At 40.7% G+C, this 72,089-nt stretch overlaps 1 pseudogene; it reads left to right on the top strand.

Annotated features, from left to right (window-relative positions):
• The first annotated feature begins 37,916 nt into the window (after positions 1 to 37,916).
• LOC129197603 (A-kinase anchor protein 1, mitochondrial-like) lies at positions 37,917 to 54,350 on the top strand (annotated as a pseudogene).
• Positions 54,351 to 72,089: the final 17,739 nt, after the last annotated feature.

Genomic DNA, 72,089 nt, shown 5'->3' with positions numbered 1-72,089 from the left:
TGATGCCAAGAAGACTGATTTTCTGCTGATTTGATTAGGACAGTAGCTGTGCAAAGCTACATATTAATATATAAGAACACTGCAGTCCCCTAGAAGCCCACAGAAAGGAATTTCGTGTTGGATTTGGAAAAACAGATTAGTTGTTTTTCTATCCTACTGCATCTACTAGACAATTCATACAAATTCTTTAATCAGCCTCTTCATGTGTGCTAGGAAATGGGCTTTCCATATTAACCAGGGAAATGTCAACTCAAGGCTATAGGGGCTGGTGCTAATAAGGTTAATGAATAGCTGGCCTGAAAAGCAACAGATGGGCCTAACAGAGCGAGAGCCTTAATGGCATTTATAATGCCTAGGGTCAACTGCAGTTTATCTTCATTTTTTTCTCATTTAAAATATTCTAAAGGAATAATAAAGTAAGTTTGAATTTTCCCCACAGGGAGATGAAATTTTATGCGGTACTGTTTATTGAATGTCAATGTGTTTGGTTATAAACAGGGGACTGCTACACTGTGCTAGAACTGTAGTTGTTGCATATTTGCATTTGCAGAGGAATTTGTCATTTAGATCATTTAAAAGAGTACTCTCTTGCTGCTGCAGAACTGGTGTTTTTTGGGTTTTTTTTTTGTTTTGGGGGTTTTTTTTGTGGTGGTTTGTTTTTTTCCCCCCTGAAGACAGGCTACACAGAAGGTCCATTTCTGGTTATATATATTGTAGCTGGATACATGCCTATTATGCTAAATTTGAATAGAGGCATTATAAGGGTAGAATCTGAAAGCCCATGTTGTGGTCTTCCTAAAGATGACAGAATTCATGCTTATTATGACAGAGCATGTCATATGATAGAATATGGTAGAAATGACAAAATTATATGGTAGAATTCATGAACATTTTCAACTGTAGCAGAAAATATTTCTGATCAAAAGATATTTGCTGGATTTAACAATACTTTCTGTGACCTCATTGTCCTTCATTTCAGATACATCCGTCTGGCCCTGGTAGGAATAAACTGACAAGAAACAAATGGCATAGTCCTTTCTGCTCTGAATATAAGCTCACAGTGATGTTAAACTAGCATTACAGCACATGTGTTGCCTGAATTTGTCTACAAGATTTAAGTTCTAATACCAGCTAAAATGGTGAAATATAATGATGACAGAGATTTTAAGGCTTGTTCTAACAAACAGGTTCTTGCATAGGCACTATTGGGGAAAAAGAAACTACTGCTTTCTTATTTAGCTTATAACTCTTTGAAACTGTTCAAAGCAAACATACAGATTCAAAGTAGTTTTACCTATGCAACACACTTTCATACTTCAGAAATGCATGGAAATAGCTAAGAAAAAATTTAAGTTTGAGGATTTAAGATAGAGGGTAAAACTTTTTGAAGTACTTGGTCCTGAGTTGATGTTGCCAATTTTGCCACATCAGATGCTTTCAAATTATCCTCTTTCTACTTCTTTAGTGCTCCCATAAATCAGTGATAAAACTCGGTTGACTTTAATGGGGGCAGAGTTAGGCCAATACCATGGGCTTTTAAAAATCTCACTTTATATGGATTTTTAAGATACTTTTGGATTATTCATAATGAAGACTATTGATTTAACTATGGGTTTGTGCAGCTCAGTGATTCCAAAGTATCTGATGAAATTTATCTCACCCAATATTAGATGCCTAAAAATTAGGTGTCCAAGTCAAGGCCAGCCAGTAGACTGTTCAAGACAGATCTTCCTACTGAGATTGTCCATCAAAGAACAGAAGACACAATTTATTATTTAAGATTTAATGACAGAATTAATTTTCCTACTGATTGTAAAAGAAGGATTTCTGTTTTGATAATCTTGACATTTTGAGTTGCAGAGGTCTGCTTTACAATACTCTCTATTTAAACATACATGATTTATCAAAAAATTCAGATGTTGGTTTAATTTAAAAATAACTTTGGATGTTTTGCTAATGAATATAATAGTCTGCATACAATCTAGAATGTTTTAGTGCCAATGAACTGGAAGAGAGATTAATATATCTCTGAATAATTTACTAATTGTTCTACCATCTCTATAAATTTGGCAAAAGTAAGAAAAATATTACTGAATAATTTATGTAATGAACTTCATAGAACTTGTCAAGTAGTATTTAATCTGGTTTGCTCACTGATAGCTATGGGCTAGGATAAAACTAATCACATAAATTCAAGACCAGAAACATCTAATATTTGGTCCCACTTCATCATAGAAGGACTTATATCTGCATATCTATTTGTTATACATCTATACTGCTTGCAGGTCTGGGGATAGGACCATCCTTGTACAGTAATGTACAGTTGCAACCAGTTGCAAGTTGTATAGATATAGTCAAGAGGAGTGGAAGCTACTCACTTTTCCCTTGAGCACCATAGAACTTATGCAGTTATTTAACAGGTGATTTTTGCTCTGTTTTGTGTTTACTGCTACATGGTGACAATGGGTCAGTTCCAAGTTTGGGTTAATAGAAAGCAGTTCCACTTAACTTCTGAAAAGTATCATTGCATCATTCCCTGATGTATTTTAAGAAGGAACAATTTTATTTAAGTGTGCAGGTGACATCTACCTCTCTCTACCTGAGCCTTATGTGTTGGGAATATTGCCTGTCCTCTGACTCACCTGCACTTTTCCTTTATTTAAATTATTTTAAGTTTACACAATGTAGTTTTATTCATTGAAGGAAGAGGAAACTAAAACTTACATGTTAAATCACAAGTCAAGAATGACATAGCTGTCTTTTACTTATGAAGTTCTAATTGCATTCTGTGTGAGTTTTGGAAGTTCAATGGAAGGATAACTTTTTATTTATCCTGTCTGCAGCAGGATACATTTTTTGCTAATGATATTTTTTTCAGATAGTAAGTTTAAAAATGTATGTTCATGGAGCTACCCCTTATTTCATTATTTTAGCTGATACAGACTATATTTGTAAGACTGCTAGATGGTAACTTTCAGAGAGGATTTCAAACTTCTAACTGCAGGAAATCACATGAGAGGAGAAGATAAGCAATTTGCTGAAAAAGAATTTAACAATGCTTTCTAATAAACAGATGTAACATTTTTTTTAAAAGATAAGCTTCTCTTGCCTTTTTTTTCTTCTTCTTTTTCCCCTCTATCCTGATAGCTTTATGATTAGTTAGAACTCTGCATGCATTAATTTAATGTATGAATGATCAGTGTTTGGTCTTTCGCATACTTTCTGTAGTTCAAATCTTACAGTTGTTCAGCATGAGAAAATGACACATTTGTGTTGCCATATGGAAAAATATAATTCTAATGAAATCTGATAGATGGCACTGTTGGATTGTTGATAAACCATCTTGAGACTGACTCCTACGTTACTAGTATTCAGAAGGATATTACTGCTTATTAAAGAACTTTTGTTTTAGAGAGCTTGGTAGAAACACATTTATTTTTAGCCTGTGTCGTTTCAGTAGTGGGAGTCAATGTACTGGTCTGGTTGTTGGGCTGTATTTCTCTCCCTTTTTTTTGTTCCAGAGGGTCTCTATATTCCATTAAGACTTACTATGTTATACCAAAGTGTGTGGGTGTTCCTTACTTCACATTACACAGTTTCTGGTTAGAGCAGACTTTTTGGGAGCAAGAAGTTTGATTCTTTCTTCTTTTGTTATAAGCCAGAGCATTCCTTGTTGTGTTACACACTCCTTTCATATTCCATTTATCACTTTCTTCGAGGTCTTAAGAATGATGACTACCTCCTGTGGGATTGCCAGTACTTACAGATGAATTGGCTATGATTATCTAAAGCAAATTAAAGGCTCACTTGTCTAGCTCTTGCACTAGCTTAAGATCAGATAAATCCAGAAGTGCTGTTGGAACTAGTCCAGGTAAATCCATTGGATTTTGTTTGGACTAAAATCTAATGCAGCTTTTGCAGGAATATTAGACTGAGAATTTTCTTGATATATTACATGACTTGCGACTTGCAGTATAACAAAAGAAGTGTTGTGAAACAATGAGCAGCAGTGAGATGATTCATCTATCCTTCAATATATAACAATGTTGTTGAGTAAAAAGTACATTAAGGAGTTATTTTGTGCATAAGTGGGATTCTGTTATAGAAAAATCTGCATACCGGTTGTGAATTCTTGATTGTTACGGCAAAAAATAAAGCTAGACAGAGACTTGTTGAACATCTCTTTTGCAATATTAATTCTGTCTGTGCTGTGCCATTTATTCCCACTCTTCTCAGCATTTCAGCGAATTAGATTCCATCCACAGTAGACTTTTCTAACCAGCCATTATATAGTCTTATTAAATAATTTGCCCAATTTCCCATGTTTTAAAATTGACTACAATTGTGCAATTTCTGTGAATTCAAATCATAAAGAATATACCTAAAATCACTAAATGCAGTCATCAATCTTAGAAGAGCTAAGCAGCACTTTGGAGGAGGTAATGGATATAGGAAGGTAGAGATGCTATAATTATATAGCTTGAAATGCATCATGCACCACTAAAATTTTCCCTTATGATAATGCAAAAACAACGTGACAACAACTTTAGTGATTCTCTTCTTTCAGGTTTGAGGTATTTGGAAAATGTGGGGACAGATCTTTGCTATTATGAGGAAAAATTGAGAGAACAATGCAAAGTGGGAATTATTCCTGCAAATTTCCTCTTGGGAAGCTTTTCTCCATTTCATTCCTTCAAAAAGTAAAAGGTTTGTTCTGCTGGAAAACAATTACAGGGACTGCCTCCAAGAACTCTGAAAGCTGTCAGGAGGCCAGGGCATGCCTGTGATGGTCCTTTGCCTTCACGTTTTCTCTGTCTACTGAGCATCTTTTGCTCTCTCTCAGTAGAGAGTCAGCCAAACTATTCTTGCTTGGTAACGGCAGCTGGCTCCAAGACCCCGAGTCTCGAATGGCTTTAAAAAGACATTAAGGTGTAAATGGGAAGAAAGTACTATTATTTTCCTGTGAGATAAGTAATGAGATGCTACAAGTCTTGCTTTGCCTCAAGGCTACCTCCTGGCCTGCCCAATTGGTTTTTGATCGCATGCACATTCTTGGGTATTTACAGTTCCCTGTGCGGGAACTGGAGGATTAAGATATATACCAGCTTCTCTTGCCAAGGTTTTTCCATTTCTGGTCTGTACATCCCTTTACACAGAGTTCTTGGTGGAATGAACTAAGTCTCAGTTATTTTAATAGATATTAGAGATTAAAAAAAGATGCTAGTCAAGTACAGGAATAAATCACAAGGACTGCACATACTTACATCTTAGCGGAGTACAATTTATTTGCATTGAGTCAAGTCACATAAAGAAGTAAATTTTTCTTCACCTAAAAGTATTTGTGCAGAAATAGAACATACCTATTATTCATGTCTTATGAAGCTTTATAATTTCATGGCTACACAAAGTTAGCAGGTTATCTCAAGAATACAAAGGGACTGCACCTAATTAAACAATTTTGTTCCAAGAGAATCCTCTAATAGTACCATATGATATAACACAAATCAGTATATAAAGGAGGATTTGAATCTTTGATTAAATGAAAAACAATTTTGCTGATGAATTTTGCTTCTTTTGTTTCAGGAGATATTTTTTTTTTAACTTATAAATTATTGTCCAGTAGAATAAAAATGGATTATTAGGCGAACATACACTGCATGTGGTACACCTTAATATACTTTTTAGTAGACCAGACTTGTTCTAAAATAATTATCTGGAAAAAAATGTGCAATTGCATCAGTTGTGAGTTTGGTCTTTTGAACATTTTATAGCTTTTAAAAAGTAGTCTGTTTAAGAAATGCTGTTGTTTGTGTCCATGCTTCAATTGTGTCATTAAAATGCCAAATATGGACCCAAGTAGATAAAGATTTTAACCTCCACAAGCATATGTAATAGATACCTCTCACCTGAATGTGTTCTAGATGACCAGTTGCACCATTTGCAAGGCGTTGATGTCTCAACTGCTTCCATAACCAGATGCTTAATGTTCAGGAAAAAAAAGTAGTAGTAGACTTTTTTAAAAAATCTGCTCATTTAGGTGGAATAAAACAGGTTCTAGGAGTAATTGGGGACTACTTCACTGCCTGTAAGAATTCATCAAGGCAGTCTTTTTGCCTAATGATCCAGCCGTGGTTATAAATTACAGCACCATTGTAGTTTCAGCTAGCTTTTGTTTCAGAAAAAGAGAAAAGCATAGGGCACCTTAGAAAGAAAAATAATTATCTGGTATTTTAAATAGTATTTGAAATGTTTTAATAATTTTAAAGATGGGAATTACAATTCCTTTCCATTGATATCTCTGCTTGTCATCTCAAAAACATTTGATCATTTCCCTGAAAGCAGATGAGAGCCTGAGATGTCTTTGTCTTATATTTCTAAAAAGGAAAGGTGAGATTTCCAGTACCTTATGTCAGATATTCAGATGATTTTCAGGAGATTAGGAAAACATTTCTGTGTAAGAAATTCTGTTCAGAACTTTATTTAAATAGTCATGCAAATGTTTTGTTTAAATGAATGAAACAAAATGAGAAACTTAATACCAACATAATAACTACATCCTGCTGCATACTGAATTTATTGAAAAATGAGGAGTGAGGTTTGAAATGTTGGTGAAGTTTGATGGTGCCAGGAAAAATCTTTGCTGTGTTGAGGACACACAAAATTGTAAAGCACCTCAGTGAGAAACACAGTGGAACTGTTAGAACCACAAATCAGTATTAAGAAAAAGAAATATATTTCCATTATTTGAGCCCTCTGCATTATATAGAACGGTTGGGGCTGGAAGGGACCTTAAAGATATCTAGTTCCAACCCCCCTGCCATGAGCAGGGACACCCTCCACTAGGCCAGGTTGCCCAAAGCTCCACCCAGCCTGGCCTTGAACACTTCCAGGAAGGGGGCTGTGCTGGATGAGAAGAGTGATATGCTCCAACAGTTCCTTCACTCTGGGCATCCACCCCACCAGGATGACAGGGCAGTCAGAAAAGTGTATTTATGCTGTCATCTTGACATGGCTCCAGAGAGCTCATAGTAGAGCAAGCTAATGCCCTGGTAACTGAACCATCCTTGCTCTGGTGCCTGCAGCAAAAATGGTAGAGAGTACCTGTTCTGCTGGCTTTCATCTCAGACCTTGTGGGCAGTGGAGGTGGCGTCAGAATGGTGTTTAAAGCTAAAAAGTAAAAACTGGACTAGGGCTATTAAGCTGAAAGGAAAGAATAGGGAGGTTTGTTATGAAAGCTAGAAGACTGGAAATGGACTGCAGAAAAAAGAGAAAATATTGCTTTTCTTCTGATTGAGCAGTTACCCATTTATCAGAGTAAGCAGTCACTTTTCAAAAGAATTTGTTATCACTTTATACCCAACTCCATATTGTCTGTTGCTGGGTGAAAGATACAGGCAGATATAGATCTTCTGATCATAAATGTAGGTCTCCTGCATTAATAGCTATACTATTTGGCTTTGTTGGGTGTGGCCATTTGTCTTCTGTAGCCAATAAATTTAAAACAATAATCAGATATCATGTATTTCTAATCCCACATTCCTCAAAACTATTTCCAGTTTCAGGTTTTGTCATTATTTAATTTAATGGCACACATTATGGCCAAAACAGACAGAAACTTATTCACAGTAGGAGACATTCACGGTCCGTGACATGGACAGTGGGATCGAGTGCACCCGCAGCAAGTTTGCCGACGACACCAAGCTGTGTGGTGGGGTCGACACGCTGGAGGGAAGGGATGCCATCCAGAGGGACCTTGACGGGCTGCAGAGGTGGGCCCGTGCGAACCACATGAAGTTCAATAAGGCCAAGTGCAAGGTCCTGCATGTGGGTCAGGGCAATCCCAAGCACAGCTATAGGCTGGGCGAGGAATGGCTTGAAAGCAGCCCAGAGGAGAAGGACTTGGGGGTATTGACTGATGAGAAGCTCCACATGAGCCGGCAGTGTGCGCTTGCAGCCCAGAAAGCCAACTGTGTCCTGGGCTGCATCCAAAGAGGTGTGACCAGCAGGTCAAGGGAGGTGATCCTGCCCCTCTACTCCGCTCTTGTGAGACCCCACCTGGAGTACTGCATCCAGCTCTGGGGGCCCCAGTACAGGAGAGACATGGAGCTGTTGGAGCGAGTCCAGAGGAGGGCCACGAAGCTGATCAGAGGGCTGGAGCACTTCTCCTATGAGGACAGGCTGAGAGAGTTGGGGTTGTTCAGCCTGGAGAAGAGAAGGCTCCGGGGAGATCTAATCATGGCTTACCAGTACCTGAAGGGGCCTACAGGAAAGATGGTGAGGGACTGTTTATCAGGGAGTGTAGTGACAGGACAAGGGGTAATGGCTTTAAGCTGAAGGAGGGTCGATTTAGATGAGATGTTAGAAAGAAATTCTTTACTGTTAGAGTGGTGAGGCACTGGAACAGGTTGCCCAGAGAAGTTGTGGATGCCCCATCCCTGGAAGTGTTTAAGACCAGGTTGGATGAGGCTTTGGGCAGCGTGGTCTAGTGGAGGGTGTCCCTGCCCATGGCAGGGGTGTTGGAACTAGACGATCTTTGAGGTCCCTTCCAACCCAAACCATTCTATGATTCTATGATTCTATGATTCTATATAACCCTTCAGTTACCCAAGTAACACACACTCAACCATTTGCTCCCGCAGATCCTGTAAATCACATATGTGAGCAATGTTGCTTTTTTTATTAGCGTAAGCTGCTATAGGGGTGAATGATTAGCATTAAGAATGTTTAGCTGGATGTTCAGGCTAACCTTGCCACCTATGTGCTGCAGTTTACAACAGCGAAATTATTTAAGTATTAATTAGAAGATTTCTGCTTGTGATATGATTGTTTGAAGCAATAGAAGGAGTTGCTGGAAAGTTGTATGTTAACACTTTTTAAAAGGGATAGCCTTTATGAAAATATTTCTCCTTTCCTGCATTGGTTCGCTATAATATAGTCAGTCATTTTATTTGGAAAAAAAAAACCACAAACCCAAAACCACCTGATTATGAATAGTTAATAGTTCTGCCTGCAAGGTCTAAGAAAGCCACTTAGTCATTAAAAATAGTTTTTAATAATTATTCTTATAAAAAAGATACCATACAGACCCATAAATAATCCTTTTGAGTAATTTGCTTTTTTTTCTGTGAAAAAGAGAGATAAAAATGTGTTACAAGAATTTTTTTTTTTTTAATGAAAAGCTGAGTCATCTCATAGTAATTAACCTCACAATCTTTTCAATAAGTAGTTGTGCTGGTTTTGGCTGGGATAGAGTTAATTTTCTTCATTGTAGCTAGTATGGGGCTGTGTTTTGGATTTGTGCTGAAAACAGTGCTGATAACACAGGAATGGTTTCATCACTGCTGAGCAGTGCTTACACAGAGCCAAGGCCTTTTCTGCCTCTCACACCGCCCCACCAGCGAGGAGGCTGGGGGTGCACAAGGAGCTGGGAGGGGACACAGCCGGGACAGCTGACCCCAACCGACCACAGGGATATCCCATACCATATGACATCATGCTCAGCATATAAAGCTGAGGGAAGAAGAAGGAAGAGGGGGACGTTCGGAATGATGGCGTTTGTCTTCCCAAGTCACCGTTACACGTGATGGAGCCCTGCTTTCCTGGAGATGGCTGAACACCTGCCTGCCCATGGGAAGTGGTGAATGAATTCCTTGTTCTGCTTTGCTTGTGTGTGCGTGGCTTTTGCTTTACCTATTAAACTGTCTTTATCTTGACCCACAGTTTTCTTACTTTTACTCTTCCGATTCTCTCCCCGATCCCACTGTGGGGACAGTGAGCGAGTGACTGTGTGGGGCTTAGTTGCCAGCTGGGGTTAAACCATGACAGTAGTTACATTTCAATTTAAGTACACAGAGAAAATCTATTGCATAATGTCTCATTTCAGAATAAAAAAATTTAGAAGGATATATTTGTTGAACACTAACACTTCAAACTATATTACTTTTCCTTTTTTAAGCTTTGTATGACTTTTCCAAAAAAACCTTAGATATTGTATAATCAGGTATGTTCCAAAAAAAAGAATCACATACATGACTGAACTGCTTACATACGTTTTCTCAATTTCTGCTTAAGCCAGGTGGTTTGGGTGGATTTTTTTGTTTTGTTGTTGTTCTGTTTTTTTCTTTTCCTTTTTTTCTTTCATAACCCTATTGAAGCCAAGGGTATACTCTATAGGAGAAAGTGTCTTTCCAATAGTCCTGGCTCCCATCATCTATTGATGAGTCAGCTGATCCTTGCTTTGCAGTAAAACATTCAGTCACCGCCCTCCCAAAGCTTTACGAAGTTAGGGTTTTTTTTTGGTGTAAGTAGTGATATTATTGAGTAGCAAATAATCACTATGACCCCTGTGAAACCAGAAAGTCAGTGATTTCTCATAGGAAGGCTGATTGATGCCTTCTCTTTTCTGCATCCAGAAAAAGTGGCCATGATTCCACCTTGCATACACACACATGAATATACTTCTATGCTACATCTCCTTTTAGAATTAGAAGACTACTGCATTAAATTAAAGTTTTAAAGAATTAGCTAAAAATCGAATTAAAGAATTTGGCATGGAAGTAAGAGAAATCTGAAGTTTTTGTGATAGGGTGAATAGACTAGTCCGGTGAAAGTAAAGTAGCTAACACTAGCATGGGAGACACTTTGGGCTGAAAGAGGATGAAGAAAGGTGGCTGGAAGTATGAAGGGTCTGTAGAACAAAGCAGGTCAGGGGTAAGATTTCAGGAGTGGAAAGGATGGTATCTCTGGAGAGCAAGAAAGTGAATTGTAGACTGGCCTAAATTGTAAGTGACCCATAGTCCCACCCTGTGTTACGGTTGGTGTTAAGCCAAGTTGCTCAGGGCTTCCTTGGTCATTCAGCATTGAGTCTGGGCACTTCTAACCCAGAGCTGTTGTGAGGCAAAGATATGCATTTACATGGAAGCCTCTTCTCCCCTGCAAGGGAGTGTAATTCTTCCCTTACTCTTCAGCATCCCAACACCTATGAACACCTAGTACTGCTGTGCTCCTGGCCTTGTGTTGTTTCTTTTGCTAGAAGAAATGAATACCTTTAGATAGAATGCCATAATAGGTTTGCAACATAAAAAAACCAACCAACCAAACCCCAAACCAAAATGATGCACTACACTTTGCCAATAAAGTTTTAATCTTCCAAAGAAAATAGTATCACTTCTCCTAAAGAAAATTGTGTTTAAATAAAAGGTCTGACTTCCATGTTTTTGAAAACTGGTAAAGTAGAGGTGATGAGAAGAGATTGTAATAGCTGTCAGGACACCGAACTACACTAAAGACCCCCAGAGTGTGTGAAGTAGCAACAGACACTGAAAGAGTCATGGCAGAGCTGACAGATACACCATGCAAGCAATTTACTGATTATCCTGGAAAGATAAGGAAACACCTGCTGCTTGCTAAAGTCCACTACATATCAGCATTACACACAAAAAAAAGTATTTAAAAAGACTCCTCATCTGCCTGTATTTCTTTTATTTTATGATGCATATCCCTATCATTTTCACATAAGAAACTCATCATAAGGCAATTTGATACATACCTTTTTGCATACAGAATGATACAAATAAAGATTACTTAAATTTATTATTCTGAGAAAAGGAGGCTTTTAAAATTCTGTTTTGAATAAGCTGCTCTATATGGAACCATTTTAACTCTCCCATCTCCTTCTTTTGGTGATAGTATGCTACTTTCAGCATAACTTGAATGATGGATGTGCTTATGGATTTTTCTCTTAAATGGCAAAATTAGAAGAGAACAAAAAAAGAGGTTAAGGACATTTGCAGGCTGGATTTTGATGCCCACACTTATCTCAAGTTATGCTTCTGTCCACAAATCCCAGTGCTGCTGGGAACTCTTTCAGAACATAGGTCTGTATCTCACGGGTGAATAAGGATATCAGCATCTGGCCGGTGTTCAACAACTGTGAAAATATTTTACTTTAATATGCCCAAAGCAGAAAAATGCAGTAAAAAAGGATAAACTTGCTTGCATGAGCTTGTTAACCTTGAATACTGCTAGTTTTTTGTAAGTGTCACTTTTAGGAACCTGTCTAGCCCAGCCCCATGGGGCTGATTTTATATTCTGATTTCTTATTCCTTTTTCTTTAACCTGATTGATAGTACATGTGAATTGGACAGTCTCTGATATCTCTTTCTATCCTAATTGAGCCTCCTGAAAGCCATCCAGATAAAAGTTCGGTGGTTTAGAGCCAGAGGGCTGCATTCTGCTCTGTTTGGGGAAGAAGGTATTTTGTGAATATGTACATGTATCAGTCATTTGTAGCTCTTCTTCTGAAAGCCACTGTGAATGTTTGTGAGCTATCTATCTGCCTCATCCAAAATGGAACTTCAGATATTGCTCCAGAGAATCACAGGGTATGAGGTCGGATTAATTACTTCCTTAAGAATTTCTTTTTTTTTTTATAAAATCACTTTTTAAAGTGTGTTCATCAAAGTGTTTCGTCAAAAAGGTAAATTTTTTTTTTGATTAAGATTATTCATTACAATATTGTTGTAAATATGAATTCAGATATGCACTGAATTTTAGCTGTGCTCTTCAATTTTAGTTTGTATCCATGACATTTGAAATTACACTCATTTTAAGAAAGGTGAAAAATCATCACTTAACTAGCGAACAATCTTCAATCTAATAGGATTCTTGGCTTTTACTGTGTGAGTAATATGATGAAACTAAGGACCCCTAATTGGTAAATTTACACAGGGAAGTGTGCTGGGTGTCGGTGCCCCGGCACTCGCAGCGGGGCTGCGGGGCGGCCTCTGTGAGGGGAGGCCGGGGCTGCCCTGAGCCGGACACAGCCGGTTCCAGCTGGCTCCAACCCACCCGCCACAGGGCACGGCTCAGCCCTCGGCCATGGTGGCGGTGCCTCTGTAATAACATGTTTGAAAAAGGGTAAAACCAGCTGTGCAGCAGCTCTGAGGGAGAAGTGAGAAAATGTGAAACGGCCATGGAGATGTCAAGGTCAGAGAAGGAGGAGGGGAGGAGGTGCTTCAGGCTCCAGAGCAGAGACTTCCCTGTAACCCATGGAGAGACCATGGTGGAGCAGGTTTATCCTGAAGAACTGCAGCTCATGGAAGGACCCACACTGGAGCAGGGGAAAAGTGTGAGAGGGAAGAAGTGGCAAAGAAGAGCTGTTATGGACTGAGCACAACCCCATTCCCCATGCCCCTGCACCGCTCAGGCAGAGTGTTGAAGAGTCAGGAATGGAAGTGTGAGCTTGAGTCCGGGAAGAAGAGGGGGTGGGAGGAAAGTATTAGTTTATTTCTTATTTTTGTTTTTTGCTACCCAAATCTATTTTAGTTGGCAACAAATTAATTTTCCCCTAGTCTTTATCTCAACCCATGAGCTTTTTCATCTTATTTTCTCCCCTGTTCTGTTGGTGAGGAAGAGTGAGAGAACAGCTGGGTGGGCATCTGGCAGCGAGTCAATGTTAACCCACTGCAGGAAGTAATGTTTTCAAGTTTGTCTTCTAATGTGTCTGTAGCTGTTGTGGTTTAACCCTGCTGGGCAGCTAAGCCCCACACAGCCACTCACTCTCCCCCAGCAGGATGGAGGAGAGAATCAGAAGGCTAAAAGTTTAACAGGTAAAGCAAAGCTGTGCACATGAGCAAAGCAAGACAAGGAATTCATTCACCACTTCCCATGGGCCGGCAGGTGTTCAGCCATCTCCAGGAAAGCAGGGCTCCATCACGCATAACAGTTACTTGGAAAGACAAACGCCATCACTCTGAATGTCCCCCTGTTCTCTCTTCTTCCCCCAGCTTTATCTGCTGAGCATGATGTCATATGGTATGGGATATCCCTGTGGTCGGTTGGGGTCAGCTGTCCCGGCTGTGTCCCCTCCCAGCTCCTTGTGCACCCCCAGCCTCCTCGCTGGTGAGGTGGTGTGAGAGGCAGAAAAGGCCTTGGCTCTGTGTAAGCACTGCTCTGCAATAATGAAAACATTGGTATGCTGTCAACAGTGTTCTGGCCACAAATCCAAAACATAGCACCATACAAGCTACTATGAACAAAATTAACTCTATCCTCACCAAAACCAGTACAAATGGGAATACTGGTTTTGAAAATAGGTTCTGGGAAAAAAAAAATAAATATTTTTCTCCCTAATTCTGTAGATGATGAATTTGCTTTGTTTCAAGTAAGTTCACAGTAATTTTTTTAAACATTGTAAAAAGATAATGATCTCGTAGTAAGCTCATCTTTAGAGAGTGTCAGAGTAAGACACACATGAAGACTTATCAGTATAGTGCACGGAATTGTAGGAACGCTGCGGTTTACTAGAAAGCATGATCTTGCTTTGGTTTCACCATGCAATGCATGGGAACCAAAGTTCAGTACTTAAAAATACACAGTACAACATAACTAACCATTGTGAAATCCTGGGGTATGGCTGTGTGGCTTAAACTCCGTCACTCAGGGATTTAGGAGCCTATCTCTGCTATTTAATTACAAGCTCTTACCTAGAAGTACCCAATGTGATCTGCCTTTCCACAGAAAATGCACCTTACTCTTCAGTTCAGTCAATGGCATGGAGCACAGTCTTCTCACATTTGGAAGACTCAGGTTCAAATCACGTTTATAGGTAGAGTGACAGAAGCCAGGTCTCTTCCTCCTGGCAAAGTGTACAAAGTGCTATATATATATACACACACACTATAACTCACTTGTTATAGTTAGGCTTCCTTGACTGCTTCCTTGACTGTCATGGCAATTTTAGATGTATCAACAATAGAAGATTATCATTAATTTACAATGAAAATACTTTTTTTTTGTTTCTTTTAATTTTTTTCTTTTTTTTTTTTAAGTGTATTGACGGGATTTAATATAGCTTCAGCTACAGTTGCAAGCAGAATCCCTTGTAATAATTGACTCTGCAGCTGGATTTCACATGCCCTGAATAGGTTAGTTCTTACAGAGTTGCAATTAATTTCTTTAAAGGTGATCATGCTTTTGGGCACACAGGTATGGAAAATGCAAGCTGGCTTTTTGGTGACATTGTGGTGTACTAAATAGCTACCATTGAATGCTTTTATATGCTGGCATGAAGCGCTTGCTGTAGTGCTGTTGTACTTGATTATTCCTGCCTTGGCAGTGCCTCTGTTCTATCAAAACAGGCATACATTACGCAATGCATTTTTTTAAAAAAATCAGATCTATTCATTGACTTCAGTGAAACGATTGCTTAGATGATGTGGTCCTTACCTTACTTCCACAGACACTAAGTGACTCCCCAGCACTGCTGATACCTCATTTGTAATATTATTGCTATTATTCATGTTACAGTAGTACCTAAGAGCCAACAGAGAAGAGATTTCTTTGTTCCAGATGTTATACATATAATAGCAGACATTCACTTGAGGAGCTTATAGTAGGGATTGCAGAGGCCCAAGATACCATATCAGAGGTATGACAAACTATCTGAATCTGAGATTTATCTAAAGTCAACCCAATTATACATCCCCTCATTTACAGTAAGTGCCCTGTTATACCATCTGACACTGCTGTGAATATTCAGACCAATTCCACAGCCAAGGTCAGGACAAGACATAACACAGAAACATGGTGGTGGCATTACTAGATTATCTGTTCTGTACTCTTCATTGCTTTTTTCCTCCATTTTTAAATAGAAATGAATACATATGCATACATAGATCCTTTAAACTGGGAATATGTTTAAAGTGCTTGAATTTCATCCTGTTTTCTGTTTTCTAGGGCACTCTAGTCAACAGGAGTTCTGCCATTCATTGATTAATACTCAAGTAGTATGAAGTCCATGATGATGTATTTCTGACATGTCGGAATTAGACATGACACAATATAACATTGGGGTTTTATCTTTGTCTTTGCCTTTCTTAAAAAATAATAAGAGTTATTAGTATTCTGGAAAAGCACAACTGTTCAAAGTCGGGCAAATATATAAAAGAGATTTAAAAGGAAAGAATTATTATCAATAAACAAATTCTTCATCAGTGTTACCTGACTACCTATGAATCTGGTTAATCATTTAAAAAATGTACTTTTCAAATAAACCATCTAAATTTATAAGTGAATTATTTTCTGCCATATAGGAAACACGGTAGAGATCATTCACAACTTTACAAAAATGATAATTTAATGGAGACTGCATGAGATTGGAAGCTTTTTTTCTGCATTCTCTTGGGCATATTGATAAATCATGCAAGAAGTTTTATTTCCTGTAATTTCCCACAATGCATGTAGAGTGAGCTTCAGTTTAAACTTTTTTGGCAATTGAAAATTACACTTGTCCTCATGGGTAAGTATTTCTTTCTCCTTCCTTTCCCATGAGGTTATTGGAAGTAATGGTTAAATCTAAGAATGGGATTCATCCATTCTAAGTTGAGGAGTTACCCCTAATAATGGATTATTTTACACGCAACATTATCTTAATTTTCTAAGTCACGATAGCAAGCAGAATAACGAGAATAACAGAATCTTTTACTATAGCTGTTATAAAAACTGCTAGCTGTTAAATTAATCGAGAGGATAGAAAACAGTTCTAAACTACAAATGGTTCAAATACATGGAAAATGTGAAATCTAGATTTTTATCAATTATCTGTACAAATGAAGAGTGGAGGATACAACACTTAGAAGATTTCTCTGGAGTAGCTATCTGAAATATTAATTTTAATTTTTTTCTCCCAATATAATGGTCTGCTGTAGTTTTACTGTTTGTTGCAAAAATATTTCATTGATTTACTCTTTTACACTTGCGAATGTCAGTAAGTGCCATTAAAGATTTTGTGTGCATTTCATACCTCTGTTGATAGGCAATGCAATCCTTAAAGCAGTGACATGTATCAATGCCCTAATAAGTTTTAATTTAAACCACTTAAGTGATGTTCTGCTTTTGATGTCTGTGTTGAACATGAGAGTAAAGGAACTATTCTCATTCTCTCCTTTCTTGTTTAGCTGTAGGTTGGTTCAACTCTTATTGCATAAGAGGGGCAAATATTTTATGATAAACCAGAAGTAAATGTCAGATAATGTGTTTGTGTCATGTAATCCTTCTCTATCAAGCTGTAGTTTTCTATAAGATTAAGGAGGATTCATATATCACTGCTTCCTTATCTTGTAATTCACTGATATTGGCTAGATAACATTATTTTATCTTTTCCATCACATTACTCATTTTTAAACAGTGATATGTTTTGTAAGCCATGGATTGTATTTGAATCAAAGCCCAAAGCACATTTTATATTTCCATGAGATATAACCCAAAGCCCTGGGAGTTCTCATTCTACATAAAGTCTGTCTGGTAAAACAAAAAGTTTCCCTAATAATTAAATGCCAATGATTTGGCTGAGTAAAAGTAGTTGGATTTGGCAGGCATGTGGTGAGTTGACCTTGGCTGGACACCAGGTGCCCACCAAGCCACTCTACCACTCCCATCCTCAGCAGGACAGGGAGGGGAGAAAAATAAGATGGAAAAAACCTCATGTGTCAAGATAAGGGCAGTTTAATAAAGCAAAAGCAAAATGCCATGCATGGAAGCAAAGGAAAAACAAAAGATTTATTCTCTACTTCCCATCAGGAGGCGTTGTCCAGCCACTTCACAGGAAGCAGGGTTTCAGTACACAGAGCAGTTGCTCTGGAAGACAAACGCCATAAATAATGAATGCCCCCCTCCTTCCTCCTCCTTTCTCTTAGCTTTTATTGCTGAGCAGATGTCATATGGTATGGAATATCCCTTTGGTCAGTTTGGGTCAGCTGTCCTGGCTGTGTCCCCTCCCAAGATTTTGCCCACCCCCAGCCTCCTGATGAAGGAAATGATGGAGAGACAGCCCTAATGTGTGCCGGCACTGCTCAGCAGTAGCCCAGACCCTGGTGTGTTACCAACACCTTGGTGGCTACCAATGCACAGCACAACACTGTGGGGGCTGCTATGGGGAAAAATAACTCCAGCTCAGCCAGACCCGATACAATCTCCATCCCTTATTCCATACCATTGTGTCATGCTCAAGTCCCACATAGTATAATACATACATATATATCTTCTAACCATTCCATTATATTTAATTCTGATTACTGAAATCCTCTCTTACCAACACTTACAACTTAAACTATATACTTAAACCATCTTTATACCCAACATACAGATTTATGCATTCTCATTAACTACTATTCCTTGTCCTTTAACAGATAGATATTACTCTCCTGTTCCATGGGCTTCCTATGCTCCTCCAGTTGTTCACAAACAGGCTATGGCTTGGGTCTCATCTGTCAAGATGTGGGTTCAGGACAGGAGAAGCAGTATGTTCAAGTTTTGGGCACCAACACTGACTTGGTTTGGGTCATCGTTGCACTCATCTGGTTCCTTGCAAAACTCACTCTTTGTCGGTTCAGGTCATTTCTGCTACATTACTTCCTGCAACATACAAGCCATATCACAGATTATTTTTTCCCCAATCTCCTTGAGGCACACACCGGGTCTCCTCATCCTTCCACATTACCCACCAAGTACACCCAGATCCTTGAGCAAAGACAATCCCAGGAATGGGTTTACCTTTTCCCATGGGAGAAGCAATCCACACTGCCTTCCCCAGCCACTTCCCCACGTGCACTACAGGGATCTTCTCTTCTCATAAGCTTTCAACATAGTCTTTAACAGCCCATTATATCTGTCAATCTTTCCAGAGGCTTGTGGGTGACAGGGCATGTGATACACTCTTTCAATGCTGTGTTGCTTTGCCCAGGAGTGTATGAGATTATTTTGGAAATCAGTCCCATTGTCCTATTCAGTTCTTTCTGGTTTACTATGTCACCACAAAATTTGCCTTTCAAGGCTGCCTAGGATGGTGTTTCAGGCAGTGGCATAGTTTACAGCGTATGCTTCTAGCCAACTAGTAGTTGCTTCCACCGTGGTGAGTATGGAGCATTTGCCTTGGCACGTTCATGGCAGTGGTCCAATATAGTCAGTTTGCCAGGCCTCACCAAGCTGCCACCCTCTATTCCAGGGAGATTTTACTTGTGTGGCTTGCTTCACTGCAGCACATGTTTCACATTCATGAGTGACCTGTGTGATGGCTTCCATGGTCAGGTCCACCCCTCGATCATGAGGCCATCTGTATGTTGCATCTCTCCCTAGATGTCCTGATGTTTCATTGGCCCATGGAGCTACAAATAGCTCACCCTTATGCTCCTAGTCCAGGTCCACTTGAGCTATTTCAATTTTGGCAGCCTTATCTATCTGTTCATTGTTTTGATGTTCTTCAGTGGCGCGGCTTTTGGGCATGTGAGCACCTACATGACGTACCTTTAGAGCCATGTTTTCTACCTGGGCAGCGATGTCTTGCCAGAATGCAGCAGCCCAGATGGGTTTATCCCTGTGCTTCCAATCGGTGGTCTTCCACTGCTGTAGCCCCTCACAGGGCATTAGCCATCATCCAGGAGTCAGTATAGAGATAGAGTACTGTCCACTTTTCTCATTCAGCAGTCTCTAAGGCTAGTAGTGGTAACCCTCCAGGTTAAATAATGTTATGGCAGCAACAAAATGTTTATCTTTTATGGAGGTATTTAAACTTATTTAGGTAAAAAGAAATTAAGCAACTCACTATCATTATAGCATAAACATAAATACATTTTTATAATTTTGGGAAGGTTTTATTTTCTCTTTACATGATCTGTTGTTGTAGGATGCTGAGGATAAAGAACTAACTCAGGCAATATATAGTAAGCAGTATGCAAAAGCTTCAGGAGAACAGAGCACAGAACTTCACTGACCCTACCTGGAACTTTGTGATAGTTACCTGGTATGTTTTATTTTAAGGAGCATGAACCCCAAATTTCTAGTTTGCTTGGGCTAATTTATTGCTTTTTTTTTTTACTGAGGTCAGATGAAATTCAAAATTTATCATGGTTTCTGTTTCAAGCAGGTGAAATGCAATGGATTTAACTGAGTTTCTGTTTGAGGATTGGCATTCTTTTCCTTCAGAGGATCCAACTTAAACTAGAAGTTAGGAAAACATAGAATTATAGAAGCAAAGAACAACATGCAGCCATACAGCCTTGGGGAGAAAAATCCAAATTGAACACTACTTTAACGAATTGTGTAAAAAACTGTAAGGGATAGGCAATGTCACATGAAAGAATATGAACATTTTTATTAAAGATTAATGAAGTCAAACTTCAATACCTGTTTTATAATGACATGATTATTTTGGACTTCTCTTTCTTCCAAAAATGACATCTCAATGTCCATCTAAATGACACCAAGGTAGATAACTTAGCTCTCAATTGATCAAATATATGCCATTGTATGCATCGATGATATACATAGGTTTAAAATTAAGCCTGTATATCAGTGCATTTCTTTGTCTATTAAATTGGAGTTTTTTGAACTTGACCAAACAACTTCATCTATCTCTGCCTCAGCTCCACATCTGTAGAGAATAGCACTTTTCCTCCCACCAATGCTCTTCAGATACCAAAAGTTTACAGATAACTAATGAAGTATATGGAGTACATGAAGTATACTGATGTCACAATTTTATGGGGTTTTTTTAGTGTATGACTTGGTTTGCGTTGAAGCTGTACTAGTCATGTTTTGGCTCTCACTGCAAACAAACAATGGGTGGGATCCAGTCTATCTAAATCTTGACAAAATTTTATTGTAGGCAACTAAAAATCCTTTAAGTCTAGGTGGCTCTCAATCTATTTGTCTGGCTCAGGAGGCATCAAACTCATCAGATGTTGGCCATTTGTGAATGCTCCAGAGTGTCTTTTCCAGGGACATGCTCTGTTGCCAGGCAAGTTAAGAAGAACCCGGCCCACTCCAGCACTATGAAGAAAGGGCACTGTGGGGCCCTGTGGGATGCCGGACTAGTCCACGCTTGTTGGTGCCGAATACAGGGCCATTATGACCCAGCAGACGGGGCCCTGGGCGAGTCCAGCTTGGGCGAGAGCAGGGATTGAGCAACTTGCTTATCTTGCACTGATAAGCACCGGACCTGATCAGGGGCAGGAGATGAGCAATTTGTTCATCTTAACAAGATGTGGTGTCTGACGGGTCTACTCCTTAATCAACTAAGTGACGCCTGGGGTGAGGGGGAGCCTTCACAGCTTGACGTTACTTTGGTAAAACTAAACAGACCACCGCTCCTCTGTACTGAACACCTTTGTTCTCTGCCACTTCCCCCCCCCAGCCCCGATCAACTGCACAACAAGCCTTGTTAAGGGCCAATCGGCATACAATACCTGACTTAGTCCCACCTCGCCAAAAGTATAAATCTTTTTTGAGGACGAGAACTCCAACTATCCGGACGGGTCGACGGGCCTGGACCTCTCTCCTCCCCAAGCAGGGACGCCTCTTTGGTAAGATTTGCACCTCTGATTATGTCGGATGTTACCCCGGGAAAACTATCATTAACAAAAGCGCTGAACTATTAACTTGAGCTCAAAATTGTTGCAGTAAGTGCATTTATCAACGGCAATTCCGAACTTTTATATCTGTTGCCTCAATAAATTACTTATTTTTCTTTTCAACTTTGCGAAACTGTTTCAGTGAAAGTCCTTAGTGGGGCTCTGACAGGCAAACGTTGACTCTGATATGTGGCTACACATATAATCCTTTAGACATAAACTGTTGAACAAGTCTGGGACTAAGACTGGACCTAGCCGCACCTAGGCTCCTCTCTGAGAAGGAGTTTAGAAAGCAAGGGGGTCCTTTCTGAACCTCGTGACTCAACGGGAGGGCCTCCCTCAGCCACACATCAGACTTGTACCCTTTCACGCGACAGGCCCTAAATGTAAATTACAGAGAGAAAAAAGAACAGATGAACAAAAACTTGACTCTAGTCAAGAAGAAATAGTGCATGCATTGTGGGGTGACTCATCAAATACTGTTTTGATTTAAAAAAAAAAAGGACACAATGGTCACAGCTGTTGATCCTCACATTTGAAATGTGGAGGCACTTCAACTTTATTTAATTTTGGAGAATGTGATCTATCACTGATGAACAATATATTCATGGTTGTTAAATATTTGGTTAGTGATGGAAAACCTTTTGAAAGTTATTTTGGATTTCTTTTTTAAAAAATATCACTGGGTATGTAGTCTTTTAAAAATTAATCTACTGCATGTCTTAGGTGGGAGTCTGGGGTTTTTTTAGGTGACTGATTTCTTTGTTATGGAATATCTCAATATGTGTCATCTTTGAAAAGCTAAATCAAATCTAATATCGCATTGGTAGTAAGCTTCAATGTACTTGAAATTTCAGCTTCAGCTTTAGTCACTGACTAATTCCTTAACTAATTACACTTTTTTCCAAAGAGGCACCTTCCCCACAGCTAAGAATGTTTTGGATTTATTCTACTCAGGCTTTTGATAATAATAAAAACATTATTCATTAGTTTATTTCTTTAGTAGTACAAAAGACAATTTTTCTGTGAACTAGTCAGAGATCCATGCCTTTATATGAGTTGGAACAAATATAAGGGAAATTGGAGTACACAGAAATCATCTCTTAGGTCAGGTCTCTGCATTTCATCTGTAAACTAAGATTCAAGATGACTTTCTAGTTCAGGCATGCTACAGTGGAATGGAGGAGACTGGTATTTCTCATTAACTCCTTCAGTCTTGGTGAGAGTCTGGTTTGCTGGTAATTAACCTATGCCCCATCTTCTCATCTTCAACATAATAGTCTCTTTTCCCATCTTTTAACTTTTTTTTGTTTATTGAATTTGTAGATGCTTTGGCTTAAGGATGAACATACTTGTATACAGCAAAGCACGGTGAGCTCTTCAAGGAACTATTGTCATAATACTGACAGTGAGAGAGAAACTAGTCTTCAAATAAGTTACCTATATCATCTATAATGGATGCTACTTGCTTCAGCTCAGAAAGGAAGTTAGGACAGTGAAGAATCCTAGGAAATGGAGCAAAATTAGGAATATACACATCTTTACAGTAAAGGATACTCCTTAAGGAGCATGACTTTTTGTGCTTTCTGCTAAAAGAAATTGAGATGATCCAGTGTTACTGGTGCTCAACATTGTTTCTGTAACTTTCTAATATACAGGGAATTCCCACTCCAGTGGGTACACAGAACTGCTTGGAAATGTTATTCAAATATATTCTAAAGACTCAGAAATTATAATAAAACTCTTTTTGCTGTGCTTTTTGGAAGGGATTGCAAAAATCACAGATTTTGTTCCAGTGTAATGCAGGATCTGCACTTTTCCTTTGTAAACCCTCTATCAGACCAAGTGTATAACAACATAAAGAGATTACAGAGTTTCTTTTCAAAAGTTCAAAGCTTCAGATAGTTGACTTTTCTAATAGGCTAAAGCTTCACTTCAAAAAAGGATTTAAGCACATGAGAAATCCCAGCAAAGTCAGAGAGTTTATATATACAGCTACAACTGCACCTTGTCAAAGATTTTAACCATGTAGGGCTCAATTTGCAATCCAGTGGTAAGTTGAGGATGCGTAGCCAGAATTTAAATATATCAGCCTTGCAAATTTGAAACCAAACACCTATGAAAGTCTTATTTCCACAGTTAACAATGTACACTAGGATAATTATAGCAGAGCCTAATGTTAGGCAATGACTGAGGTAAGTATTATTACCACATTGGGTGAGAAGCTACAAGTCACTGCTTTATACAGGAACAGTACGTCCCTGCACAATGTTACTGCAAAGTCTCCTGCCAGGAGGAATTAAGATGTATTAGTTTTCATGTAAACAAGATGTTGCTTAATCAGCCAATTTGAACTTCTGCTGGAAATTTCTGTTGAGCTGCATGTGGTTTCTTCTGGACAAGACGAATCCCAAGCTAGCCTAGTCTACAAGACACAGCAGAATACCTGTAATCACCTTGCGTTTGTGTGTAGCTACAGCTTCACCTCAGTTCCCAGTAGTGTTTGGGGTATGAATGTTTGTTGAAGCATTCCATTTGGAGCACCAGCGTTAAGTTAACTGAGACAAGTTTGGAAATGAAGAGCTTAATCTTCTCCACTAGCTGCTGTTGAATTTCTTCCTCCCAAAATAGTTGTTGTATAGGGGTGTAGTCCAAAGAGAATGGAGCCATGAATGAAGGGACTATTGTCATTCAGGATGGAGGTCCTGAATTAGCCAAGCAGGGAATTTATTAGGAACAGGATAGTTTCACCTGGAAAAGCCTGGAGCTGTTGTCTGACTTATGTTGCTATACTCTTTCTAAAGGAAAAACTGGGAACTTTTGGAGGAAAAAGAGGTGATTAGCATTGGTCTTTGGATTGGATGAAAGACAAAGGATGTGTGTGCAACCTACTGAGACCTCAGTGTGAACACTGATACTTCCAGGCACGGGGACTGATGTCCTAAGAATATAAATGGAAGGGTACTGTGGAAAATAGAAGAACTGTACTCTAACAGGATATGGTACTGAAAACTGGGAGCCTAAGAAATGGCTTAGTTAAGTGGTATCAAGAAGTTGTGGCTTCAACCTTGCCTAAGAATACTAAAAATAACCACCCAATCAATCTAGTCTTCAATTTGTTATTACTAGTTTAATGTCTCATAGTCCTTGGGTTGGGAGCTTTATATTAGATAGATTTTTGGGTCTGGGACTGGAAACTAGCTCTGTACAGTCTGTGTATTAGCTTGTATTGATTGCAATGCTTCCAGAAATGGGGCAAAAAATGTAGTAGCAACAAGACAAGCTATTTAGGAAGAGCACCAGCCTCACCACTTTCTGTGTTCTGTTCTCTATGTAGGCATTTTGGCACCCATAGCTGTCATGTCAGAGATGGAAGAGGATACATCCCTTACTATTCCTTACCCATATTTGTTTATGGATTTGCTGCCTATTAATTTTTTTAATCCCTTTCCAAATCTGCTGATGCTGTCTGCTTTTAAAACCTTCTGTGGCAGCACATTGCAGAAATTTGCTACATTCTGGAAAGAAATACGAGTTACATTCTCACATTCTGTGTAAAGAAACATTCTTTTATCTGTTTGAAACTGAACTTCTACTGTTTTTATCAAGCATCCCTATTCTTGTACTGAGGAATTTAATGAATTTGGTTTGGTATTTGTCTTAGCCACTGCCACCTTGAGTTTTGCAAACTTTGATCATATCTCTTATCCCTCTGCTCTCCAAACTGAAGTCCCAGGCTTTTTACTCTCTCCTTGTAAAAGACAGCTGCTTTATTGCTTTTAGAATTTCAGCTGATCTCTAACATTGCTATGTCCTCCTTGACATGCAGAGAACAGAGCAACACACACTATTCAGGATATGGGCACTTCTCAGTTTTATATGACACCAAAATGATACTTTTGTCTTGTTCGCAATATTCTTCCCAATGTCTTGTTGCCTTTTTTGGCTGCCATTGCATACAGAACTGATGATCTCAGTGAACCGCTGATGAACCCCACGTCTCTTTCCTGAATTGCATCTGCTACTTCCGAGGTCAGCATTGTGTAGGCATTGTTTAAGTTTTTTTTCCTACATGTATTATTACCTTATATTCATCTACAGTGAAGATCATCTGATGTTACCTTTTGCATACTCACTTTTGTGGTTTCCTTCTGGAGTGCCTTGTTATTAACATCTAACAAAAATGAGCTTAGTATCATGTGCAAACTCAGAGATTTTGTTAAATTCTGCCTCAGGGAGCATCCAGTCCTATTCTGTGGTTACATTGTGCTTCACACAGCAGAGAATCTGATTCTTGGCTGGACTGCAGGCACTGTTTTAATGGTAATAAGTATTTAAGAAGAAGTCTAGAAGCATGAAAGTATGGCCATAATTCTCAGGCTATATTATCTCTCTGTTCACTTATAGCACAACTTTAATGTGTTTGTGTTTCAGTCTAGCGGCTTGACTGCACCACGTGTAAACATGCCAACTCTTTTAAAACTAACTTGCCTGGGGACAGACAGCAATTTAGCCATGATAATTGGGGCTTTCTATGCTCAGCCAGCACCTTATCTGTGCCTTTCATAGCTGTTGCAGCTGAATCCTTTAGTACCCGATCCTATCTAAAGCAAACCTAGCTAGAAAATGTCTAGACAAAGTTGCAGAATAGAGAGAACTACTGAAGAAACAAAATCTGGGTTTACAAGAATATATTTTTGTCTGTTCTTTAACCCTGTAGAGGCTATTTTCATTCCTCAATTACATCCCAATAAGGCTTTTAAGATATGCTTGATATATAATTGATAACACTAAAGGCAATGGCTGCAATGCATATAATGGATAACCTGGTATTATGTGCTATAAGGGGCATTACTGTGCAAGAATATCTAGCACTAACATTTACAGAAGGCAAGTAGTCTCACTTCGTTTTAGATAAAAATTGCAGTAAAAAAATATAGGGGAAATGTTCCTGAAATAAAAGTTTTAATAGTTTTACCAGCATTCCACATTTAAATACCGTAAGTGATAATTTTTAAAAAGACCTAATGTTTTCCTATTAAACTGTCATGACTTCCCTCATCTTTTCACAATGTAACAGTTTGTGAACAGAATACTAAAGACAACTGTGGATCATTGCTAATTCTGTTAAGTGGATGATTAAAATGACAAGAACATCTGCAAACAACTGTTGCTAGTATTATTGCTGTGCCTGGAAGCTCTGCTATCGTTAAAGATCTGACAGTGTTTCCATTATTAAATCTCATTTTAATCCTCATTGGGTTTAAACCTGGCATTCATATTCTCAGTCCAGAAGACAGTTTTTTGACAACATTTTGAATTATCCATATTTTAGTTACAGAAAAGTGAGACAGCCACCAACATTTGACATTTTGTAAGATGCATTTTATGCTCTAAAAGATTTTTAACACTCTTCCTAAAATTATTTACATCATAAATTTATTATGATTACTACACATATTTGGTTATTCTGAATAATGAAAATGTTAAGTGATGCAATCATTTGAAATGGCAAAATATGTGAAGCAAGTGGACACAGATTCTGCAAATATTTACACCTGTACTTAAACATGAGTACACCCTCCCCCCGGTTTAGTGGAGCTGTTCAAGTGCAAAAAATTAAACGAACATGCAAATATTTTTGGGTGGCCAATAAATTGCCCTGGTGCTTCTGCAAAACTTTATTCTAATCTCCCTGGAGGCCACACTGTCTGCTAAGATGAAATCGTACTTAATTGAGACTGATGGCACACATTGATTAACTTCAGTAAGACCCTGATTTCACTATCTAGATAAGACAAATAATATCACTGGTTTTACTTTCACAGCCTGTGCATATAAGATGCAGAATTTCACTGGTCGTTTGCCACCCAGCAAGGCTGAATGGAAGTGACACAGGAGAGACAGTCCCTGGTGGTCCCTCTGGGGTTTCCTGCCTAAGTCCCATCACTAGGGCTACAGGGGAGTTTCAGCAGTGAGAAACATGCACTGGGGCTACGTGTAGATCCAAATTCTCCCAAACCTAAATGTAAATCTTATATCTTTCTTCCTTTTCTGATTAGTAATTACTAGATGTAGTCTGAAAAGTTAGCTGTCTTGGATTCGTGATATTCCAGCTGGTAACTGTAGAATTGTGTAAGCACAGTAATTTCTTCACAAGAAAATGTTACTGAACATTTCGTAAGCTGTATCATTGTAGAGGTTCAGAAGGAGGGTGACATGTTTTATCAAATCAGGGAATGTATTTAAAAGTACATTTGTGAAGAGCAATTAGCTTTGAATGTCTCCATTTGTGAAAACTGATCTTGCTGAGAAGAGATTTAGTTTATGATGCTGCATATGCCCTACAGAAAGCCAGTGTTGAAATCTGTAAACAAACTGGTGTCCTTTTTTGAATTACAGATTTGTATTTAATGGACTTTCTAGCATAAAAGCATATGAATCTCCTTTTGATACATGTCAAAACTGTCAGTTTCCCAAAGACATTTTTTTGGATCTATATTGTAATATCAGGCTTCATTTTTTCTTTGGAAAAAACAGGCCAAGAACATTCGCATTGGTTTTACTAAGCATAGTTGTGGAAATGTAGGTCATCTAAATAAAAAGACCGTATTTTCAGAGATTCATAGCACACAAACCAAAATAAGACTGGAAAAGAGAAAAGACCAATAAATTTTCCATTTCATCATTGACACTGTGCAATAAAACATAGTTTTTCTTCATTGGTTTCAACTAAATTGTCACATTCTGATATAAAGTATATCCTAAGAAGTGACTTTTCTGACCCCAATATAAATGTATGAATTATAGTATAAAGCACTTTGCGTTAATAATAGGAGATATGAATCTCTGAACAGTTCAGATTTGTGTGCAATCCTGCTGCAGATTTATTTTAAAAGTGAGGATTCAAGTGGAGAACAATTTGCATCCAGTTCAAATGAAAGCTGAGTACAGCTGATACATACAGAATATATTTGAAAACTATTATTCTAGTCTCATCGACACAGTGACTTAATTCATAAGGGAATGAAAAAATGGTTAATATGTGGGTTTGACTTGCCTTTTTTTTTTTTGCCATAGTTGCATTATTCAGACAAATGACCATCACTCTTTTCTTAAATATAAGCAGCCACGAATATGTTCTCATAGTGGGACTGTAGCTAATCCTTCTGCTTGCTGATATCATCTAATCGTGATTTTCCACAAGCCTACTATATGCTTCCTAGAAAGATGCTGAGTTTAAGCCTTTGTGCCTTAACGTATTAGCACGGCACCCAGCGATGTCACATAGTGAGGAATCTTGTTGAAATTGAAAATCATATCTTGTAATAGGCAGATTACTCAAATCAAGTTTATTCCAGATGCAGTTAGAAAAACAGTTCTTCACAGCTCAATATTTTTTGCCCCTCTACCTCTTTCCAGCCACATGTATTTACGGTCACACTTAACAATGGCTGAATTGGGTCAGATTTTCTTGTATTTTATATTTCAATCAGTTTACCTCTTTTCCTTCATGGGATTAAGCTATATTATAATTGTGTGATCAAGAATACTTTTCTGTGAAATTTCTTGAGCAAATGTTGATAAAGAATATTTTTGAAGTTTTATGTTGGTTTACTTTTATTTCTTCAGCTGAAATGGTTTTGATAAAGACTAATTTAGTGAGGAAACAATCTAGAAGGAGAAACTGGAACCTATTTTTGACTCTCTTAGTCACCACCATTTTCTCCACTCCTTCCAAACGTGGCTTGCATTCCAGTACTTCTCTGTACACTGGTCCTTATACCTTGACCTTGGCTTCAGACTCTCCCACTAGACTTTGTGTAACTCGAAACAGAGATTACAAGCCTATTACTAAAATTTTCATGGGAAAGGAGAAAGACATTGATGATTTTGAAATCTAAGCACATAAATTATTAAGAATAATCTCTACAATGGCAAAGGTCCCAGAACTCTTTTTCTAATCTGCTTTCTTATTACTAGGACACATGATAGGTAATGTTGTGCAAACAGAATGAAGGTACTTCAAGAAATATAGATTTAAATGCTCTTATTTCATGTAAGCGGGTCACTAAGCTGCTTGGCCTTCGTTTTGCTATCAGTTGGTAGTAATGAGATGACTGCACAGCAGCTTTCTCGTTTAATGCAGGAATAGTTTTTTTGTCATTGTTCACATCACTGACTTTGCTCTTAAATGTGAGGAGCTTGGTGTGTATCTTGGCACAATCCAGCTCTTTGTGTTGGTGGTTGATCCTCAGTGGAGCAGGAGTAAATGACTGCTATGCTTGCTGGTGCAGAGGAGAGGGTGGATGGGCTACAAAAAGGTAAAATCATTAACTATACTTTGAAGAATCCAGGATAAACCTGTTGCGTGACAATTCTGTACTGTCTCTGTAGCATACTGAATTACTGTCAATAAAGGATACACAGAGAAGCAACTCAATTCTGTTTCAAGTAGTTCATTTTCAAGCAAATGAAATTTTTCAGACACCTGTTTCCAAGTCATGACCTGGAAAACAGAGCTTTTATGAACAGACTTTGTCTATGACAACTATATGAGAAGGTGCACTTGAATATCTAGCTTGATAACTTGGTTCAGTTAACAAATCTTTTACTCCAGGTTTCAGTTGAATACTGAACATTTTGAATATTGGCATGCTAGAAACTGTGCTTGACATCAAATAGCTTCTATGTGTGTTTTTTTGTCTGTTTATTTTTTTTAAATCTGAGCTATCCTAGTGGAAAAAATCTTAGATGAAGGTGCACATTATTTCAGTCTGTGATCAAGATATATTTACCGGTGTCAAATACTGCTTTCGGGATTCTGGAGAGAAAAGTGCTTTGAAATGGCAGGCATTATTTAAACTTAACAAATTGTTTTTAACTACTTTCCTCCACTGTCTAATTTTCTGCTGGTTTTTGTGAATCTCTGTGTTAGTGCCTCCTATATGTGAAAGTTTGTAGTTCAAGTCTGATATCGAAACTATCAATAAAAGGATCAGTATTGCACCATCAGAAATGGTTATAGATACATACTGAAAGTTTAGGTAGTTGATAGTTGAAGTTTTGCGGAAAAAAGCAAATTTCAAGTACAATATAAACATGCTAAATGTTTTATATATTGCATGATAAAGTAATACACAAAAAAAATTTCAGTTTTAAACAAATACAGAATTATTTTTTTGAAAAGCAAGTAGAAAATTATTTAATATATTGTGTTACAGTATAACTGGATGATCATACTGACTCCCAATCTCAGCTAAGCAATGTTTTACTGTCTTTGAATATGATACTTGAAATAAGTGAAGGTTGAAACCCACAAATTTAAGCTTAAACTCACACTGATCTATATAGAGAGTTAGGAGCCTGTATGTCTTTGATCTTGCTTTAATCCACTTTTCTCTGGTCGTCAGATATTAAACATCATGGGGCACATCATCAGCTCATGTAATTTGTTATAGTGCTATTGGAAGTTAATGGAGCTGAAATGCCAGCTGAAGGTCTGCCCCTATAACACTTTAGCTAATGTACACAAATCTGTAGAGCTGAGTTATTACAAGTCTTTTCCTCAGGAATGCCATTCTCAGACACTTTTATGCTTGCATTTACATTTATTATATTGCATTGGACTTGAGGAAAGAGGCCAGCATCTTCCTCTAATTGTAGCTACCATACAACCAAATCAAACCTGAGTTGCGATGCATAAAAAGTGAACTTCTATTCCTAATCCAGCATTCATATTGCTCCAATTAATCTAATTTAGCACACAATAAGAAGCCAGCTTTAACTTGCAGTGGTTTCATAGTCTTAGCAATGGGAGTTGGGCAGGAGGCTGCAGTGAATCAGTACCTAGTACCTTACCATTGCCTTTTCATGAGCTGGAGATTGTGTCACTGGCTCTAGGACTTCAAAGACAGCAAGAATACAAACCCCATTTTAAACTGGACTCACAAAGGGTCATATATGAGTCAGTTTTCTGGAGGAAGCTGGTCTTGTATCTGATAATGTAACTAAGACTGTTGTCTTTTTCCTAAAAAAAAAAAAAAAATACTTGCTCTATTACAAGAAAACATCATTTTCTTGTATATCTATCTTCATTATATATATTATACTCATGAATGTTAGATTAACATCTCTGAATGAAAATAACCTGTAGGTATATTCTTTGCACCCTTTCCCTCCTGCTTTTCATTTAGGTAAGGCACAAGCCAGAAGTAATGTGGTTTATGATCCCATCTTTAGGATCTCATCTTTAAAGTCCAGCTTCATCAATGTACAAATGTGTTTTGTCTTTGACAGAAGCATTGTTCCTGAACCTCCTATGTGCTCTTTAATGAAAAGAAATGTTTCTATTGTGATTATAACTTGATTTGGAAATGAATTTTTGATGAGATTATAACTAGTGAATAAAAATAGAGGATTTTTTTTTCTATAAAATATCGGAAGACCATTAAAACTTTAATTACAGAAATTTAACACCGTGATTGGACAGAGTCATACTAGCAGAGGGTTGAGTAAGTTTATTTGGTTTGTGTCCCATGCTCATTATCTTTAAATGCACGTGACGTTTATGAAGGTGAAATAGAAAGGAAAGAACTAACCTCAAGTGTTGTGTATGTCTTGCTTCTTAGTAGCTCTCAATATTTTACAGGGAGAATAACATGTTGATAATTAAATTGCTTCCACATCTGTGCAGTGGTGTCAGCAGGATGCTGCCATATTGCATATGTTTAACAAATTACACTTAATTTGTCTGTATATTTTCATTATGGAAATTACATTCATATTATTCAACAAGAAGTATGACCATGTAAGAATGAGACCAGAAAATGGAATAACAAACCTGATTTTGAGTATTTGCAAGGTAAATGCATTTTAACAAAGACAATAAAAATCCTGCTTTGGCAAGTTACAAAAGAAATAAACAAACAAAGTTGATATTCAGAGGAAACTGATTAATGAACAAATTATTTACTTCTGTAGTGCTGGAAGTGTTCATAGCATTAAAAGATAGAAAGGAAAATGCAGTCCAAGGGGAATGCAAAACTTCAAGGTTTGATGAGGAATGAGACTTGATGGAGCAGCAGTGAACATGCCACAGAGCTTTGGGGCATAATTTGAGTTACTTCAAACTGCAGGTTAAATTTAATTGTGATTGTTATCAATTGTTTAGCGAAAACTGTTTTTTGATAAGTAAACCTCTATGGGTTTTTTGGATGAAGAAGACAAGTAAACAAACCATCTCAAGAATAATTTTAAACAGTAGTTGGTTAAAAAAAAATTATGGAAAATAGGCTCTCCTCCTCTGGGTGTGGTGTAATAAAACTAATTTTCTTCCAGGCAGCTTTAGTCAATACCCTCTGTCTGCAACAAAGGGACAGATTTTTTTTTCTTTTTTCTTTTTTTTTTCTGTGGCTCAGAGTTAACAAAGTACATAGAGCTATATCTAGGGGTAAGAACTACAACACCTGAGAATAGAGTTCCTTATAGATTAAGGCAGGTTGCTCTGTTTAAATGTTTGCATGACTGCATCCTCTTAATTCTTATTCTATCAATTTGCATCCAATTTAGAGTGGTGCCTCAGGTGCTCGTTGATTTCTGTTCTCTGTTACCAGGCCCCTTCCTTTCTGGCACTAAATACAAACAGAACATAAAAAATGGAGTGTTCCCTGCAGCTTTTCCTGGTAAATAATTTTATTACTTGGCATTAATCTAGACTTTTAATTAGTGAAGAAGTATACTGATGAAGGCATCTCTCTCTTGCTGAGGCAAAAGATGGGTAGATGCCACAGTGAGCACAAGCTAAGTTTGGTGTAGAGAGAGAGGAATGTCTCTGGTTTCTATGGACATTCACATTGTGATGTTGACAGGCTCAAGGCAGCAACACAGTTTGACAGCAGGTGAGGATAGGTTCTGGTCTGAACAAGGGCACCTACTTAATGGTCAGTGGTAGCACTTAGTAAGGGAACATAATTGCAAGGCTCTCTAGAGAGCTTGGGTTGGCATAAGATGGTATCTTCAGGAGTTGTATTCTTTTAGAGCATGGTGCTTTGTGTCTTTTCAGGCACAGACAGTGATGTCATTGAGATGAGCACTGGATAAAAAGAATAAGTAACATAGCTTTCCACTCTCGCCATGCTATATTTCCACTTCATGCAGCTGAAACTAATTCTTCCTTTCTCCTTGCCTTCACTCAAATAGGCAGAGTGACACCTCTCTATTTGGCTAATCAAACTTTCTTTGAAATGCAATATATTCTGCACAGAGTAATTTGGAAGATTCCTAAAATCAGAAACAAATTTTAATAATCTGTTGTAAGAAAGTTGTAAGTTAGACAATCTTCTCCAGGACCTTTAGTACTGACAGATGTTCTGAGATATCTTCCTTGGGTGTTATCTCTCAGCAGTTCTTCTGCCCCCATTGAGCCCCACACACCAATTTTATCACCATCAGGCACTCATGACACTTGGTGTCCTCTCAGTAATGCCTCTGCACTTAGTCTTTTCTGTTCCTCTCAAAGCCATCCTTGCTCTCTCCTTTTCTAGCTCTTGCATCTCTTCTGTATTTTTTCATATGAATCTCAAATCCAGGACCCAAGCTTTAGCAGAATTGCATAATATATCCTGCCATGAATTTTGAGTAATAGTGGAGGTAATCATGAGTGTTATCAAAACACTTCTTCTCTGTAGGAAATTATCTTTTTTTTCCTCATTGTGTGAAAATTGTTGATCTTTGGAAACCTCCAGTAAATTAACCTTTCTTAAATTTCAGATTTAGAAAAATTGTCCATGAACCATAAAGAAGGTATTTCAGTTTTAGCCAAGGGTGATGCCTTTTCCTGTTTTGTGGTCCTGGGCCTAAATGTTGGGAAAGGGATTTTGTTCTTCTTTGCTAATGGAAAGTTGCCATACCACTGTTCTCTTTCATGAGCATTGTTTTTTGCAAATTTCTGAGGTGAAAAAGTGCATATCCAGATCATCCCACCCCAATGTGGAGTTAGTATGTCAGTGAGGCAGGTAGTCAGAGCCTATACAGAATGATCGCCCATTTATTCAGCACTGGTGAGACCACATCTGGAGTGCTGTGTCCGGTTCTGGGCTCTCCCATACCAGATTGACATTGAAGCAGTTCCAATGGAAGGCTACCAAGATGCTTAGTTGAGCATGTGATGCATGAGTTTGAGAGGACTGATTCTTTTCAGTTTCAAAAAGACAAGGCTAAGGGAAGACCTGACTGCTGTCTTTAACTCTTGAAGGGGAGATTATAGAGAAGATTGAGGCAACCTTGACTCAGAGGTGTACAGTAAAAGGACAAGAGGCAGTGGGCACAAGCTGTAGCAAGACAAAATCCAACTCAGGGAAGGAAAAAACATATTCACAAAGAGAATGGTTAAGCTGTGGAAGAGGTTGCCCAAGGCTGTGGAGTCTCCATCTTTAGATATATCCAGAAAATAACTTGACAAAGCCCTTAGCAATGTGATTGAACTTTGAAGTTGACCCTGCTTTGAGTAGGGATTTGGATGAGATGACCTCCAGACGTCCCCTCCAGCCTAAATTATTGTGCCATGGTGTGACCTTTCTACCTCTTTTCTAGCTAAGGACAGAATAGGGGCCTTGCTACCTACCTCAGAGTGAATTCTTCCTCCTTCTCAAGGACTGATTAGTATCCCACTTAAAATTCCCAACGGTACTTTGCCAACAGTTGAATGACAGAGATATGTGAAGGGTTATAAATACCCAATTTTCAACAGATAGTCATCATTATTAATGAGCACAACCCAGGGAGAGGAAAAAAGAAAGCAATTTAAATTCAAAGTAAAATGTAAAAATATTTTCATTGACTTTGTTCTTTTCTCTTTTTGTGAAAAAAAAAGGTGAAAACCATTACTATAGCTGTTTGTCCCTGCATATTTTATCCATCATTAGCTGCATATGAATTGTTCACAGAGAAATATGGGACATGCAGCACGATTGTTAACATTTCAAAGAAGATTCTTCATCACTATGGGAGGCATCAGTTGTATTCCTCTCCTCCAAATCCTTGAGAGTGAAGATCTGCAGCTCAGAATTCAACCAGTGGCTTTCAGCTTTTGACGCAGACTGCCTTTATGAAGCAGAATTGAAGGAGTTTAAGTGCTTGTAATGGATCCCTCTGAGAAATGGTATAATTGGTATGGCACTGGTCTGCTCTTTTCCCATTGCCTGTAGGGTAACTACTACATTCTCAGATTTCCCTCAAGATGAAAGGACTTTGGCTGACAGATGCCCTATACATGGAATGCATTGCTATAACCCAAACCTGTGGGAAAAGGAAAATTTTTAGTTCCCCTAGAGTTTCAAGAACTGCGAATTGCATATCTGAAGAGAAATAAGAATACCTTTCTAGCTACTACTCTAACTTGTTTCCTCTTTCCTTCTATTCACTACTGTAGACTCAACACCTGATAGAGGAAGAAATTGCCAAGAGCTACATTCCTCAAATGGATATTCATGTTCATCACCTTTTGTTTCAATGGTTATTGGATGTTTAGCCCTGATTGTCTTCTACTTTGACCCAAAATACTGTTGTCTGAATATTGCTGCATTAGGTTGTGAGAGTGGCTGGGCAGCACATGGAATATTTAGCATCCCCTCACTTTGGTAAAAAGTATTTTCTTCTTTCCCATCCTTCTCTGTCTTTTTCTTAAGATCTACTTTTTTAATCTGTTCCACAAAACATCTTCTTACTAGTTCTTATTTGCCCCTTATTTTCTTTGTAGTTTCACCTCCATCTCCCAGTCAGGTTTTGTCCCTGGCCTTTGCATGTTGCAGTCTGATCTTTTCTATTTATTCATTCCTTATTAAGAACTTTGTTTCCAGTTTTCTATTTTTATCTCCATCCATCTCTTCCCCCCTGCCCCGCCCCTCTTAGCTGGTACTCTAATTATATTTTCCCTTCTTATTTCTAACCTCTCCTCCTATATGAGAAATTTCTATTTGGTATTTCTGTTTGGTGTGCCAAGTCTGTTTCATACCCTGCCTCTATCAGTCCTGTTTTGCCAAAGATCCCTTCTAGGGAGAATGAAATTATGTCAGTTTACTGCCTTCAGTTACACGTGCTCCATATGCATCTATTAATTTTCCATTTTCCTATTCCTGCTCTCTCAGTTTGTCTTCTACTCTGTGATCAGTGAAATTCCAAAGTGCAGATCAGCTATCAAAAAGAATAATATCCTGACGCTATCATCTTCTGTCTGATTTGATTCTATAATTGCATCTAACTGGGGAATAAGCCAGGTCAACCAGAGCAGTGACAAATGTTCCTTAGCTGCATCCCAAGATGACAACCAGAAAGCCAACCACCTCAAGGGTGTGTATGGCTATGGTGGACCCTTTTGCACCCATACATGGAAACCTCCATGCTTGATTACCTCTCTGAAATGCTTGTGCACGGATGCATGCAGCATGGGGAATAAACAGGAAGAACTAGAGGCCTGTGTGTGGTTGCAGGGCCATGATCTCATTGCAATTACAGAGACATGGTGGGATAGCTCACATGACTGGAATGCTGTCATGGATGCCTAAGTACTTTTTAGGAAAGAAAGGCCAGAAGGCAAGGTGGTGGAGAGTTGCTCTTTATGTGAGAGCAACTGGAATGTATCGAGCTCCACCTAGGGGTGGATGAAGAACAAGTTGAGAGCTTATGGGTAAGAATGAAGGGGCAGGCTACTATGGGTGACACTGTTGTGGGTGTTTACTACAGGCCACCTGATCAGCAAGAGGAAGCTGATGAGGCCTTCTACAGACAGCTGGAAGTAGCCTCATGATCACAGGCCCTGGTTGTCATGGGGGACTTCAACCACCCCAATATTTGCTGGAAAGGCAACACATCCAGGCACGCACAGTGCAGGAGGTTCCTGCACAGCATTGACGATAGCTTTTTGACACAGGTGGTGGAGGAGCCCACGAGGAGAGGGGTGCTGCTTGACCTTGTACTAACGAGCAGAGAAGAATTGGTTGAGGATATGAAGGTTGGGGGCAGCCTTGTCTGCAGTGACCATGAGATGGTGGAATTCAGGATCCTGTGTGGAAGGAGCAGGGCAACAAGTAGGATTACAACCCTGGACTGCAGGAGAGCTAACTTTGGCCTTTTGAAAGACCTGCTTGGGAGAATCCCATGGGTTAGGGCTCTAGAAGGTTGGGGGGTCCAAGAGAACTGGTCAATATTCAAGTACCACTTCCTCTGAGCTCAAGATCGGTGTATCCTGAAGAATAAGAAAACAAGCAAAGGAGGAGGAGGCCTGAATGGATGAGCAAGGAGCTCCTGAAAAACTCGAAGGGAAGAAGGAAGTTTACAGAATGTGGAAAAAGGGACTGGGCACTTCGGAGGAAAACAGGGATGTAGTCAGAGAATGTAGAGATGCAACAAGGAAGGCTAAGGCCCACTTGGAATTAAACCTGGCAAAGGATGTCAAGGACAGCAAGAAGAGCTTTTTCAAATACATCAGCAGCAAAAGGAAGACTAGGGAAAATGTGGGCCCTGGTAATGGATGATACAGAGGAGGCGGAGTTACTGAATGCCTTCTTTGCTTCAGTCTTTACAGCTAAGGCCAGCCCTCAGGAATCCCAGACACTGCAGATAGGAAAGGAAGTCTGGACAAAGGAGGAGCTTCCTTTGGTCAAGGAGGATCAGGTTAGAGAATATTTAGGCAAATTCAACATCCACAAATCCATGGGCCCTGATGGGATGCACCCACGAGCGCTCAGGGAGCTGGCAGATGTTCTTGCTATGCCACTCTCCATCATCTTTGAAAGGTCCTGGAGAACAGGAGAGGTGCCTAAGGACTGGAGGAAAGCCAATGTCACTCTGGTCTTCAAAAAGGGCAAGAAGGAGGACCCAGGAAACTACCGGCCAGTCAGCCTCACCTCCATCCCTGGAAAGATGATGGAACAACTTATTCTGGGGGTTATCAATAAGCATGTGGAGGAGAAGAAGGTTATTGGGTCAATATGGATTCACCAAGTGGAAATCATGCCTGACCAATCTGATAGCCTTCTATGATGGCATGACTGGCTGGGTGGATGAAGGGAGTGGATGTTGTATTCCTTGACTTCAGCAAGGCTTTTGACACCGTCTCTCATAACATCCTCGTTAGCAAGCTTAGGAAGTGTGGGTTGGATGAGTGGACACTGAGGTGGGTTGAGATCTGGCTGAATGGCAGAGCCCAGAGGGTTGTGATAAGCAGCGCAGAGTCTAGTTGGAGGCCTGTAGCTGGTGGTGTGCCCCAGGGGTCAGTACTGGGTCCGGTCTTATTCAACATACTCATCAATGACCTGGACAAGGGAACAGAGCATGCCCTCAGCAAATTTGCTGACAATACAAAACTGGGATGAGTGGCCGATACACCCTTAAGGCTGCGCTGCCCTTCATCAAGATCTTGACAGACTAGAGAATTGGGCAAAGAGGAACCATATGAAATTCAACAAGGCAAGTGCATCTAGGGTCCTGCACCTAAGGAAGAACAACCCCAGGTACCAGTACAGGTTAGGGGCTGACCTGTTGGGAAGCAGCACTGCAGAGAAGGACCTGGGAGTCCTGGTGGACAGCAAGCTCTCCATGAGGCAGCAATGTGCCCTTGTGGCCAAGAAGGCCAATGGTATCCTGGGGTGCATTAAGAAGAGTGTGGCCAGCAGGTCAAGGGAGGTTATCCTCCCCCTCTACTCTGCCCTGGTGAGGCCACATCTGGAGTTCTGTGTCCAGTTCTGGGCTCCCCAGTTCAAGAAAGGGAACTACTGGAGAGAGTCCAGGGGAGGGCTACGAGGATGATGAGGGGACTGGAGCATCTCTTGTATGAGGAAAGGCTGAGAGAGCCGGGTCTGTTTAGCCAGGAGAAAAGAAGACTGAGAGGGGATCTTATCAATATCTAAAGGGTGGATGTCTAGAGAATGGGGCCAGACTCTTTTCAGTGGTGCCCAGTGACAGGACAAGGGGCGATGGGCACAAACTGGAACACAGGAAGATCCATCTCAATATAAGGAAAAACTTCTTCACTCTGAGAATGATGGAGCACTGGAACAGGCTGCCCAGAGAGCTTGTGGAGTCTCCCTCTCTGGAGATATTCAAAACCCACCTGGACGTGAACCTGTGCAACCTGCTGTAGGTGATCCTGCTTTAGCAGGGGGGTTGGACTAGATGATCTGCAGAGGTCCCTTCCAAGCCCTGCCACTCTGGGATTCTGTGATTCTGTGAAAGGTGGGTTGTTAAAAGCCGTAATGACAGATACTGTAGCTTTAAAACAAAAAAAAATCCTCCATGGCTTCTATGCAAAAGTTGAATGCAAAAAAACCTTAAAACCCTGGTGCTTGCTTGAAGCTAGCAAATGCCCCTGAAACATTAACTGTGGTTGCATTTCTGTTCAACATGTGTAACACCCCATGAACTTAGTGTCTGCTTTTCCTAAAAGTTACATTAGTTGCCCTTTTTTAACATTCCCTGCCTATGAAATTAATGAATGTTATTAAGGAATTGAATGTTCGGTTGTGGATTTTTCTATATTGTGCCACTAACCTGCACAAACAACATTCATCTCGTGTCTTCATTATGCCAGGAGGTAGATGAATTGCATTCGTTGCACTTAGTGTGGCACATGCCTCACTGCAGTCATGGTTTTTAGTCTTGATATGCTTAAGGAAGAAAGCTTCTCTATGCAGATGCTTGAAGTACAAAATGTTACCACTACAATTTTTTCTCTGAAATGTCATGTATTTAAAGAAAAGAACTGATTGCCAAGCTCAATTGTAGTTTATATTTTTCTGGCTGTGCAGGTCTGTAAATATATTTTAAAAAATATTGTAATATTTTGTACAAGAAAAACACTGGAAACGGAGGGAACTTTACAGAAATATTTTCATACAAAATGTCCTATGTAGGTAGAACTGGTTTAGAGTGCATTAGGGTAGCCGACATATTTGGAGTGTCTGAATGTTGGGAGTATTTCAGCTCTGCTGTATATGGGATTAGCATTCCTTTAGATTGCTATCTGGTTTGAATTGTGATCACTGCATTCTTTGCTATGTTGCTGTACAGATCTGTTTAAAAAAAAAAAAACCTAACAACTTGGCATTAATATTGCAGTGGTTTTCTTTCTCAATTTTTTTCTCCTTTTTAGATTTCTATCACATATTAAAATTTTGCCCAAGTAATTTAAGCTGACTTAATACTCTTAAACACATGCCCTCTAATGTATATCATTTTAGATATGTATTGAGCTGGGATTTATTGCTGGCAGAGAAAATACTTGCCAGGAAAACGTTGATGTAGTCAGTCCTCAGAAGTTTTTTTTCAGGTGGATTCAAGGATATCCTTACATCTTATGATCTAACATGTCAGTGTATCACACATTTGCATAGTTGCCTACAAAAGCATTTGGTCCAATCCCTTCTGATATGGTATGGTTGTATCCTTTTTCTTGAGTTCTATTCAGTGCTAATGATTTAATGTTGATGTTTGCAGTAACATCCAATGAAAACTAAATTTGGTAACTTAGTTAAATCTATAAAACATATATCCTCTTGGAATGTTTCTTTCCATTTCAATTAAAGCTCAAATTTTAAGCTGTCTTAAACTGTGATGACAAAGAGCCTTCATTTCCTGACCTCTTGCAATGTAGGGTTAGGAAGACAGGATAAGCAGGTGAGATAAGATCCTGATGGCTTTTCAACAGATGCAGAAAGGTCGAGCTTCAAATCTCCTGGGGTTCCTTTTACTTCCAGCTGAAAACTGGGTTTATTTTTATCATGAATTACTTATTAGAAAGCTGTAGTCTGAGTACTGGTACTAAAGACTTTTGAAACTTATATATTTGTGGAATTAATTTACTCTGGACTCAGGACATCCCTTTTGTCACACTTGTGTGTTGAAAAGTGAAACTTGGGAGTCTGTTTCTATTGTGCAAGCTATAAAATCCCTTCTTTAAAATGTTGACAGGTTTCTTGTTCAAGCCAAGCAGTGCAATGATGTGAATTGGTGTCCCAGGAACAGTTTGTCCTTACCTTGGTATTGGAGCACCTTGCAACTGGGAAAGTCTCTTCTGGCAGTAGGATGTATTCACACTCTCTGTGATGAAAAGAAGCGAAGGCATGGGCTGGACCGACTGTGTTAGGTGTGCAGAGAGCAGAGGGTGTTAAAGTACTGCCTTGGGTTCCAGATATCAGTCCTCCAGATCTTGAGGATTAAAACCAATCAGCTGGGTTCATTGCAGAATATACACACAACCTGTAGATGCTCTTGACTACAACTCAGTGCTGCTTAGGTAAGTGATAGATGAAGAATAAAGCATCTGGATTTTTGGTGGGGGAGTAGTGGGATTGGAAGTCAGCGAAGTTTGACAATGTCCTTGCTTCTCACCCCAGGAAGAGGGTTTCACTTCACAAGGTTTCTCAATCCTTGCTAGCCTCCAGTATCTGCTGAGGGATGGCTTTCACCATCAGGCATGATCTCCCAGGTAGAAATTTGGTAGCTGGCTGCTTGCACTGTGGGTGGTTAACATGGTATTGATAGCCTGAGCGTGGTGCGTGGCATGCTGAGCTGTGCATGCACAGCAGCTCTCTGCCGCTGTTGCAGGCAGTCTGTATGAATTTGCTCTTTCAAATCGCCTGCCAGTTGAATCTTCCTCTGGATGGAGTTTCTGGGTAACGGGAGGAAAAAGCTGCTGTATAGCGGTGAAAGAGTTTGTCTGTCCTTCAGCTCTGTAACTTCAGTGGTTCAGCTGCTCAACAGTGCCTTACTGAGTACCTTCCCTGCTAGGTGGGGTGTCCTGTAATTAAATTAGTTCTGTTGGGTGGGAGCCAACCTCTTGTGGAGGGTTTGCATTTCAGCCTTATGGCTGTGACCTCGTAGCTCTCTCCTGCCAGTGTCTGGTGCGGTGGATAGGCTGGACATGAAAGGTCAAGAGAAAATGAAGAACCCTGCACTCTGTGTCAGTCTGATGCAGGTGTGTGCAGTGCCCAGACGAGTTCACTTGCAATTCTTCTGAATTTCTCTCCAGGGCTTTTTCTTTGCTCAGGGAAGCTTTATTCCCTGGGGCTAGATTCGTACTGGGACAGAGAACTACAAACTGTCAGTGGTTGTGCACAGAGGAGAGAATTGTTGCTGCTTTCTCTGGCTGCAACTTTGCCAGAACATGGGGCTATAAAATAATAAAGTGTGGAAGTGGCAGTGCTGAGGCTTTGCTTGCTGCGGTGAGCTGCTTCCAGGGAAGGTGCAGCTCCACGGGAGGTGGATAATGCAGCCCTCCCTCTTGAGAAGATGGTAGTCTCTCTGTCTTAACCCTTCTTCACCTCACACCAGTGCTCTTCTGGCTCATTGTATACTGATTTTTTTCCTCTGAAGCTGGTCCCAATGCTGGAGTTTGCTGAACAGGTGAAATGGAGATGTTACCATCTCTGTGGGATGTAGGAGCAGGGTGGCTGTGATCCAGGAGGCTTGCTTACCAAATGTCAAAGTAGAAGAGGAAGAATATAATTCAGATTGACAGTCCTGAGGTGCTAGCACCATCCCAAGGGAGTAGAGATGCTGCAGTTTTAGGGTTTGGAAGCAAGTGGGTCTCCCTCAGCTCTTTTCCTGTATCCCAGATTGCTTTCCAAGATGCAGTCCATAGTCATCAGATTCAAACAAATGCATATTAGTTTGGAAGTGGTGGGCTTTTTTCCTTAGGAGCTTAGAGTAGCCCTGGACTACTTTGTCTGCATCCATGGCGATAAATGTGTTACTTCTTGTTGTTCATCACAAAGTTTAATTCATCTGAATGTTGGTGTTTTCCCTTGCTTTGTGGGGTGTGCCAAAATCAGGAATATGCAGCAACTGCTGGCAACTGGTGTGGGGATCTCTGCTAGTGTCTGCTCTGTGTCCCTTGTGTGTTGGGTTTGCGTGGCAAGGTTTTGGTAGCGGGGGGGCTACAGGGGTGGCTTCTGTGAGAAGCTGCTAGAAGCTCCCCCTGTGTCTGATAGAGCCAATGCCAGCCGGCTCTAAGACAGGCCCACCGCTGGCCAAGGCCAAGCCAATCAGTGCCTCTGTGATAACATATTTAAGAAGAAGAAAAACACTTAGAGAGAGAGAGCTTTTGCAGCCGGAGAGAGGAGTGGGAAGATGTAAGGAACTCTGCAGACACCAAGGTCAGTGCAGATGGAGGGGGAGGAGGAGCTCCAGGCGCCGGAGCAGAGATCCCCCTGCAGCCTGTGGTGAAGACCATGGTAAGGCAGGCTGTCCCCCTGCAGCCCATGGAGGAAGGATGAGGGGGTGTAGAGATTCCACCTGCAGCCCGTGGAGGACCCCACGCCGGAGCAGGTGGAGGCACCTGAAGGAGGCTGTGACCCCGTGGGAAGCCCATGCTGGAGCAAGTTCCTGGCTGGACCAGTGGACCCGTGAAGAGGGGAGCCCACGCCAGAGCAGGTTTGCTGGCAGGACTTGTGACCCCGTGGGGGACCCACGCTGGAGCAGTCTGCTCCTGAAGGTCTGCACCCCGTGAGAGGGACTCCATGCTGGAGCAGGGGAACGATGAGAGGAGTCCTCCCCCTGAGGATGAAGAAGCGGCAGAAACAACATGTGATGAACTGACCGTAACCCCCATTCCCCGTCCCCCTGTGCCGCTGAGGGGGGGAAGGTTGAAGCCGGGAGTGAAGTTGAGCCCGGGAAGATGGGAGGGGTGGGGGGAAGTGTTTTAAGAGTTGATTTTATTTTCTCATTCCTCTACTCTGTTTTGCCTAGTAATAAATTAGATGAATTCCCTCTCTAAGTTCGGTCTGTTTTGCTCGTGACAACAATTAGTGAGTGATCTCTCCCTGTCCTTATCTCGACCCACAAGTGTTTTGTTATACCTTTTCTCCCCTGTTTAGTGAATGAGGGGAGTGAGAGAGCGGCTCTGGTGGGCACCTGGCCTCCAGCCAGGGTCAACCCACCACAATGTAGCTGCTTGCTTTTTAATTTATAAGCTGCATCTGTAGTGGACGCTACACTATGTTGCCCATAGCAAGGGCTGCATTAGCTTCATTGGTGTAGAAGTAAACACAAATTGATAAGTATTGAATTTATTTTTTCTGAAATTCTTGAAAATAATTTGTTCTATTATCAAACCTGGGTGAAAATGCCAAAAAGAATGAAAGATGATAAATCTGGATTTGGAGAAAATTTTTGCAATGTGTTGGTAGATTATAAAGGTAATAAAAGCTGCTTTGCCTGTACTGTGGAGGACTGATTCTCTGTAGTCTTCTATGAAAAATGCTTTTAAAAGAGTTGATTCTGGACTGGTAATTGTGTTGAGGAGGTGGCTGTTCAGAAAGAATTCCAACAACTGATGTCTTAGCCTCTTGGCTGTAAAAGTGGTATTCATTCCCCAGTCAGGGATACCTGTGCAAAGAGTGTGTTAGTCTGAATCAGAGGACTTTCTCTGCAGTTTAAAGCCGAGTGATAGTAGAAAGTTCATGTGGCCTCTGGCTTATGTGCTAAACTTCTTTGGCTAGCTTGAAGAAGCAGAACATTTGGTCTGACTCCACTTCTGGAGCGGACTCCAAAACTGGAAAAAACCCCAACAAAAACCTCCACCACGTTTTGAGGAATAGCCAAGAAAGATAAAGGTGGTATTGGTGAAGTGGTGCAGAAGTGGTTTCTGAAGTTTGCTGCTGTATCTGAGAGACCTTTCTGGCAAAGCGGTGAAAAATTGATCTTGCCTTCCTCTGTAACAGAGGATTGACAGGGAGACACTGAATTGGTCGAGGAAACTATAAATAATGAAACGATTGGAGCAGGAAGGTGACAAGATGTAAAGTACAGTAAGGAACTTGATAATCTGACAGGGTTAATGTTAATTGCAAAGTGTAACCTGTGGCTTATTGCATAGCGGGAGTGATCAGCTCAGGGCCTTGCATTAATCCAAGAGGCAGTGCAGGTGGTGAGGGTTGCTGGTGGTCGGTGTTTGCATATATATGACCTTCTTTGTGATTTCCAAAACATCTGTTAAAAAACCCCAACAAACTACAGGTTGACTAGGCTGATACTTTTATTGTAAACCTCTGCTTTTGAGTACGTAAATAGAAAGTGTTCCAAGTGCTGCTTTGGTCTAGAAGTGATACTGCAGGAGCTGCGGAGCTGTGCTGGGCCGCTATTTGGTTCCTGAGTGGGAGAAAATATACAGAAACAGCGACTGTAAAATGAAGTATTAATGAAGCCTGGGCCATCAGTGTAGCAGCTTCAACTGCAAAGGCGGAGAGTGAGCTGTTGCAAGAACTTCAGTGAAGCTTATTCCACTGAAAGCAGTTTTATCTTAGAGATAAAAGACAGCCTGCTGTTGGTGGTGTTTCCTGTTCCACAGCTCTAGTTTAGCTCTAAAACCACTAGCTTTTTAGCCTTTTACTTATGTCATAATTTATCCCTCTGCAAGTAGGACTGTTGATTCTTAAATATTGTAAGGTTGTGGAGTGGCTTCGTTAATAGTTTTCATTCACAGAGGAAACTGTTTCATGAGCTCTGTAGCCCATGTTAACTGGGCTGTGAAGAGGTGGTATTCCTTAAGGGGTATCTGTTTTTTTCTTGTCTCTCAGTACTGGTGTTTGAAGCAGAAGTTGCTGCAGAACATTTACCTTTAATCATTTAAGTATAGAGAAACTTACCTGTTCACTTCTTTTTAAAATAAGTGCCATCCAGTTTGAGATCTTGCTTGCCAAGCTCCTACCTGTCTTTGGATGTTTGTAGCTACTGAGTCACATTTTCTGGGCTCTCACCTCTGGGTGATGTTGGTTTTCATGGTGGTACACCAGGCTGGCCTGTGAGAAGAGTGTGGGAAAGGCTGCAAAATCTTGTGGTTGATTGACACCCTGGCGATCAGGAGTGTGTGATGGGCTTACAGCCCGGTGACACAGCAGGCCGTTGTGACCTCGCATATCTGTCCGATGCTAACCTGTCTGGGTAGAAAACAGTTCTGCTCTCCAGTTCGAACCACTGCCAAGAGAAGCCTTCCAGCAGGACCTGGAAGAAGCAGGTAGTCCTCCATTGAGAACTGTCTGTCTCTATCTTCATATAAAAAAAGAAGAAGCTGTAGTTCAGATATTCCAATACCAAATGCCAATTCAGCTTTTGAAGAAAACAGACTTTATGCAAGGCAGGGTCAAGTCTTTCTACGCCTGTTTCTGTGCAGTAATTTATCTTATTTTAATCTTAATGGTACGGCCTCCAGTTCTTAGGGTTTTGTGAACTGTTCTTATGCTCTGCCTTATAGGAGGCATGTGCTACTGGTTGTTTTTAGCATGGAAAATGTTAAGAGCCCACGTGGTCCCATTTAGTTCTAACAGTACTGGCCTTGCCCAGTTCTCTTTCACTCAGAGTATTTATTTCCTGAGTGCTGTATCGCTAACTATAAGGTTTGTAGGGAGGCATCCTGGCCTTGCTTTTGTAGCTACATTTCCAATTTACCTGCCTGCTTGTTTGCTCTGTGATCCTTCAGGATGGTCTTTAATTCCATCCTTGATTTCCGCTTTTGGGGTCTGGAAATATAACCTCTCAAGTGCTGGGGCAGGAGGAAGGCAGGGACTGGCAGCACTGTGGAGTACATCCCTGCAGAGCACAGGGGCTCAGTCACTTGGGAAAAGTCCTTGTCTCCTTGTAGACACTTGAAGCAGCTTGCCCCCAGGACACACCTTCTTGAAAGCCCTGAAAATCTGGAGCAAGTGCTTGCTGAACTCCCCTCTCGGACCTTGAGAATTAATTATCTGGCTCCTCCGCGAACCTCGTGCTGCAAACTTTATTTCTAACCTTATAAAGATGTGCATGCTGAAGGGTTGTTTGTCCTGGCTAGAGAAACAAGGGGGCTTAAAACTGCTGTGGGCCCCTAATGCAAACACGTAGAATAAGTTGACTGTCCTTGGCTTTTTTTTTTTTAAGGTAGGTAAGCGTGCACATTCATTCTTGTCCTCATCTCCCTGATCTTTATCAGTTTTCCATAAATCATGTCAGGATACAGATTTGGAGAATTGACCCCTACTCTCCCATTGGTGTTGCAATCCCATCCTGACTTACTGTCGGGATTATTTAGCAAGTTGGAAAAATCTCGTGTCCTAGCTGCAGCTCTATGGCCGTGTCTTGATATAAGGTGTGACATTTCGACCAGATTCCTGACATGCCAGAAGGAAGTGGATGAGGCTGGTGGTGCAAGGGGAGCGCATACAGTGTGTGAGCTCCATGCTAGCTCAGCTCTATTTTTGTTGCGGGACTGCATGGAGCCCTTCATATTGGGAAACAGCACTGGGGCATCCAGCGCTTCGCACTGGTTCTAGCTTTTGCAAGCTCATCGTCTCTGGTCCAAAGCCTCTGGAGCAGCTGCGCTTCCCCAGCTGGCTGCTCCTGCCTGGAGAGTGCAAGGACTGTCAGGCCAGGCTCCCTCCAGTTTGGCAGTGTTTAAGACCATGTGATTTGACAAGTTGCCATTTTCTGTTCTGCTGCTGGCAGGAAAAAAACAGGCTTTCTTTCCCCCCATGTGTTTAAATGATCCCATTGCCCCTGCAGTCCTGAACTGGCTGATAAATTAGCAATATAGAGAGCGTTTTGTCGCTCTTAAACGTGTTGCAAAATGAATGTGGGCTTTAGGAGCAATCCCGTGGAGGAAATGAAAAAGAAGTGTGTGCTGCATCTTTCAACCGCTTGGTTGAGCAGGTTAAAAAGTCTGTCATGTGTAAGCATTGTCAGACACATGGTGTTTTGCTTTAATTTCTGCTCAGTGAAAATATAACCTGTAAGTGCTTTGCAGCAAGGTTGTTTTGGGGATGTGGGTAACTGTTTTGCTTTGTATTCCAGCTGTAGGCTTTCCTACAAAAAGGAAAGGCATGTCAGCCCTGCCTCGTATAACCCAGGTGAGGCTTGTAAATGGAAGAGCATGACTGGCACACGAGTCTCAGCGGTGTCCAGGCAGGGAAGGGTTCACACTCCTTCTAGAATAAGAGACAGTTTTCAACTCTAGAAAGTCAGAGGAGTAGCAGTGGTTAACGTAGTAAATTTAGATGTAGAACAAACTTTGGAGCTGGGTTCCTAAATAGTAATGTCTCTATCCAGGCTGCCTTTGCTGGACAAATACCACTGTTATAAGGGTGTTATAGCATATTTCCCATCTTCACTACTGCGAAATCTTTTTGAGGGACTTCTGGTTGTTGGGAGACACTTGCTTCATCAGGCTGTAGTTGCTCTTTGTTTAGGAATTCCTAGGCTCTGTGGGTAAAAGTAAATGGAGTGGCTGCATGTTGCTGTTTAGCTCCTGCTCAACTACAGACCTGTTGTACACCAGCCTCTTGCAATACTGTGGATGAGAACGTTTGCAAAGCACTTCACCTTCAGTGAGTTATGTTTTAGAGAAGTGTGTGTTGTCAGCCTATGAAACTCTCAGGAATGTGATGCTGCCTTTCAAGCAGAGAACTGGGGAGACCTGCAGTGTATCTGCAGGGAGACCTTCCTGTGTCTTGGAACATTTATGGTACAGCTGTGTTGTGAACCCAGTCTGGCACTGGCGAAACTTGCAGTGCTGGATGCTAGCCTGATGCAGGATTCAAGCTCTAGTGCTAACCAAGATCAGTGGCCATCAGCATCAATGACACTGACACGAGAGTCTTTGGGAATCACGGAGGAGATCAGCAATGCAGACCAGCCACATGATTCTTCATTTAAGCCCCCTGAGGAAAGCCAGATACCAGAAATTGTGCCATCAAATACTGGCTGTGTGACAGCCCTTTCCTTGGGAATGGAGAAGGAAGCCAATATCCCACAAGCCTTTCTCAATAATGAAGCTGAAGTTTTATCAAGTCACAGGGATTCTGCAGTGACCATGTCACCGGATAGTTTGGAGTCTGCCCGTTTGGAGCAGTCCAGGGAAGAAGAGATGTCTGAATCAATTGCCAGTACTGTACCTGTGTGTCAGGAGGAGGACACCCAGCCAAAAGGAAATGAGTCCCAAGGAGTTGAGAGGACTCCTGTGGAAAACCATGGAGGGTCACTGGAAAAGTCACCTTTGGTTATGGGGGACTCTAGGTGTGGCACATATGCATCTGAAGGTGGGACAAGTGTGAGGGACCCATTGCACAACACAATGCTGTCTGTTGCATCAGGCTAGCATTCAGACTCACTGAGGATATCTGCAACCCAAGACGCGCTTGCTGAGCGTGAGTGTAGCAGGGCAGCAGGGATGGATGGAGATCACTCAGGAGGTGAGGGATTTGAAAATCCTCCTACGAATACATGGCGAACAAGCATTTTATGTGCTATAACCCTTCTGCTTCAGAACATGTTCAGCTAAATCCTCTTCATGTTTAACTTCCCCAGTAGATGAATATTTAGCCCTCATGTGCAGATGGGTATGCATTTGCTCTCAGAATTCCCATCTCTGTAGGATCCAGTGTTAGCTGGGTGATCTTCAGGGTATATTGCAAAGGGGTGAACAGGCTGGTCCCCTTTCAGCACAAAGTTTATTGTCTAAAGCTAAGCATGTGCTTGAGTAGCCCAGTGAAATGGGCCGTGTCTGGATGTAGGCCAGGCTGTTGAACACCCTGCTGGTTTGAGACCTGCTAATACAAATGGTTTCTGTCTCAGTTCTGGCAGCCTCTAGTAAGCACTGGTTTCTTATCTGTGTTTATGGGCTGCTGCTGAAAGAAACCTGCCTTACAGCTTCCAGAGGTGCTGCTGGATGAACCAGGGAAGTGCTCTGAGGAATTGTGATAAAATCAGTTGGTTGCAGACCAATTACCCTGAAGCCTTTTTGTATGGAAGGGTAGGTGCACATCAAGAAATCCCAAGAGGGAGCAATGTTCAAGGAGTTCCTCTGTCTCTGTGTTGCTTTTACCTTCTAGATCCTGGATGGTGTGTGCCTGGCAGAATACAACGCTGCCTGAGCAAATGTTAACCCATGGGACCTTGGAGATGGATGTTAAAATCCTTTATAAGACCCTGTGGTGCCAACAGCCCTTAATGACAGTATGCCTTTTCTAATTGCTACAAAGCAGTTGGAACATTACTTGTTGCAAGACATGGGGATTGAGTTTGCCAACAGTTAAGGATTAAACCCACAAAACATTTTCACTAGTGAGAGTAACCATAGGAAGAAAATGGTTTTGCCTTGTGAATGTTGGTGTGACAAGAAGGTACAAGAGTGTGTTGTGGAGCCTGCTAATGACTAGGGCTGAAATCTCTGCACTGAGCTGAAGGGCAGGGAGAGGGGATACAGCAGGTAAAGCTGATAATGTGGCTGTGTTGGATAAGAGGTCCTACAGCTGACCCTCACACCCAGGCTGTGAGACTTAAATCCTTATCCTCGTCTAGGAAGTCTATGGCAAACAGCTGCACTGTTTGCCTTTCACTTTCTAGGCATCTGTTCTGTGTTACTAGTTAAGAAGTAGCAAATGTGAAGCAGCTGTTGTGTTTATTTTTCTCTTTGGTCTTGCACTGGATGGTCTGAATACTTGCAAGCAAGTGAGGATCTTCATGCTTCTGCTTGTTAATCTGGAGGAAGGATCAACCTTGTGTTACACCAACTGTATCTGGGATCTGACCAGGAGGAAGCTGTTTGATTTTGCCCCCTTCCCTAGTAGAAGTATTCCTAGTATCAGCTGATGGTTTGGAAACAAAACATGGCTCAGCTTTGGCACCTTGTTTCTTCAAGCATATGAGAAATTTATGCAAGAGGCAATCCCCTACCACAGCTAGTAGTGTGCACACCTGACATTCAGGTCACTGTGCATCCACCGTTGGGGCAGGAATGTAATGTCAGTGCAAAGAGCAGATGAACAGCTTGCGTGTCTCCCCCACCCCGCGTGCTGAACTCCCTCTGAAGAACCCTGTTTAATCCATGGGGAAAATGCAAAATACCTCACTGCATCAGCAGTTCAGTGTTAATGTTAGCATAGCTCTCATTCAGCTGGTAGCTTTGACTTAGTGTCTAGTCTTTGCTGCTGTGTAAGGTGTTGCTATTTTGAGGAACTCCTGCTAAACTCAGGCCTCTCTTGCATTCCTAGAGGTGTGCAGGTTTTTCTTCAGGTATAAAAGGAAACTTTCAGTAGGTTATGTGTGACAGGACTTTACCCTTTCTGAAATACTGGAGAACTTGATACAGGAACATCCCAAATGAATGCATAGTGAATAAGGGAAACTAATTAGCGTAGAACAATTTTAAAACAGAATATATAACTTGGCAACACTTGAGTCAGGCCCTACAAACTCAGGCTTCGCCTGTCTCATGCTCCAGTATGAAAGAAAACAATTCGTAAAATAGTTGGAATGTAGAAACAGGATAAGAGAAGCCATAAATTAGGGAACAGTCCTTGGGTATGAACTAGAAAAAGACACAAAGTTTGAGGCATCCTGATAAAGGGAACCCAATATGCCAACAAGCCTGGGACCATCTGGGCAGGACGGATAACAAGGTTGCTGAGCTTGCAAAGTGGAGATAATGAAGAAGAGGTCATCCAGCTGTGTACACTGAAGAAGAGGAGAAAGAGGAAGATTTGAGGAGGATGACCCCTGATGACCACCTGAGGAAGAAACTGCGCAGGCGTATCAGGACATTAGCATATATTCATGAGTTCCCAGAATAGTAATGAATATGTATTAAATTTCTCAAAAACCTAATGAATATGTAACTCTTTTGTAATATAAATCACATACAATTTGTTTCTCATCGAGACACATGTTCATGGAGATATCCCAGTGCGACTCCCAGTGCTGCAATAAAGGATACCTGCTTAATAGTCACATTGGCTATTGAGTGAAGTTTTTTTTGATTCACTAGGAAGAGATCAATGTAATGTCTCTATGAAATGCTGCATTTTCATGGCCTTGTGTCTGGTAGCTGGATTGCGTGGGTTGTAAATGGTGACACGTGTGCATGTCTTGTAGGTTCAGATGCCAAAAGCATGGATTTTGTGGACAGTGGCCGTGCCATGAGGAAGACAGTGACTCGCCAGAACTCTAAGCTAGAAGAAGAATCCAGCAAGTCCAACTTCATTATCTGGGAAATAGAGGTCCCAAAGGTAACCAGCTGCTGGCCTGCTCACACATCCTGCCCTGTCCTACATAGCCATCTTCTGGTTCTTCCAGTCTGGTACTGGCTCAGTGCCATCCCAGGGAGATCAACAACAACAAAAAAAAAGAGGATTTAAGCATTTAGCTCCATTAAGACTCAACAGGAGTGAAGAGCCAGTACACAGCTGTAAACAAGAGGCATTTCAGGGCAACACCCAAAGTAACGCTGGTTGTTCAACTCGCTATTCCCTGTCTCTGTCTTTATAGTGAGGTTTCTTTTGGGTTGAGAGAGAGATTGTGGTTTTTTAGGACTGCATTCATACCTTCCTCCTTGCTTTATATATGCAAAATCACTTGTGGCTGTCCTGCACAGCATTGCTCTCACAGTTCTGCTTCTCAGCAGACCTGAATACTGACAGCCAGTAATGTGAGACAGCAGCTCCCGGCAGGATAAGCATGCTGCCATGAGTGCTTGGATGCCCAGTGAAGACATGTAACACACATTTTAATGGATCAGTAAAACACAGCCAAAGGAAGCAGTTCTACGGCAGAAAAATACGTTTCAGTGGTTAGTGAAGACAGGCTGTCACTTTAAGAAAAGTAGCTTGATTGTAGGAAGACAGTAGTCTTTACCAGGCCTGGTTTTGTCCCATTGTCTTTATGTCACTCTACAGGATGTGAAGATGGATCTATGCAAATCAGCTGTGCTTACTGATCTGCATCTACCTTGAGTTATCACAGACCAGCTGAACTCTGTACTGGTCCAGCATTGCCTTTATTTATCCTGACTGGCCCTATACTACATGAACTGGGAATGTGGGTGGAATAAGCCACAGAGAACAGTGTTGTTTGATCTCCGTTCCTCTTCCTGACTGTTGCTTTCTTGTCTCTTTCATGAAGGATTTAGTTGGCTGCTTGATTGACAAACAAGGAAGATTTATGAACTTCTTGAAGCAAGTGTCTTGTCTGGTGCCAAAATTTATGTGTCAACGCTGCCTTATTTCTGTGACTCCCAAGCCTGTCACATCGAAGGTAAGTAAGTGGAATGTCTCTTTTTTTGTGGTCCAGTACATAGCTTGGGGACCTTAATTAGATGGGCAAGGAATTTAAACAGATTTAGTGGCTTTGTGAGTCTAGTGCTTTACAAAACTTTTCTGCTCAGTGCTGTTACAGTAGAGGACTATGCCAAGTCGCCTGTGCCTTGGCATGTGAACCCTCTATTCTAGAGGTGAGAATGCTTTTTAACATCTTCACCTGCTGTAGTTTAACGAATGCCTTTTGCAGGATCACTTCAGGCTTGAAGAAGGAGCTATGGCATGTATCAGCAAATGCAGTCTTGACTGTGAAGGATGTTAGATTAATTGTGGCTGAAAAATACCTGCCAGTGAATTGGGTTCATGCTGGAAGCTAAAACTGTTGAAACTGGGGCCTGGTGGTCTGAGTTGCTCACATTGGTCCGATATCAGGCTACATGGCCAATCTATTAAAGCTTAAGTTGTTGTAGTGCAGAATGCTTTTGGTAACTATATTGCTTCACATGGTGGGGGTGTCCTCAGCATGTCTGTGCTACTGACTTTCTATGGGATTTTTTTCTTCCAGTAGAGTAGAAACAAGTAGAAAAAGTACTGAGCCTGATTTGCAAGAAGTTCAAGGAGCTGTGCCTCACCAACATCTATGCTCTACCCACACCAACACCATTGACACTTCATTATCTCCTTATGATTGCCTGGGTAAGTCCCAGCTTGCTGGCTGTGCTGATGTCAGGGTGGAAGGCTGTTGGTCACTGCTGTTGTAGTATGCTATATCCATGTGGCTGGTTCGCAGATGCCCTCAAAACCAGTTTGTTTTCTTATTATGATTAATTTTTTTTTCTTTAAGGTCTGATTTCTTATCACTACCTTTCCAAGGAGCAGAAGTTTTACTAGACAATGTGGTATCACTTCCAGGTAATGGAACTCTCAAGACGTACTGTTGGTGGTGCTTCTGCAGGTTTAAGTGGATGCCAGCTGTGTACAAGCAATGATTCTGTCTAAACTTTCTCCCTCCTATTGCAAGTGCAGCCTCTGATGTGACTAGAGCAAAGATTGGAAAAATTGTATTTTATTCTTCTAAATGTGCTAGCATGGCACAACCTGTCAGATTCCAGGGGAAAGATGATAAATGTCCAGGTTTTTTTCCTGCATGGAGGAGAGAATGAATTGCTCTACGAAACAACAAGTTGGCAGGACTGGCAGGGTATAGGTGAAGTAGCTGTAACTACTCTGCTGCCTTCTGTCACAGAGTAGCTGTAAATGCAAAGTTAGTTTTTAATCTGCTAGACAAGTATCTGACATTTTCCTACTAAAATGACTGACATGTATAGTTCTGTGTTCAAAAGACTACCCTCCAAGCACTGGAAGAATGTCAGTCACTGCCTAGAAATGCTTTCTGTTTTGCCTTTTTTTTTCTTCCCCCTCCCCCTTTTCTAGTGATGTTAGAGATGCATGCTGTGTTGGTGTCTAAAAAGCTGCCCTTCTGGGTATGGAAGGGGTGGCTGTAGGAGCTGAGGGTCAGGCCATGGTTCACCTCTGGGTTTGTGGCTGGCAAGACGCCGGGAGGTACAGGCCCTGCAAAGACTAGATGGATGGCAGAGTTTAAGTTGCTTCTAGGAGAAGTCAGTGTTTTGCATGTTCCCCAAGGTAATCGACCTCTTTCAGTATTTGTGGGGTTGTAAGGAGTTCACTTGCTGCTGGAAATGGTCTCAGGGTGGGGAGCACAAAGGAGAAACTTTATTTTGCAGAAATTTGGTATGAAATAGGCAACTTTCCTGCAAAATGAAAACTCTTATGTCCGGTCTACAGTGTAGATTGTAACTGTATTGCCTGGGACACGAGCGTTTCCTGCTGCATTACAGACATGGAGTTAGCAACAGTACCCACGTTAGCTGTGCAGGCCGAGAGACTTGAGCTGCTGCTGCTTGCAAAGAATGCATTTGGCACTGTTCAGGTGTCAGCCAGCCTGCCTTACAAATGCTTTTGAGCTCCCGTTTACAGTATTGTGCTCTGTGCAGGGTCAGTAAAGTCCTGAAGCCCCTGAGCTTAGTTTGTTAAAGATCAAAATACTAATGGCAGCTCAAAGGTACTGCAGAAGTATACTTCTCTGTCTTTAAAGCCTCCTAATTCATCAGTCACTTATATTCACATTAACTTAGCTAGTGGCTTTAGAAAGCGCTTCATCCTTTCCCTTCAGCAACACAGCAGGCATAATACTTGTGTGATCTCCAGCTTAATAGACTGGTTTCAGCAAATGCCTACAGCAATGGTAGGTGAGGATTCTCTGGCCTAACTTATGTAGGAGGTCAGACAAGATTAGCTTAATAGTCCCTTCTGGCCTTTAGAGCCTGTGAATATCTCATTTGTTTTCTCTTGCTCTTTTCTTTACAAAGGTGAGGATCACTTTTCATCTGAAGCTGACGCTGCTGTTGTTGAGATGACCAAAGGTGCAGTCCTAGTGGTACAGGTACATGAGAGCTGTCTGGAAAAGCCTTGTTGCTGATTTGGCTGCTGCTGTTATCCTTTCTGCCCCCTAGCATACTGTGTGTGTTCAAATCCAAAACAAAGCCAGAGCTTGTAAGCCTGACTGCTGAGCAGGGTTCTTGTGGAGAAATCTTGGTGCTGAGAACTTCCTTGTGTAGCACCAGCACTGCTCAGGACTGTGTGGCTTGGAAGGGTTGAGTATTCCCTCTTGTTCCTGATGCGGGCAGGGAGAAAGGGCTCCTGAATGGCTTTACAGAGCATAAAGCGGCCTGTTGTCCAGTGGATAAGTATTCGCCTGGGTCTGCACTGCTTTGCCATTCTCCACTGTCTATTAACTTACAGCTATCCATGTAAGTTAGTTGGGATGAGTGGGAAGCTGATAGCATTTGTGATGCTCAATCTTGTAGCTTCCTTTGGTTCAATGCAGTACTCAAATGCATCGCTAATTCTAGCAAGGGCATGGATTTGAGTGACTAGAGCAAACTTGCCAGCAGGATGTCCCAGCTGCCTGGTAGCAGTAGCTACATTTCCTCCAGCCTACACATAAGTTTGAGTATCTGATACGCAGTGACTGACACTATCCTTGCATCCTCCATGGCTCTGACTAGAGCCTGAGAATTGCTCACACTAATGACCAGAATTGCTGCACACTACTGTGTGCAAACTAATGTTTTTCTATGTTCCCGGGTCACAAATTATGACAATGCAACAGGTCTGCCGCTGATACAGATGTGGAACTTGATGAGGTGCATATATTGACATACCTATTTTTCCAACACTGTTAGAGTTTATGATTATGCAGACTTTTTATTATTGATTAGGAACTTGCTGATGTTTCTTTCTAGTGGCTTGTTCACCTTTCTACTTTCTTCTTTTTACCTCCCTTTAGGTGATGTCAGTGAGCAGAACTCTGGTAGAAAGAGGATTTGCTCAGTGGCTTGACTACTAGTGATGTCTTAGATGCCTTGACATTTATTTCTGTGAATAAATCTTGTTTTGCACTGATTTAGAAGGTAAGGGGGTCCAAAAGAGCTGGTCAGTATGCAAGCACCACTTTCTCCTAGCTCAAGATCGGTGCATCCCAAAGGGTAGGAAATTGAGCAAAGGAGGAAGGAGACCTCCATGGACGATCAAGGAGCTCCTGGAAAAACTCAAAGGGCAGAAGTAAGTTTACAGAATGTGGACGAAGGGATTGCCCGCTTGGGAGAAATATAGGGATGTAGTCAGAGAATGTAGGGATGCAACAAGGAAGGATCCTCACAAGCAAGCTTAGGAAGCATAGGTTGGATGAGAGGACAGTTAGGTGGGTTGAGAACTGCCTGAATGGCAGGGCTCAGAGGGTTGTGATAAGTGGTGCATAGTCTAGTTGGAGGCCTGTAGCTGGTGGTGTGCCCCAAGGTCAGTGCTTGGTCTGGTCTTATTCAACAGATTCATCAAGGACCTGGATGAGGGAACAGAGTGTGCCCTCAGCAAGTTTGCTAATGATACTAAACTGGGAGGAGTGGTCAACACACCAGAAGGCTGCACTGCCATTCATCAAGATCTTGACAGACTAGAGAATTGGGCAAAGAGGAACCATATGAAATTCAACAAGGCAGGTGCATCTAGGGTCCTGCACCTAAGGAAGAACAACTGCAGGTACCAGTACAGGTTAGGGGCTGACCTGCTGGGGAGCAGCGCTGCAGAGAATGACCTGGGAGTCCTGGTGGACAACAAGCTTTCCATGAGGCAGCAATGTGCTCTTGTGGCCATGAAGGCCCATGGTATCCTGGGGTGCATTAAGAAGAGTGTGGCCAGCAGGTCAAGGGAGGTTATCCTCCCCCTCTACTCTGCCCTGGTGAGGCCACATCTGGAGTTCTGTGTCCAGTTCTGAGCTCCCCAGTTCAAGAGAGACAAAGAACTGTAACCATGGAATAGGGGCCGTGAAACAGAAACTATAGAATCAGGTTGAGATAATTAGTTTGTAACCAAGGTAATAGGTAATGAAGCTAACTGACCATGGCAAGGTACAATGCTGCTATGTTCCATGTACAGTCCCTACCAAACTGAACAACAGGTTTGGAGATATTAATCTTATGAAGTAAGTTGTTATGGACAGGTGCATCCACAGCAAGGATACTGCGCATGCCTGCAAGAAGAGGGTCACGCAGCGGACACGGGTGCGAGACCACTGACGACCACCAGAGACCCTTGAGGACCACCGACTCAAATCACTGAGCATGCGTGACGGGGAGGAGAATATGGAAATGGATTCTAAGAAATGATTATCATAGGACTGCCCTTTCTGAGATAAACGATGAATATATATGTTTTGATCCTACATAACCTGTGTGTTGGTGATCACCTGGCATGCATGTTGGGTGGAGCTATCCCCCATGCATCCAGCGCTGCAATAAAGAATGCCTGCCTTTTAACACTACATTGGTGTTACAAGGTTTATTCCCGGATTTCGGTGACAGAACTACTGGAAAGAGTCCAGTGGAGGGCTACGAGGATGATGAGGGGACTGGAGCATCTCTTGTATGAGGAAAGGCTGAGAGAGCTGAGTCTGTTTAGCCTGGAGAAGAGAAGACTGAGAGGGGATCTCATCAACTCTTATAAATATCTAAAGGGTGGGTGTCAAGAGGAAGGGGCCTGACTCGTTTCAATGGTGCCCAGTGACAGGACAAGGGGCAATGGGCACAAACTGGAACACAGGAAGATCCATCTCAATATGAGGAAAAACTTCTTCACTCTGAGGGTGACCGAGCACTGGAACAGGCTTCCCAGAGAGGTTGTGGAGTCTCCTTCTCTGGAGATATTCAAAACCCACCTGGACATGATCCTGTGCAACCTGCTGTAGGTGATCCTGCTTTAGCAGGGGGGTTGGACTAGATGATCTCCTGAGGTCCCTTCCAACCCCTACCATTCTGTCATTCTGTGATATGTGTCACAGATATGTTAAGTCAAACAGGTCGGGTAGAAATACTGAGACGTTCACAGATGAGCAGAATGCAGTACTCTGCATACACACTGCATACTGGAATTATAGCATGGATGGAGTTTGAATGATGCAAGGAAGCAAATCATCCAATTAGCCTGGCATCATTATAAAGAAGCCTGAGAAACTGAAAAGGAAAATTGACTAAAGCAGAGGTGTACAAAGTTTGACTTTTTGAAGATAATGTTTACTTCCCTGAAACTTTATTTTATATGGTCAAGGTCTCTGTTGGGTTATCTAAATGAAATAAGGTTTTGTTTGAATCTAGCTCAAATTAGATCACTTTCTGATACAGATGAGAAGGTGTTGGGTTTTTTTCTAAAAAAGTTCTAAAATGTACTGAATATCAGAGTAGAAATAGCAATGATCTCTTTGTATCCTGGTATTTAATAGAGTGTTAAAAAGCAGAAGATCTAAAATTGGGAGACCAAATTCTAAATCCAGTCAAGAATATGTTTTAGCTGCACTTCATACCTAATGATCAGATAATTACAGTGGAGATCAGAATGAAAGTCAGAGAAAAAGAAAGATTTGTAACAACAGGTTCTTTAGTGGAAATAAAAGGAAATAACAAAGAGCGCATTTCTATATCTTGGCAGGATCATTCTTTGCTGATTTGTTTTTCCTATGATAGAAGTCATCTATTTGGGTTTGAGTTACTTTATCAGCAGCTTCCTGGAGTGCATAAAATGCCATTTGTTTTTTTCCCTGAAGTACAGTGTACTTCAAGACATGGCTTTCAGAGAAGATAGTGCAAGTCTGTCACTAAAGCATCTGCTAGGACAAGTAACAAAGACGCAGCAGTGATGAAAGTTGCATCACTAGAGTAGAAGTTTCTTCTATCTACTAAAATGTATAAGCTACAGATTTTCAGCAAAAAACTTCCTTCTCATAGTTTCATTGTTAATTATAAGGAAAGCATTGTTTTGATCTTCCGTCCAACTACTATGAGCTGAAAATGAGAACACAAGTACATTCTTCTGTCTGTAGACAAAATGATGCCTGACAGTAGAGCCTAAATGCCACAAGGCCTATACTTTAACAAAAGTTTCATCAGTTTCTTCATAGCAGCTTGTATGGTGCTATGTTTTGGATTTGTAACAAAAACATTGTTAAGACACCAATGTTTTAGCTATTGTTTAGCAGTGCTTACACAGTGTCAAGGCCTTTTCTGCTTCTCACACCAGCGAGTAGGTTGGGGGTGCACAAGAATTTGGGAAGGGACACAGCCGGGACAGCTGACCCCAACTGACCAAAGGGATATTCCATACCATATGACATCATGCTCAGCATATAAACCTGGGGGAAGAAGGAGGAAAGGGAGATGTCTGCAGTGATGATGTTTGTCTTTTCAAGTAACTGTTAACGCATGATGGAGCCCTGCTTTCCTGGAGATGGCTGAACACCTGCCGGCCCATGGGAAGTGGTGAATGAATTCCTTGTTCTGCTTTGCTGGCGTGTGCGGCTTTTGCTTTACCTACTGAACTAGCTTTATCTCAACCCACAAGTTTTCTCACTTTTACCCTTCTGATTCTCTCCCCCATCCCACTGCGGGGGAGTGAGCGAGTGGCTGCACGGGGCTTAGCTGCCCACTAGGTTAAACTACAAAAAATACTTTAATCACAATGCACTTCAACTTAAAAATGTGGTTCCTTTATTGAGTGCAAGAGCTTGAGAAACAAAAATGTGTATTTCTTTTACGATGTAATTATAGAAAGCTCTGTTAATTGTGGTAAATGGTTTGAATTACAACGAATATTCAAGAGACAAAGGCAGATAAACAACACAGTAGAAAAAGAGAAAGGAAAAAAAAATGTTGAGAGGAGATTTCAGTCTCCTCTCTCTGGTGCCTTTGTTTTTCACTCCTTTCATTATCGTTGGTCACTTGTCTAGATCATGGTTCTTAGAGGTGTTCAGAGAACTGGCAGGTCCATTAGTTCCTTGAGTGCATTGATTCCCATTCTTTCTTTAAGGCCACTGTCAGGAAGGTATAAAAGATGGTAAAGATCTTTGGCTTCTGAAGTGCTGGTTTAATACAATCTTTTACAAAATGTCCAATTAGATGCTTTAAATCTACAGCTACGATACCGTATAAGAAATGTTTTAAGGCTTGACCTGGCTTTTTTATTTCTTCCTTCCTGAGTGGTAAACAAAAATAACTCTGTGAGAAGAAGTGAGAAAAATACAGGCATACTGTGAAGAACAGGACCACTGAAAACTCTCTCTTTGTGGAGTCTCTTAGGCCTGAGTGAGATTATTAGCACTTTTCTTCATTAGAGACAGCAGTAAATGTTTGGGTTTTTTTTTTTTCCATTTATTCATTTGTAAGGAGTTAGAATCCTTGAAACCTCTGTCCCATTGGTTAGATTTGAAAGCTATTAAGAAAGTAACAGCTACAGGAGAGAAATATGCAACCATGTGTTATGATCACATAAAAGATTTGGAAAGCCAGTCTAAAGTAGACAACATTGCAAAGCTCACAGAAAATATTTCAGACCTATCCAGCTATTTATTACAGGAACTCTTCTTTTGTTTTGGTACTCTGTTCTAACCAGGCCAGGAGTGTGCTGTTCTTCCAGTACCACCCAGCTCAGTTGTGCGGTGTAGGGGTTCACTCAAGATCAGGAAACCAGCAGTTTGTGCTCTCTAAAATGCGGGGAAAGGGATGGGGATAAGGGAAAGGAATAGGGAGACAGATTTCCAGATTAAGTTTGGATGGAGGCTCCAGCCACTGGGATGATTTTTGCCACAAATGTCCTGGGTTTGGGGAGAGGGATAAGCAGTCCCCGGGAGGCGTGTACTTGGAGAAGAGAACTTGGTCAAATATGACCGAACAGCCCCAGACTCAGTCCTGTGGCAGTTTATTTGAAGATAACTTTTAATGTATACTTTATGATCACTGTGTCAGTAAACTTCTGGAAAAAGATTTCTGGTTTTTTTTCTTTGTCAAATGACCAGTGTGCTTAGCAAGGTCTTGTCACTGATCTAGTCCTGATTCTTAAGCGTGGGATTCTTCAATTACATCCCAAAGTATTTTGTTGCTCTTTGATTCATAGTATTGTATGCTTTTGAGATGGCATACAAAATATACAGATGTGAAAATGTTATGGAAAAGACAGTTGTATAGTTTAGGACTCTAACGATAGAATATTGCTGCCTGGCCTTCCATTTAAGGTTACAAGTGGTTAGTTACAGTGAAGTCTGTATTCAAGTGCTCCAAAAAATTAATCCTAAAATAAAGAGCTAATCTAATAATTGATTAAATGAGGACATGATCTGCTCTGGCACACTAGGAGATCAATATTTAATACACCCTTGATAAGTTTGTGTAAAGTCTAGTCACACCCTTCATTAGGATGTGTTGACAGAGAAGTTCATTTGCTTGGACAACTACCAGGATTCAAAATCTGTTAAAAATGCTGTATTATATATGATGAGTTAACAGTGAAGACGACTATGGACAAATTGATTAACTGGAATTAAAATGCTCGTGAATCTGTAAGACTATCCTACTTTTTGTCTGAAAATTAATACTGCTTTAATGTGCACCAAAGCATTCACCTGTTAGCTAACTCTATACACTGCACACTGTAATTAGCAAGATTCATGTTTTGTTTTAATTGCTTCAAACATTGGATCAAACTGCAAAGAAAACTACCTGAATGACTGTAACAGGTTTACTTTTCTTGTCATAAGTTTTGGGTTGGAAAATAGTATCTCATTGAAGAAACTGAAGATTGGAAAAGAAAACAAGGACCACTTTCTTACAGTACGTATTCACCTGAGATAATACCACAGAAGATATCGTGACAGCAACAGATTTATTCATAGAATCTTATGCAAATGGTAATTTCCACAAAATGAAGTAGTATTAGGCATGTCAAGTATATAAGTGATTTTTTATTTAAAACACCTTCTAATTGCACAGATTTATTTTTCTTTGGTAATAAATATACATTTGTATGACTGAAAATTGTAGTAAGTGTTTGCGGAGAGCTCAAGTGTTGCATCTGTATATATATCTCTGTGTGTGTGTGTATGTACGTGTACATGTACCCTTTAGAAAAAACCCTCACTAGTGCAGAAATGAGACACTAACTGCAGCCTCACAATTCAAATAAATAACAGCTATTATTGTATCTAACCCTTTCTGTAATGGCCATCAATTCCTTGGACAAATTGAATATGACCAAAGAGAGTCAAAAGACTGCAAAAATGAAATTTACGTAAGAGCATCCCTCCTCTCATTTAAGCTGCACGAGAATTAAAGAATGAGGAGGCAGATGAAAGCTCCAGGAGTTTTCCTCAGAAGACTTGTAGAAACTCAGTTTTTCCAGACCTATGCATTTAAAATAAGGTGAGTGGAAAAAAATCCCCTGACTAATACAAATTCACCCTGTCTGCTCGGGAGGGAGAAGCATCAGAGGCTTGTCATATCTATTGTGCATTAAGTGAAATATTTCACATCTTATTTCTGGGTAATCAAAATAGCTTTAGCCTAAGTGTAACTTTGCTTCATTTATACTCTATCACTTTTATTCAAAGCAGTTCTTCTTTATCTTCCCTCTGTAATAAGAATAATACAAGAAAATGTAATTTATGCAGGACTGTAACATTTACCAAAGTTTTTACATCAATAAATTTAGCTTTCATGATGCAATCTAAAAGGGATTTGCTATGTTGCATGCATTAAAAATGCCTTGTTTAGTAATCATTCTGATACAATGTTGTTCTAAATGCAAAGCTTGATGTAACTGTGCTATTAAAATCTATTCCAAAGAATATCCCAGGGGTCTCTCTTGTCATTTTGACTCAAGCTTGTGCATAAATTTCCAGCTGTAGAGAAATATTCTAAGTAGCTGTTATCATGAAGCAGCTGACTGGTCCTCATGAGTGGTTCCAAGGTTTATAAAGACATAGTTTCAGAAAGAACTTTTTCTAGCAAGATGTGTATTATATGAATTCAAACACATAATTCTACCTATAATTTACTGAAGCTGTACTCACAAGTACCAGACCCTAGAGTAATTCAATGTAGACCTCACAGATCAGGATAGAATCCTGAAAACAGTAGAAACATAACTGAATGAATTCATTCTGTTTGAATTTTTATTGTTATTCAAGTCTAATTAAAGATCCCAAAGGAAATCCCCTTTTATGTGCAAAACTGGGCTTAGTCTAGCAAGACACACATCCTCACGAAGTCAAGCAAGATCTCAACTGGCATAAATTTGGAATGCAAGTTCTGTCTTAGTATAATTTTACACAGTTGAAACTGCCAAGAATTAACTATTTATAATTACCCTGCTGCATTTTGTCTATGGGATGACACGAATAAGAAAACTATGATCATGTCAGCAGTGCTTTGTCACCAGTGAAAAGCATCAAGCATCCATGAATTTTTACACGCTTTTGACAATGGTGATCAAGGAAACCCTTACTAATTTATTTCACCAAATAACATAGAGATAGTCTGGACCAATAGGTTTGGGGTTTCTCAGAAGATGACAACTGATCCTCTTCTCTGGAATTCTTCAGAGAGCAGAAAAGAAATGGATGTGCAGGTCTCCCTAGAAACAGGACATGTGGGCTGAATCTGCATAGTCTTAGTAAAGACTGAAGATATTGGTTTCCTCAGATCTGCAAGTATTCTGCGAATGCTTTGTTCAAGGAATAGATGAGCCATTAAGAGTGACAGTTTATTAGCACTCCTTTTTTTTCCCCTTTAAAAAAAATATTTTTTATTATAGCACTGTTGTTTTCCCTTCCTGTTAAAAGCTTTCATTCATCTCATTTCTTTTTCCTCCACCCTGTAATCCTTCCTAGACACATAAAGGCTACTTTCCTTCGATCCTCTCGTTCACTCCCAATGCTCCTTTCCTCCCAGCTATTCCTCTAGCACATATTATTTCTTTTTTCTTTAATCCTCACAGGCTGAGATGCAGCGCTTAGCAGTCTCAGTCAAGTTTGGATGGAAAGCCTCCGGTTAGCTGGTGTGGATCACACTGCTGCCAGGCTAGTCTGACAGAAGTCACCCATGTTCAGGGTGGTTATGTATATGGATGCACACTATATATCATGTTGCAGTGAAAAGTTGCTCAGTTCATGTAGTCATATCAAATGAGGATCAAAGCCATTTGATTTATTAATGACATAATTATGTGAGACTCAGAACTATACATTCAAGATCAACAAAAAAACCCCCAAGATAAACTGCAGTACTAGGCATGCACAAATTTCTGAGCACTCTTCTACAGCTAACCCACCAAAGTTATAACCCCCTAGCTCACACTCACCCTGCTCTCCCCTTCCCTCCCCAGCCGTGCAGGTGCCCCTTGGCAGACCCTGCGGCAGAAGCAGGCGCTCCGGCCTCAGGGGCACCCTGCAGCCCCCATCCCTGCCCGCGGGGGCAGCGCCCCGGGGGAGGCAGCGCTGCCCGGGCCGCGCAGAGCGGCAGCAGTGCCATCGGGCGGCTGCCGGCAGCTGGTGCCCACCCCCTTTCCTCCTCGGAGTCTTTCCCCTGTTACAGATCTTTGTGTTTCTTTTATACTGCATTTTGAAGTGATTCCCCCCTTTAAAAAAAAAAAAAAATTAAGTTTTTCTTTTTTCCCAGAAGTCCCTTGGTAATCCCCTGGTAACTGCTTAATCCAGTTCATTGTCATCTTCCGCTTCAGCATGACCAGTTTGGGTCAGGTGCCCTCCTAGGTAGTTTGCTGTATTTGATACACCCATAGTGTCTGCGCCCATATTCTTAACAAATGTTATGCAGACCATCTGCGCAGGGTGAGCCACGCAAGCACCCACACAGGACATTATACAAGCCATGTTTTGTGTAAGGCTTGTCTTCAAGTCTAACTTTTAAGTCTTTGACCGTAACCTCCAGTGATAGTTTTCTCAGAGCCTGATGGCTTTGCTGAACTCTTGCATACAAACCTGGATTCTCACTGCTTACTCCCTAACCCTCCTGCTCCAGAGTGGTGGGAGATTAGAGATACAGAGTAGTCTTTAAGCACAAGAAATTGGTCAGCACAGACTTTTTCATCCCTTTGTACCTCACTTTTTCTTTCTACTCCCTATGAGCAGAAAACAATCTGGAGGGACATACAGACAAGTATTTTGTAGATTAATAGCTGGAAATCTCTGCAAGGAAACTTGAGACAGAGCTTAGTCAGACTCAAGAAATAAGAAGTCAGTTTGGTGTGGATAAGGATGACAAAGTCAATAAGGAAGGCTGACTTGAGTGTCTCTGGCTAGTTCACCACCTGAAGACCGAGCCTAAATATCACACTTCTACGTACATGTAGTTACAGAGAGATGGAGACATGGTCTGTCTCAGTACCACTGCTTGGACAAAGGTAATTCACAATGACTATAGTGCCTTAAACTGATTATAAATCAAATAGCCAGAAATTATTTTAAAAAAATCTATTAAAATGGTGAAAAGAAACACTTTAAGAAGGGAAAAAACATGTTGTCTTTAACAACATGCCAGGCACGAAGTAATATGCCATTATTCATGTCCCACAGTGTCTTATTGCTTATCCCACAGTGTCTTTTGGTTAACGTGTTTTCCTGCATTCGCAGCATTTCACAGGTCTCTCAGAATACAAAAGAACAGTGCAATGTGAATGCTCAAAGTTCTTGTTTGAACAGTGTTTTAGGCTCTCATCCTGCAAAGAGTTTTTTTCTCATACTTAGAGAGATTTGACGATTTGAAAGACTGAAAGTTTATGAACCCTTTTACAGTTTGTTCACTAACCACTTTTATTGTACAAGACCATTTTTACTGTTTGGTGGTTTTTTTTATATATAATGACAGTGTTCTAGCTTGTTGTGACAGTATGGAGCATTTGTGAGGCTTTTTATCAGAATGTGCAGGTGATAGAACTAACCTCATTCTGAAAGTCTAGTCTGAGGAAAAACACCAAACTCTGAGCACTGACATGCAGCAGAAATATTCTTCATATTATAAAATTTATAAATGTAAATCATTGCATTTAAATTTGGCTTTGCCCATCTCAGCTATTGTGCTATTGTGGAGAGGAAATACAATTTATTTAGCTTGTAAAACCTTGCAGATCTGCAAGAACAGAATAAATAGCCATACAGAGGTAAGGGGTAACAAAATGTGTTGTATGCAAACTGATTTAGAATTGGTAAATCTAACTTAAGTTTTTGAAGTTGTCAGCATTCTTTTAACACAATTTCAAAGAGATTTGGGGCTAAGCAGTTCATTATCTTTTACAACTGAATATAACTTTATTACATCTTTGCCCACTTTACATGGACTACTCTTTGCAGATATATGTAGTAGTTCTTTTTTCATTACTTAGGCTTTTCTTGAAAATTATGTTAGAAAATATCTATTGAGTTTGTGGTTTTGATCTACCTTCTGTGCATTTAGGGATATACAGTATAGCTGTATTTAGAGCACAGTTGTATCTAGCTGAAAACAATTTAAAAAGGAACTGTGAAGGAACTTCAGGAGGAACTTTTTTAAGACGAGAATAATATCGTGAAAGATGTATTGAATGGAGTCAGCAGTAAGATAACACTTGGCTAAGAAATGACATTGAAAAGCTCGTTAAGGCAAACCTGTGTGTTAGAGCTTGGTTTGAAATATGGTGAAAGCAAGAAGATTCAGACAAATGATATACTTTTGACTAGACAAAGGATCAAGTGGCTGACCAGCCAGGACATGGATAGATGATGTTGTTGATCTCATGAAAGTAGGAAGAATTATTTCAAGTAAATCACAGAGATTGGTTTGTCTTTCATACCTTAGCAACCCACAGCAGAAAACTTATAAAATACAGTAGCAGGAGACTTAACAATATCTCTGCATTCTTTACATCAGGAATATTTTACTTTCATTGGACAGTCACAATCTTTTGCATATTATAAAGCTCTCTCTTTAAAACAACAACAATAAATTATTGTTCTAACAAAACGTTACTTGGATAGAGCTGAAATGCTATGTTTTAATAAACATGATTTAAACCTTCATTTTTTCATTTTCTTCATATTTGAGTCTGTCTCTAAAAATGAATGGATTATCATATTATGTAGATTATTTCATCCAATCTTTTTAAAAAATCATTGAATACAAACATACTGAAGATTAAAAATTTATTGCTGTGTCTCTTGTATTTTAAAAATTCCCGTAAAGACAATAGACCAATTAAATGCAGCACCGAAGGCCAAATCCTTCATGCATTTATTGCTGTCCACAGTGCACAGGATTTTCTATGGCATGAAGAATAGCTCCTGGAGAAACTTACCATGTTAGTCCTAGCCTAACAGAGGAATCTCTGCATTGTGTAACAAAAACTTTCCAAAGGTTAGTGTTTGAGAATGATGAAGTCAAGTCTTGCTGAGGATACCTAAGAATGTTCTTTGCTTTAGGTGGCTCAATATCTCTCAGTTACTCATGCAGCAAATAAACAAGATATTTTCAACTGATGCCTACATGTGAACAGTATGTGAACAGAGATCTAAAGTCTCAAAACTCCAGTGTTGATCATCCCCTGATGGCGGTTGCAACAGAATCAACGGAATGCAATAGAAAGGTAAATTTACTTGTTTGGTGTTCCAGTCCAGAAATTAAGAAATAAACTCTTCATTTTCCATGCTAAGCACATATAAACTCTGTTTACATAGTTTTAGTATCAGTTATAGTATGGGAATGAATCTTCAGTAATAAGTAGACAAGAATTTTCAGTGAATTTTTTATGTTATTTTTCTACAAAACTGTAAACTTGTTGAAACTGAAGTTATTCATAGAATCTGTTTCCCAGTTTTGATTGGTTGCTTTCTCAGCTGAAAATCTTAGTGAGAGACATCTGTTCCATATTACTTAGAATACAATAGCGTAATAGTTTAATCAATAATGAGTAGCGTACACATCATTTGTGGGAAATTATACTCCTACTTTTCCTTATTCAATAGTCCATTGATTTTATTACCTCTGATTTGGAAAAGTCATCCTCAGGTTTATGGCAGGGACTTGAACTAAGCCTTGTATGTTCCAGCTGACTGTTAAAATCACCAATGGAGAGTGATGGCTGTAGCATCTGCATCTAAAACGTGTTTTACTTTGTATTTAATGTGAAGACTCTATTATTTTTTAAAGTAATGGAAAATACTTTTGAAAAAATCCCATTTCTTCCAGATATGAATTCCAAAGTATATGAGAGACAAAAGGTAGCAAAACAGGTAATTAATCCCACCAGTCACTCTGACAGTAATAAATTTCCAAGAAGAAGGAAGATAGCTCTGCAGTTGTTGCTATGCAACCTCTTCCAAATGTATATAAAGCTGATAGTTGCTGCTGTTTGTTTATTTTTGGAGCCAGCTTTCTCCAAAGCAAGAAGTAAAAAATGTAGGCCTGGAATGGGTAAGTGTAGCCCACTGCTACCATTTGACATTATACATATCAATTTGACATTTGATATTATGTAGGTGCTCTTTGAAGCTTAGCAACCTCCATGTTGAAATCATTTCTCTGGTCAGAAACTGCAGTCCAGTACTAAGTTGTGGCACTGACTTATATGACCTCTGAGCGTAAAGCACAGTGATTTGAATTCATTTCACCGCAGTTACCCTTTCCCAAAGTGTATATAGCTAGGCCCACTCAGTGTCCCCAAGCAATTCATTCAAATGCTCTTTATCACTGAAAGGAAACACTTTTAGGTTTTGTTTCTTTACTTAAGGGACTCCTCTATCTCAGCCTGACCTGCCTAGTCGAGTACAATAATACCCTTGAACTGTCTCTCACCCTCTTTTTCTCATTTCCGCAGCACAGTTGTATTGCTTGTGAATTCCCATTACTGTTCTTGGCTGAGATCTGCAGTTTCTCAGATGCTGCAGAGATGGGCATTCAGGAGCGTAATACCAGAGTTAGTGGCACTTAGCTACTGGGAAAATGAAAGTATAGCTTTATTATTTGTTGTAGCACCAACCCAGGGTGCACCAGGAGACCTCCCTTATCTCAGGGATGGAGAAGTTTTTGACTGCCGGGACTTGGGGCCAGCCCCTTCCGTGCTGTGACCCTGGGAGAGGCTCCTAGACACCATGAGGTGGCCATAGCCCCAGGGCTGACCCCTGGCCCAGGGGAGCCGCTTTCAGCTGAGACTCTCGCCTGAGCCCTGCCTGAGCTACAGCTCCCGCTGCCCCACAGCCGTGGGCCCAGCCATGGGCCCTGCTGAGCCATGGCCACACACAGGCTGACAGCCCGTCCCAGTCCCCAGGGAGGTGCCCAACGCCTGGAGCTGGGGCTTGGGCAACTGCGCTGCCAGGGAGAACAGGCCTTGTCTGCCAGGCCCTGCCCTGCTGCTGCTGGGAGCCCCACCCCACTCCAGCTCCCTGGCCTGGCCCTCGCTGTGCTGTAACAACAGGTGTTGTCTGACATCACAGGATCACAGAATGGCTGATGTTGGCCAGGATCTCTGGAGGTCATCGTGTCCAGCCCACCTAAAGCAGGGTGCCCAGGGCTCCATCCAGTGGGGTTGTCAGTACCTCCGAGGATGGTGACACCACAACTTCTCTGGGCAGCCTGTTTGACCACCCTAGCTGTGGAACAGCTGTGGTTTACACCTGGGAGTATTCGAACACCTAATAGTCCCAATGTGTATCAGGGAGCTGAATATGAAGATTGGACTTCTGTCAGAATCAAGCTGAGGATCTGGGTGTAAGAAGTGACCCCTCAGTTATTTTCTTCCTGAAGATTTATCTGTATTTTTCTTTAAGAACAGTAGTAACAATGTGCTTTGGTCAGGTTTTTGTTATCCCTGTTTTTTCAGTTAATTTTCATAGTTCCTGACTGACCTGTGAGAGGGTCTTTCCATTGCCTCTGAGACCTGGAGACCCTCTGAGTCTGCTCCTCATTGCAGTCTCCTCAGATTGTCTTATGTTTCTGGCTTCTACTTGCTGCGACTTTCTCTGCTTCACCTGCCTGCCTGTTCTACCTCGTGGTCTGGGACCTTTTGCTTGCTTGGGAGAAAAGAATTTCCTTCTCCAAAGACATCTTTTTGACTCTGATCTTAAAAAAACAATCTGAGAACAACAAAACCAAGTGGTTTCACCTGCACAGGGTGATGACACCAACACAGGTTTTTTGAACAAAAATTGCTGTTGTGGGTTTGGGCTTTTTTTAAGAATTTGGTCTTGTGGGCAAGAAAGAGACATCTTTAAAGCACATCTGCTGGATTGGTTGTTTCAGAGTATACAAACCTTAAAAACCTTAGTGTGGATTAGGGTGTGAAATAGATGCCAGGTTGCTGCAGAGCTACCAAGCTACTTCTGTATATTTAATGCACTTAAATAAATACTAAAATATCTAAAATCTGTATCCTATAGATTTTAAAATGTTCTTTCTTTTCAGATGTAAATTATTTAATTCCACTTTAAAACTTTTGTGTCCCCTTGTGGATCTCTTCCCCTTCTTGAATATAATGCATTATTAAAAATTTTGTGTTTGTATATATCTCTCTATATTCCCCCCCCCCAGTATTTCTAATTATACTGTAAACTTTTCAGGGCAAGAATCTTATCTTATGCCTGAGATAGTAAAATAGCAAGCAGAGAAGTCTGGCAGAAACACTTCATGTATGCTAAAATGAGGTAGCTGTGAAGGTTAATCAAGTGGAAGGGACTCTCCTGGTCTATCTTGGTTCTTATGCTGTTGATGTGTTGGTGGCATCTCTGGGTACCTTTAACAGGTAAATTAAATAACATCAGTGCTTCCCATCAGAGAAGATTTAGTCTTTTCCTCTTTATTTCTGCATAAAAAAGAATTATGATTATGGGACCGTATTTGTTTTGATTTATATGTTCATGTCAATTTATTATGGATGTGACATTGTTTTTTATTAAAAGAGCCTACTCTGACTTCCACCTGAGAGACCCTGAGAGAATTGTCTTAGGTAGCAATGGACTTTAGTTTTTGTCCTTTGTTCCTCATTAGAAAGATTACTGATCACAGATTTTATGCCAGAGCATTAGTGATCTTTTAGATTACTGAGTTCAGGCCAATGGGCACTGTGTAGAACAGACCTTTTCCATCAGAAACCAGTGAATAAAGTGCTAAGACATATTTTTACTGTAGTTTTGATAACTAGAAGATACATTGTACTGATAAAAAACATGCTGAGTGACCCTAGTCATGGT

This window comes from Grus americana, chromosome 1 (assembly GCF_028858705.1).
Source record: "Grus americana isolate bGruAme1 chromosome 1, bGruAme1.mat, whole genome shotgun sequence".
Classification (NCBI taxonomy): Eukaryota; Metazoa; Chordata; class Aves; order Gruiformes; family Gruidae; genus Grus; species Grus americana.
This window is presented reverse-complemented; position numbering and strand designations above follow the sequence as displayed.